This window comes from Blennius ocellaris (assembly GCF_963422515.1).
Source record: "Blennius ocellaris genome assembly, chromosome: 7".
NCBI classification, from domain to species: domain Eukaryota; kingdom Metazoa; phylum Chordata; class Actinopteri; order Blenniiformes; family Blenniidae; genus Blennius; species Blennius ocellaris.
In genome coordinates, this window is record NC_137656.1 from 976,653 (window position 1) to 1,036,944 (window position 60,292).

General features: G+C 45.3%; 6 protein-coding genes across 6 annotated transcripts in view; 3 read left to right on the forward strand and 3 right to left on the reverse strand.

Annotated features, from left to right (window-relative positions):
• The window catches only part of sh2d3cb (SH2 domain containing 3Cb), a gene marked incomplete at its 5' end in the record, with an annotated part of 19,354 nt that extends 6,241 nt beyond the window's left edge, over positions 1–13,113 (forward strand). The window contains 11 exon segments of the mRNA XM_080499905.1: positions 518–557; positions 1,968–2,096; positions 3,473–3,664; positions 3,666–3,811; positions 4,322–4,398; positions 8,525–8,856; positions 9,932–10,047; positions 10,176–10,347; positions 11,488–11,599; positions 12,210–12,413; positions 12,538–13,113. Coding sequence (XP_080356031.1) covers positions 518–557; positions 1,968–2,096; positions 3,473–3,664; positions 3,666–3,811; positions 4,322–4,398; positions 8,525–8,856; positions 9,932–10,047; positions 10,176–10,347; positions 11,488–11,599; positions 12,210–12,413; positions 12,538–12,707 — 1,690 coding nt within the window. The 3' untranslated portion in view covers positions 12,708–13,113.
• Positions 4,976–7,481, reverse strand: LOC308132395 (UDP-glucuronosyltransferase 2B31-like; the record flags this gene model as incomplete). The annotated part of the gene is made up of 2 exons (XM_080499480.1): positions 7,437–7,481; positions 4,976–6,570 (listed from the first exon to the last, which is right to left on the reverse strand). Exon 2 carries the CDS (start codon positions 6,554–6,556, stop codon positions 4,976–4,978), a length of 1,581 nt encoding a protein of 526 aa, XP_080355606.1. The 5' UTR covers positions 6,557–6,570; positions 7,437–7,481.
• A 501-nt stretch (positions 13,114–13,614) lies between the features above and the next one.
• tor2a (torsin family 2, member A) lies at positions 13,615–16,468 on the forward strand. Its single transcript, XM_080498938.1, has 5 exons — positions 13,615–13,746; positions 14,511–14,776; positions 14,873–15,048; positions 15,999–16,126; positions 16,216–16,468. Exons 1-5 carry the CDS (start codon positions 13,623–13,625, stop codon positions 16,458–16,460), a joined length of 939 nt encoding a protein of 312 aa, XP_080355064.1. The 5' UTR covers positions 13,615–13,622; the 3' UTR covers positions 16,461–16,468.
• Positions 16,469–31,518: 15,050 nt separating this feature from the next.
• Positions 31,519–38,670, reverse strand: LOC308132725 (natterin-3-like; the record flags this gene model as incomplete). The annotated part of the gene is made up of 5 exons (XM_080499906.1): positions 31,519–31,675; positions 31,757–31,867; positions 31,984–33,061; positions 37,896–38,331; positions 38,659–38,670. 5 exons carry the CDS (start codon positions 38,668–38,670, stop codon positions 31,519–31,521), a joined length of 1,794 nt encoding a protein of 597 aa, XP_080356032.1.
• A 1,063-nt stretch (positions 38,671–39,733) lies between these two features.
• Positions 39,734–41,017, reverse strand: LOC308132699 (natterin-3-like; the record flags this gene model as incomplete). The annotated part of the gene is given in 4 exon segments (XM_080499880.1): positions 39,734–40,786; positions 40,788–40,822; positions 40,923–41,001; positions 41,003–41,017. Coding segments are annotated over 4 exon segments (1,182 nt in total).
• Positions 41,018–52,752: 11,735 nt separating this feature from the next.
• fam163b (family with sequence similarity 163 member B) lies at positions 52,753–55,967 on the forward strand (the record flags this gene model as incomplete). Its single annotated transcript, XM_080499758.1, has 3 exons — positions 52,753–52,852; positions 54,437–54,552; positions 55,515–55,967. The coding sequence occupies exons 2-3, from the start codon at positions 54,460–54,462 to the stop codon at positions 55,965–55,967; spliced, it is 546 nt and encodes a 181-aa protein (XP_080355884.1). The 5' UTR covers positions 52,753–52,852; positions 54,437–54,459.
• Between the last annotated feature and the right edge of the window lie 4,325 nt (positions 55,968–60,292).

Genomic DNA, 60,292 nt, shown 5'->3' on the forward strand with positions numbered 1-60,292 from the left:
TGTTTCATTAATCCAAAGAAAGTAAAATGATCAGCCATGAAGATAGAATTTCTTCCAAAAAAAAAAGTTTGGTGAGACTCGAAGACTTTTTGTTCCTTTTTTTGGGTTTAAATAAAATATACTTAAAATGAACTTCCCATAAAAGGCGTCACTTCTGCACAGAGAATAAAACCAAAACCCCCAAAAACAAGACCGTCGCCACTCATTTCCAACCCGCAGCTTCCGAGATCGATCACGCCAAAGACGATTTGTTTACAAAAACCAGAATTCGTAAACCATCAAACTCTGTTTATGTTTCGCTGACTTCGGGAAAACTGCCACAAGATGGCGCCGCGGCGAAATTTGACCAAGGGCAGCCCGAGAACAAAAAAAAAACGCCACTCTTATTTTTTCAAATTAAGAGTCTTCAAGCCAACGAGAATAGTCTGAAATGTTGGATTTAATATTTTCGAAGAACTGTGTCAGCGAGTTTAATGTGTATTTTTTTCCCTGAATCGCCTCGTCTCTGTTTCCTCAGCCGTCCGGACCGGCCCGGTCGGGGGGGAGAATACGTCAAAGTAAGTTGTTTTATTGATCTGTTTCCTCCCCTCGGTCTGGAGTTTGTGTCGCTGGAGGTGAAAAGGTGTGTCAGATGTTCCAACAAGCCATTAACTCTCATCCTTTTATTCACCGAAAAGCCTCGATTGTCCAAAACACATCAAATGTGTTCTGCTCCTTCGTTTCCTGCAGCCTTCCTGCACCTTTCACCCCCCCAATGATTTAGTTCTGTATTTCAAATGGATCATCTTCATCCTTTCGCCATCGTCGCCGTGACTCCATGACCTCTGACCTCTCAGCCCTGTTCTGGCTTAACGGACGTGCAGAAGCTCGTCTTATCAGATGTTGATGAAAAACATCTGGTAGTAATTCCACATGTCTGAATTTGGATTTTGAGTTCGAAGAGGATTTTTAGACTTTCCCACATGGAGAGAACCTTTATAAAACATATATGTTTTAATGTAGGTTTTGATATAGGTTTTGAATATATGTGACATATATAAAATTGGCCGGTTTCCTATATTTTATGTACATATATGTACATATGTCTTTACCATATATGTACAAATATAGGAAAATGGCCAATTTTATATATGCCACATATATTCAAAACCTATATTAAAACATATATGTGCATATATGTGCATATATGTAGCATATATATTGTCATATATGTGCATATATGCAGCATTTATGCAGCATTTATGTGCATACATGCAGCATATATATTGTCATATATGTGCATATATGACAATATATGTGCATATATGCTGCATATATGTGCATATATGCAGCATATATGTGCATATATCCTCATATAGGTTCTTTCCATGTGGGTTCTTCTTTAAACCTTTCATCATAACTTGTCCCAGTGTTTATCAACTCAAAGGAGACCGTCTAATGTACCACACACACACACACACACACACACACACACACACAACGCACACACACACACACGCACACGCACACGCACACGATGGATGTTATTAAACCTGATAGAGGAACAATTCATCTGTTGGCCCTGGAGGTGAATTCATGTCGAAGTAACACGACTTTCTTCAACCTGAATCCAACGCAAAACATGTTCAAGTGGAATGGTTTTGGTTTCCCTACACACACACACACACACACACACACACACACCCCACACACACACACACACTCATTTCCTGACACAGCTCGTAATTCACAGTGCAGAGGCACAGGAGGGGTGGATGGCCTTCATAGCATGTGTGTGTGTGTGTGTGTGCGCGCTCTGAGTGATGGGGCTCCTCAACAAACACGTTGCCATGACGACGAGTCGGGAGTCCCTCCGATGCCACTGTGGGAACGACTGCAGTCCTGGGCGCCACGGCGAGCAAGTCGCTTGGCGCTGGGAGCGGTTCCAGACTGGAGCGATGCTGACCAGCCGGCGTTCCTCCGTCCAGTTCTCCAGGGAGCGCTGGTGGCTGCAGCCGCCGCCCGACCACCTGACCAAGCAGCTGGAGGAGGAGCTGACGCTGAGGGAGCGCCATGTGAGGAGCCATGCCTGGTACCATGGACCCATCCCCCGGGAGGTCAGCACACACACACACACACACACACACACGTGTGTGTGTAAATCCCAGAATTCATAGAATTCATATGTGTACATATTTATATGGATTCAGCAAAAGTCTAAATAAATAGTGTGAATAATGTTTGTTGGGTTTTTCTGCTTATCCTCGTATATTTTAACTTTTAACATTAATTAACTTTACTCTGCCTTATTGATATTTTTACTTCTATTTTATTGTGTGTCCTTTTCTGTGTAGATGGTTTACAAGAATTCCCCTGTTCTGTTCTGTTCTGTTCTGTTCTATTCTATTCTATTCTATTCTATTCTATTCTATTCTATTCTATTCTATTCTATTCTGTTCTGTTCTGTTCTGTTCTGTTCTGTTCTGTTCTGTTCTATTCTATTCTATTCTATTCTATTCTATTCTATTCTATTCTATTCTATTCTATTCTATTCTGTTCTGTTCTGTTCTGTTCTGTTCTGTTCTGTTCTGTTCTGTTCTGTTCTGTTCTGTTCTTGTTCTGTTCTGTTCTGTTCTATTCTATTCTATTCTATTCTATTCTATTCTATTCTATTCTATTCTATTCTATTCTATTCTATTCTGTTCTGTTCTGTTCTGTTCTGTTCTGTTCTGTTCTGTTCTGTTCTGTTCTGTTCTGTTCTGTTCTGTTCTGTTCTGTTCTGTTCTGTTCTGTTCTGTTCTGTTCTGTTCTGTTCTGTTCTGTTCTGTTCTGTTCTCTTCTCTTCTCTTCTCTTCTCTCTCTCTTCTCTTCTTTCTCCTTCTCTTCTCTTCTCTTCTCTTCTCTTCTCTTCTCTTCTCTTCTCTTCTCTTCTCTTCTCTTCTCTTCTCTTCTCTTCTCTTCTCTTCTGTTCTGTTCTGTTCTGTTCTGTTCTGTTCTGTTCTGTTCTATTCTATTTCTATTCTATTCTGTTCTGTTCTGTTCTATTCTATTCTATTCTATTCTATTCTATTCTATTCTATTCTATTCTATTCTATTCTATTCTATTCTATTCTATTCTATTCTATTCTATTCTATTCTATTCTATTCTATTCTATTCTAGTCTAGTCTAGTCTAGTCTAGTCTAGTCTAGTCTAGTCTAGTCTAGTCTAGTCTAGTCTAGTCTAGTCTAGTCTAGTCTAGTCTAGTCCACCTGTTTGTTGAGAGAACCTGGATCAGTCTGAAGTTTCACACACTTAGAGAGAAATAACTAATAACTCCTGATATTGAAGTTGTGATGAAGGAGGAACGTCAGAACAACCTGCTGACTCGTGGTTATTGAAACACTCGGCGTTCCCTTTGATCTCCGCTGAGCGTCGGGCGTCGGACCCGGAGCAGCAGGTGAACTCGTCCCTCCTGCCAGCGGTGACCCGGAGCTCTGCTGTGGTGCGTTCAGGTGTCCGAGACTCTGCTGCTGAACGACGGCGACTTCCTGCTCCGGGACTCCCAGAGCGGCGAGGGCGACTTCGTGCTGAGCAGCCGCTGGGAGCAGAGGAGCCTCCACCTGCCCGTCAGGAGGACGCCGTCCACGCAGACGTCCTCCCGTGTGCAGTACGGCCTGGAGGAGGAGGAGGGGGAGGAGGGGGGAGGAGGCCTTCGCCTCCTTACCGGCCCTGGTTCACTTCTACGTGGGCGGCCGTGTGGCTCTGAGGCGCGGCGGCGGCGGCGGCGTGCGGCTGGTCCGGCCGGTGAACCGGACTTTTCCTCTCAGCTACCTGGAAACTGCCTTCAGCAGGTGAGAGTCCCTGTTTCCTTACAGCTCATCTCCTGTTTGTTGACTAGTAATCCTGTCGCTTTGTAGATAAACTTCACTGGAGAAGAAAGTAGAAAACACAAGTTGAGGATTTTAGATGGACCCCATACAGTCCTTCTTTCTTTCTTTCTTTCTTTCTTTCTTTCTTTCCTCGTTCATTTGGTAAAAGTGTGATACACAAACGTTCCCCTCACTTCTGCCGCTGAGCCCGCTGCCCCCCCCCCCCCCCCCCCCCCCCCCCCCATCCACAACACACACTGTTCACACTTCTGCCCTCTGACTGATATTTTTGCACTGCTCTGTTATTTTATTTTATTCTATTTTTATTCGATTTTGTGGGTATATACTTATTTATGTATGTCGGCTCCAGGGTTGATGGCAAAATTTGAATTTCATTCACTGTGGAACCTGGCTTTAACTGCTGATATGACAATAAAACACCTTGAACCTTGAACCTTGAACCTTGAACCTTGAACCTCTGTCTCTCCTCAGTCCTTCCTCTTCCCACCACCAGGGGGCAGAAGTGGAGCAAAGCCAGGAGACCCTGCTGAGCCCTCTGGACAGACACAGTGAGTCCAACACACCACACACACACACACAACACACACACACACACACACACACACACACACACACACACACACACACACACACACATTTCGAATTTCCTCAGACCACTGCATTTTCAAAACTTTCTCGAAATGTTTGAATCCATTTAACTGAAATCAATAACATATTTTTGCACTGCTGTTATTTTATTTTATTTTATATTTTATTTTAGTTTATGTTATTTTTATGCTTTTGTGTATATACTTGCTTATTTATGTATGTCGGCTCCAGGGTCGACGGCAAAATAAGAATTTCATTCACTGTGAAACCTGGCTTTTACTGCTGATATGACAATAAAACACCTTGAACACCTTGAACACCTTGAACATATGGAGGCAGTTTTCGATATATTTAACTCATGTTTATTATGAAGACATTGGGAACCTCACTAATGTATGAAACAAACGACCAACTTCGCAGGAATCAGTCATTTCCATCAGCAAATTCTCCTACATGTTGTAGACCAACACTTGACACATCACGCTGAAATGCAATACGTTACCAAATAAAAACTGAAATAATCTCACAGGATCAATTTCATTCACTTTTGACTTTGCGTCTGGAACAAACCTTCCTCCAGACCAACTTCACGGTGTAGATGAGAACGGTGAACGCGAGCGCCGAAACGAGCAGCAGAAATCCCACCACGTCGACGGAGTAGTACTGGATCGTGGACATTTTGTAGGACTCTGTCCGCAGGTGAGCGGCGCCCCTGTGCCTCATGACGAACTCGATCCAGAACATGGCCCGCTGCAGCGGTTTGGTGGGCTGGTCCCGGTGCAGGCTGGACAGCTCCTTCATCTTCCGGCTGTAGGACGGATCGTGCAGGACCTCCTTCACCGCCTCCAGGAAGAGCTCCTCATTCACGGTTCCAAAGTCCAGGACTTTGGCCACGCCCCGAGCCTCCATCCTGAAGAAATTGTCGGGCTGGTCAAAGAGAAGGGGCAGGCCAACCAGTGGGACTCCATGGTAGATGGCCTCCTGCATTCCGTTGGTCCCTCCGTGGGCCACGAACAGCCGGGTCTTCGGGTGACCCAGCAGGTCGTTTTGGGGCAGCCAGTCCAGGAGTAGGGTGTTGTTGCCGAGGGTGGAGGGTCTCTGGCCCTTGTGTCTCCAGAGGACCTTCTGGGGGAGTTGAGCGAAGGCCGCGGCGATGTCCTCCGTGATGTCCTGGGGTAGGTCCTCCACCAGGGTGCCGAGCGTCATGACAATGACGCCGTGTTCGCCGGAGCTCTGCACGAAGTCCTCCAGCTCCTTGGGCAGAGGTTTCGGGGGCTTGCACTGGAATCCCGACATGTAGACCACGTTTGGCATGGTGGGTCGGGGGAATTCAAAGGTGAAGTCGTTCCTCATCAGCCAGATGTCGGCCGCCTGGAACAGCTCCATGTAGTGGACGTCGCTGCCAAAGTAGCGGCGGACGAAAGGTTTGTAGTTCGGCTCGGTGACGTACAGAATCTGCATCCACGTGAACAGATAGTACAACACGTTCTGTATCCGCTGGGGAAACGTCATCCTGTCGGTCAGCTTTGTCCCCGGTATCGGCACGTACGAAAGCGGCGACGGCGCAATGGCTTGATGCCCCTCCCCCTGGATCGTCCAGCGCACGTTCAGGACAAGCGGAAGGCCCATGCGGTGAGCCAGGAGCACGCCGGCGCCAATGGCCGGGTCGGTGAGCACCAAGTCGTATCTGGCGTCGTGCAGACTCTGCATCAGCTGGTCGTTGTCGAACACTTCCCCCATCACCTTCATCACCTGCTTGTTCATCTGGTAGAACTGTTGCACCAGGTCGTACTCCAGAGTCAGACGGGTCCAGAGCGGCGCCCCTTGCCGTCGCAGGCGCAGCGTCTTCGTCACGTAAGCGCCAAAGTCTTTCTTGTCGAAGCCGAACGAGGAGTTGATGGTGAGGCAGTTGTAGTGAGGCGAGTCGAGCTTGATGTACCACGTGTCGAAGGGCCTCAGCACTGTGACCTCGTGGCCTCTGGAGTGCAGCTCCTCCACGATGACCTTCATGTTGACCCAGTGGCTGCCGTCCACTGGCACCACCAGCACCTTGCCTCCATCGGCCAGCAGCGAAGAGCAGAGCAGCACGGCGGCCGTCACCAAGATCGGACGGCACATCTCGGCGGCGGATTCTGAAAACACAGGAGAGAGATGCCGTGTCGGTCTCATATGTTCACTCAGTGCGTTCACGCCCTCTGACTGGCGGTTTACGTCAAAAGTCCAAAAGTCATACATCGTGACTGACACCGTGTCGTAACGCTTGGCGCCAACGGGGTCGTCGTTACATCACGGAGAGTTCATGTCCACAGGTGAGAGCGGGGATGGAGAGAGGCAGCAAATGTCGCTTCCCTAATCTCGTGTACCCGATCAGCACGGGATCACAAAAAACACCTTGGAACCGTCCAGACTCACCTGCGACTGCTCAGCTTTCACTAGAACCCCCTGTTTCCTCCAAAGTCCCAGTGCATAGCTTGCATAACTCCCAGCTTCCAGCCGGCTCTCCGATTACGCAACGGCAACGTGGGAATTAGTCCTAGTAAATCCCACAAGTTGAACAAAAGCTGTTCCCTCTCAGTTTTCACGGCTTTGTATTGAAGCACGTTGGCTGCCGAGTGGCAACAAATATCTCCTTCTTGTTCTGTGTTCCCATCAATAAAAGTCCTCAGCTTCAGTAAAATGCTGGGAACTATTTAAACCCCCTACCCCCCCCCCCCCCCCCACTGAGGACTTTAAAGACGATACGCACTTCTGTGTGCGGACAGGTGTGAATGTACCCGCTTTCCAGAGCGGAGCGACGGTAACTTTTTAAGTACACATTCAGTGGCAATCTCAATGGGGGAAACACATCTGGAACGGCTCCGCTCATCTGGTTCCACTCGAGCTTCGACTCGGTTCACACGTGCTCGTTATCATCAGGCATGAGAGCAAGTTCTGTTCACGCTTCAGTACATCAACACTTTCCCGTTCAGACGACAAACACTTGATGCTCGACACTCACTGAACGGCGGCTCCGGCTTCTGTCCCGAGGAGACGGTGGTTGTTGTTGCCGGTCGGGTCGGAGGGGCTTCAGCTCTGAGGGGCTTCAGCTCTGAGGGGCTTCAGCTCTGAGGGGCTTCAGCTCTGAGGGCGCAGCGCCAGAACATGTGCTCCCTGCAGCAACAACAGCTTACATAAGGGGCCGGATCACCGTGAGGGACCTTGAACTCTACCTGCTGTTCGGCTGTGGAGCAAAAGTCAAGGGGACCCTCGACTCTCAATCATTGGGGAAACTGAATTCAATCAAGGGAACAAAACGTTCTAGTCTTCTCCGCCAGAAACACCTGATCAGTGAAGTGCTGCCGAGGTTAACTTTACGTAGTGTAAATTAGAAACCTCCAGAGGGTCTGAATTCTCATCTGGAATCGTTTTTCTGCTGAATTATTATTATTATTGTTATTCATAATAATAATAGTATTATTTTCATTAAACTGCCTCATTGCTCAGACGCAGTAATCCAGCAATGTGATCATTTGACCTATCGTCATAATTGATAGAAGAAATACGTTTGACGCATCAACGACTTATCTAAGTTACTTATTACTTCTGTTGAGATAAGCAGCTGCGAGCCGTAATCCTTTTCCAGTGACTTTGATCAGTATTGTAGTCATAACACTGATTTTGTGACGTGATCATGTGGATGTTTTGTATGATCCGACATCAGTTGAGTCACGATGACACAGCGTGTGATGATCCAGCGTGAGTTTGTACCGTCGTGTGAAAGTGTCCCCGTGGGATCCTGCAGTGTCTCGTTCCAGCAAAAGTACGTGACTTTTGCTGGAACGAGAAACTGCAGGATCCCACTCTTCTTGTGTTTCTTTCCTCGGTACTAAATAACTCCCAGCGCCTTTCAGGAAGTTGAGCGACTGAGGCGTCGGGTTTTTTAGGGCGCAGAGCGTTTCCTGTGGCGTCGCTCTCTGTAATTGGTTCACGAGCGACTTAAAAAGCTGCTTTGTAGTTGATTTATAGACGTAAGTTACTGACGCTGAGGGTTCCTTCACGGTCCCTCCGTCCTCTCTCTCTCTCTCTCTCTCTCTCTCCCACCTGCAGCTCCGCCGCCCGGCGGGACCTCCCCTCCGAGCGCCCCCGCCCGCTCCGGCCGGCCCCGACCGTCCTCCGACCACTGCTACACGGAGCTGCGTCCCGGTCCCCAGACCTACGTGGACAGGCTGCGGGCGGGAGAGGGCGCCCGCCCGCCGAGGACGGACTTCTCGCCGGTGATGGAGACGCTGTCCTGCTTCCGGCCCGGCGGCTACGCCTCGCCGCTGATGCCCCGGGGCAACAAGCCCCTGGAGGCCGGGATCCTGCGCAGGGTGAAGGAGGTGCTGGCGGACCTGGACCCCCGGACTGCGGCCAAACACATCACCAAGGCTGACTGCACGGTACTCCCCCCCCCCCCCCCCCCCTTATCTGTAACAGCACCCCCTGCAGGGTGAGTGTTTTTTTGTTTTGTTTTGGGGTTTTTTTAGCCTTTTTTTTGTTTTTTTGAATTAAAAAAAAAATTATAAAAAATTATCAAAAAAAATTTTTTATTAAAATTTTTTTTAATTTAATTTTTTTTTTAATTCAAGTTTTGTGCTTCTCTATAAAAGAAGCAGAATGTGCTTCTTTTATAAAGAAGCACATTGTAATTCCAATGTGCTTCTCTATAAAAGCACATTGGAATTACAGTCGTTCCAATGTGCTTTTATAGAGAAAATAGAAAAGCCCAACATCCACATGAACAAGCAGGTGAGTTTGCGACTGTGGAAATGAAGAAGTCCCCAACAGGGAGAAACCTTTGCAGAAACCAGAGTCAGAGGTGGAGGAATTGTGAGGACCGGTGAAGGTGAAAGGATGGAGGAGAGGAGAGGAAAGACAGAGAGATAGACTTGGTGGGGAGAAACATACAAAATGTTAGTGCTACATACATTTTTTTTCTTCTTTTTAATAATACAGTAATCACAGTGATCTAAATATTTTCCAACTGCCATGAGATGAAACCAGCCTGAGCAACAACAGAGCAAAAACCAAAATAATCACAACAATTCTAACAAAAGCAAAAACAAAAGGACACAAAACAAAGAAAGAAAAAAAAAAAAAAGAAAAGAGAAAAACAAACTGAATGAAACAAAAAACAAAACAAAAACAACCAAAAACAGAAAAAAAGCAATAAAAATAAAAAACCAACAAACAAACAAAAAACCAACAAAAACAACAACTTGATTTTGATAATCAACTGAACAATCTCGTCAATGAGGAGTGGAAGTGTGTGTGTGTGTGTGTGTGTGTGTGTGTGTGTGTGTGTGTGTGTGTGTGTGTGTGTGTGTGTGTGTGTGTGTGTGTGTGTGTGTGTGTGTGTGTGTGTGTGTGTGTGTGTGTGTGTGTGTGAATGGAACTGTTGTGGAGGGGGGGCGAGGAGGCCACCAGGGCCGGACGCCACCTTGAGCGTCTGTTAAGAATGTCGGCGGTTCCCAGGTGGCCCGGATCCTCCAGGTGACCCCGGAGGTGCAAAGGATGATGGGAGTCAGCTCCGGGCTGGAGTTGCTCACGCTGCCACACGGTCAGCAGCTCAGGCTGGACCTTCTGGAGAGGTGAGTGTTTTATTCTGAAGGCTCAATAACCAGAAGCAAACATCTGGACCAGTGCTGTGTGTGTGTGTGTGTGTGTGTGTGTGTGTGTGTGTGTGTGTGTGCGTGTGTGTGTGTGTGTGGTCCCGCAGGTTCCAGACCATGGCGGTCATGCTGGCGGTGAACGTGCTGGGCTGCACGGGGACGAGCGAGGAGCGCGCCGCCCTGCTGCACAAGCTCATCCAGGTCGCCGCCGAGCTGAAGAGCGCCATGGGCAACATGTTCGGCTTCGCCGCGGTGATGCGGGCGCTGGAGCTGCCGCAGGTGAGACGCTTGAGGCCGCTGCGGCGCCCGGTCCACTCCGGCCGGAGCAGGGAAGAATAAAATTAGCAAAGTTTGAATCAAATTGAGGCGAAATTCCACATTTTGTCCACTAGGTGTTGCACTGTTACGATGGAATATAGTGTTAGAGTGTTTCCTCCAGATCTCGTCAGGTGAGCCGTGGGAAATTATCACATTTCACATTTTTTTTCTAAAAACAACCTTTGCTCTCACAGCGACAGTGTGTTGCAGAGTAATCATGTATAAATACTCTTCACCACTAGAGGGCAGCACAGAACTTTGCCGGTGAAATGTAAAGTGACAGACGTCAGTGTGGTTCATCTCCACCTCCTGCTACCATCTTGTATCAAAGTACTGTGTCAGTGACAGTGATGGAGAAGTTTTTGAAAACCAGGATCTCAGCTCTTCATCCATCAGGTCCAGGTTTCACACTGAGGGAGGCACTATTAAAAAAAGTCCTTACTTTCTGGATTTACTGGATTCCTGTTGATAAAACTTTGATGAGAAAGACTTTATATTGTTAATAGAGGCTGCAGAGTTTAACATTTTAACATTTCCAGGTGGTGGTGGTGTGCCTCCAGAGTTTTCCAAAGAAAAAAGTGTGTCTTGGCTCAAAAAAGGTTAAAAAACACTGTTTTACAAGACACTGACTGCAAACCGCCGCCACACACACACATCTGGCCGCATCCATGTGTGTGTGTGAATATGATCAACAATGTAAAACGCTGAAAGAGAAAAGTTTCATATGAGTAAAATTAATTTACCATCTCATGTATATTTGCACAAAAATACTCTAAATGTTAAGTATTGGGAATCTGTTTGACACTCTGATCAAATGCTTAATTATATTTAATTCGGATGTTTTCAGTTTAAAAGCTTCAACGAGTTGAAGTGACGGGAGGGAAAATAAGATTTCTATGGAAAAGCAGCAGGTTAAAGCAACAAATTAGACAAACAAACTACCGACAATCAAATAGAAGCGTCGTGACTCTGAAGCTCAAACCAAAGAGAAACTGGAAAAACTCAAAGCGCAGTGCGAAACTCTTGTTCCGTCTCTGGAATTGACCGTCGGTTGTGTGTCTGAGTGTCTCTGGGGTGTTTGTGTCTGATGGCGTGTCCCAGGTGTCCCGCCTGGAGCAGACGTGGACGGCGTTGCGGCAGCGGCACACAGAGGGCGCCATACTCTACGAGAAAACACTGCGGCCTTTCCTCAAGGGAACCGACGCGGGAAGAGGTATCCTCCTGTCCTGCACCAGACACTCACCACCTCAGGGACATGTTTCACTTTCAACAATGACATTTTTTACATTTAATTTTCTTTGATTCTTCACGCCCAAATATGTCATAATATCCTCATTTGGTGGATTATTGTGAACAGAATGAGAACGGGAAGCATCGCTTCAGAGTTGTTTTAGACCTATAAATGCAGGAAATGTCGCACATAGTCATTGCTGAGTGCTTCAGGGGTTGTGTTTTTCACAATAAAATAAATATTGTTTTTTTTATTTTGTGGAGAACGCAAGCTTTCAAACAAGGTGTATGCATATAGTGCAAAATATGAAAACCTCTGGTTAGCAAAAATAAAGTACAAATACCGGGGGGGGGGGGGGTCATAACCTTTAATATGAAAATATAAAGCTGATGTTCTGCTTTGCTGTATTTTAAAAAGCTGTAGTTTTTGCTGTGAAAATGTGGTTAATAACTACTTTCAATATGACATTTTGCTGCTTGTCACACTGTGAGACTGTTCATTAAACCGCATTCAGCTCGGGGGCAGTAGAGCGCCCCCCCCGCTGGACAGGGGTGGTACTGCGGTTCATCGCCCCGTCCCGTCTGTCCCGCAGAAAGCTTCCCGCTGTCCAGCACCACCTTCCCCCACGTGCTCCCCCTGCTGGCGCTGCTGGAGAAGAGCGGCGCGGTCCTGGACGCCGAGCCGTGGGACGGCGGCGACGTCGGGGTGGACGTGGTCATGTTCCACCTGGGGGCGGCGAGGACCGTCGCTCAGCTGGGGGGCAACTACCGCTCCAACGCCGAGGGCAAGCTGCAAGGTGGGAGTCCTCCTGGGACCAAGACGGGTGTTTTTAACCAAAAGACTCCTGATCTATTGATCGGGACGACGCCGGCGCACCCGCTGTTTTTGGGGCTGACTGATCGGGCCTCCTGTGGTTGCAGGTTTCCAGGAGCAGGCTGAGGTGATGGAGCTCTTCCTCACAGACTTCCAGATGAGGCTGCTGTGGGGCAGCCGGGGGGCCGAGGCCGACCAGGCTCTGCGACACGACAAGTTCCAGCAAGTGCTGACTGCTTTATCCTACAAACTGGAGCCTCCCATCAGAAAGCACTGATGGAGTGTGGAGGGAGGCAGCGGAGCCTCTGACGGGCTCCAGGGCTCCCCCTGGTGGCGGGCAGGAGCACTTTCACTCCCGCAGAGGAGCTGCTTCGAGACGTTTCCTGTTCCAGCTGCTGTTTTAGAAACTGGACTGAAGTTTGTCTCGCAGTTTGTGAACAATGACATGTGAGCGTGTCCAACCTTCAGCCATCTGAAGCCGCTTCCTGTGTCACTTCATGCTGTACAGTCTTTTGTAATACTTCTTTTTCTCTGGAAACAAAGTCTTATTTTATACATTCAGGACTAAAATGTCACTTTTCTAAAAAGTACTCTAGAAATTTAACAGAATAATATATATTTTATTTTATTTTATTTTTTTATTTTTTTTGGGTGGGAGGTACATTTTTAAAAATAGATTTCAGTCCGGAAAAAAATAACATTGACTAATGATCAGAATTTAACCATTTGAATCCAGTTTGATGCTGATTTATCGGTCAGTTTCCTTCAGTTTGTTCGATTTAAAAGATTTTTTTTGTGGTTCACAGTTGAAGTTTGTAAAATAAATATTTATTGATAACTCTGAAGCCGATTTAAAATGTGATTTATTGTTTAGAAGTATTTGCTGCTGAGCGGCTTCAGATCGCTCCGCTTCTTCCTTTCCTCTGTGGGAGTTGTAGTTCTTTCTCTCTCCACTTCCGCCGCGGGAAAACCAGCTGTGAGGGTAAAAAGAACTACAAACCATCCGCGAGAAGAGCGGATGTGCCTCAGCCCGCCCCGCCTCCTCACTTCCGGTCCCGCGTCGTCCTCTTCTCCGTGGGAGTTGTAGTTCTTTCTCTCTCCACTTCCGCCGCGGGATAACCAGCTGCGAGGGCAAATGAACTACAAACCGGAAGTGCGCGGAGCGGCTTCAGCCTGCCAGCAGGCAGCAAACATGTTGGCCGTTGTGTCGGCGCTGCTGCTTTTATCATGTTGCGGCTCAGTTTGTGGCGTTTTCCAGCAGCTTTACTGCACTTTGTCGGACAGCTGTGAGTGCGACTTCAAGCCCAATATCAGAGGTGAGCGCAGCCGAGCGGGTTAGCCGTTAGCCGTTAGCTGTCAGACGTAAACAGTGACCCTTCCCACGTTAAGTCGCCGTAATACTCTGGGAATCGCACCGGTTTTCATCACTAATCTTTTGCGTTGACGTTGTGAGGTGTGTGTGTTTTCAGTTTATATTATTTATGTGTTTCCAGAGAGTTCAGTCAATTCTTGTTTTTGTTGTTTCATGATAAGAATTCCTCTCTACTTCCTGATTTTAATCACTCCTTTTATTTATTTATTTTTTTTTTTTTATATTTACATCCTATATTAAGTTACATCCAGAAAGAGACCAGAGGTGTCAAACATGTGGCGGGAGGACCCAAATCAGCTCAGTAGATGGAAAGATGAGGCCATGATAGTGAAGTTACCATTAGCAAGTAGCACGAGAACTGCCAGACGTTAAAATACTGCTTTTTAAAACGAATCTGTCGTATTTTTGTGTTCGTTATTGACCGTCTGTCGTGATCTTTAGGTGTTTGTGTGCTGAAATGAATCAATGTCTGTATACGATCAATGGAGTGCTATTCCAGAGCGAACAAGGCAAAGTTGGAGATTCTCATGCAAAATAAAAACAACATAATCTCATGTCCTCAGTTTGGTGGGAGCACTGTGTTGTAGTGGGGCGTCGTACTGGCAACCTGCTCTTCTGGCTCCTTTCTGGGTTTACTCACTGAGCAGAAGCCGTTTTGTGATCTATGTTTTATTATGTATTCCCCCCCCCCCCCCCCCCAACGGTCAGGTTTGGAGTGGGACCTTTACAAGAATGTCTTCGGTCAGCATCTGGTTCAGGACGCCGTGTCGGAGGAGGTGGCCCGCTTCCTGGCCGACAAGAGCCCCGACCGGCCCCTGGTGCTGTCCTTCCACGGGTCCTCCGGGACGGGGAAGACGCTGGTCAGCTCCATGCTGGGGAACCACCTGTACGGCTCGGCCATGAGCAGCCCCTACATCCACCAGTTTGTCCCCACGCTGCACTTCCCTTCACCCCACCGGGTCCAACAGTACAGGGTAGGTGTGCACTTCTGACTCTGGTTACCCCCCCCCCCCCTCCCACCTGACCACGTTGAGTTGAGCCAGAGTGTGTGTGTGTGCGCTGGTTTCCAGGAGGAGCTGAAGACTTGGGTGCAGGGGAACCTGACGGAGTGCGCCCGCTCCGTCTTCATCTTTGACGAGATGGAGAAGCTGCCGCCCGGCGTCATCGACGTCCTGGAGCCCTTCCTCGGACCCTCCCACGTCGTGTTTCGCACCAACTACCGCAAGGCCATCTACGTCTTCATCAGGTACTGCCCCCCCCCCCCCCCCCCCCCCATCTCAACACAGCCAATCCTCATTTCTAAACAAATATCGCACAACATTAAAAACGAGCAATAAATCTGCAGGATTGTATTTGAACCCCAACAGAATTTGTCATTTGAAATTACCATGAAATCTCAGGTTGAGTGAGATTTAGTCTCATTTTAGTCCCGATATAATACTTATACTTATATTATCTATTTATTGATCTTGCTTTTATCTCCTGCTTATTTCTAAGTGCCCATGTTCCGTTCTGTGTTTTACTTTACGTCTTATACCCAGATAGTTTTATTTTTCACTTTTATTAATATTCTATTGTATTTTATAATATTCGTATGTACCAGAGTGCTGCAACAAAACAATTTCCCTTCAGGGATGAATAAAGTAATTATCTATCTATCTATCTATCTATCTATCTATCTATCTATCTATCTAAGAAGAGCCACGCCCCTTTTACTTTTCTGACCAAATATATTGGGGGGGGGGGGGAAACACAAATTTGTCTACTTTTTATTTTGTCATTTCAGGCGTGTCACATTTTAAACATTTTGTGCAGTCACATACAATATCCAATACCCCCTCCCCCCCCCCCCCCCCCCCCCCCACACACACACACACACATCCAAAAATATTTACACTTTTGATGATTAAAAACAGTTAAATTATAGCTCATGGAAATAATCCTACAAAATATATAATCTGTGTTTAAGTATACACACACATACTTATCAACACACACACACATCTCATATATGTGATTAACATGTGTGAAACGACATTAATGACTGAAACTTGAAGATGTGGGGAAAATGGATGTTGGGACGTGTCAGGACAGATGTTCTCCAGCTGATTTCTGTCATGTTTCGTCAAGTCAGTGACCCACAGAGTCACTTTTAGTGTGTGTGTGTGTGTGTGTGTGTGTGTGTGTGCCCTGCAGCACCACAGGACAGGAGCTGATCAGGGAGGTGACGGTGCAGAACCGACTGGCCGGACGCGAGCGAGAGGACATCAAACTGTCCGCCCTGCAGGACCGACTGGCCCAGGCGGTTTACAACGACAGCAGCAGTACGACTCCGCCACACGCGTCTCGCATCAGGGGCGGGGTTAACGGGTACTGAAGCCTCTCTCTCTCCCTCTCCCTCTCTCTCCACCAGGCGGGTTCTTCCATTCCAGCATCGTGCAGCAGCGGCTGGTGACGGTGTTCGTGCCCTTCCTGCCGCTGAGCCGCTGCCACGTGGAGCGCTGCGTCCACTCCCTGCTCTGCCAGTGGGGCAGCTGCCAGCGCAGTGACGTGGTGGAGGCAGTAGGGGGCGACGTGACCTACGCTCCCGCCCAGGGCCAGTACTTCTCCACCACCGGCTGCAAGGCCGTCGCCGCCAAAGTCAACTTCTTCCTGTGAGCGCCGGTTTCCAGGGGGGGTGGGGGTGGGGGGGTGGGGTAGGACGAGGCCGCGTCCGTCCACAGTGAGGGACGGCACCGGGAATCGAACCGGGCACTCCGTGGTGAGCGCTGAAGCTGGACGGCCGCGTCAGAGGAACTGCAGCGGTCTGTGTTTAGTGATTTCTAAACGCTTGAGCAACGTCACCGTCGTCCTGCAGGAGGCAGTTCTGTGAGCAGACTGAGAGCACACACACACACACGCTGTTAGGTAAGAAACCTGTAAGAATGAAAAGAGAGACAACCCCAGTATCGAGAGCAATAAAGAGTCAAAACAATAAGTCAGCTTGTACAAGGACAGAGAAATGAATTCACCTCAGGAGCTGAAGTTCACCGATCTGCCACGATCTTCATTTCTCTGCCCAGTTTTATTCAAAGTTAGAGTAGGCGGTTACATTTTCATACACAGACAAAGCAGGTTAACACTGGTTTCCAGGCCTGTGTGTGTGTGTGTGTGTGTGTGTGTGTGTGTGTGTGTGTGTGTGTGTGTGTGTGTGTGTGTGTGTGTGGTTACACTTCTATATGGTTCACACAGTTGAAGCAGGAGTCTCAGATAAGATGTCCCCCGGCCCAGAGGCCAGAGACCTTGAAGAGTCTCAGAGTGGTACAGTTTCAATAATACAAAGACTCGTGCCCTTGCAGGTGTGAACCAGTGAACAGTGGTTATAATAGACATGCATGAAACAACGATAACTTACAAAATGTTAATTCCCATTATATCAAGTACTAATAATAAACATAAAGTACAAATTTACCTAACATTCCCTCCTGTTTATCGTTGATGAATGCCAAAATTTACTCTGTCACATGCTGCAACTTTTATTGTCAGATTTTCTACAACATGGTCATTTTCATAGCATCTTCATCATTTACACTCAGCAGAGGAATCATCATCAAGCAACAAATCACCATTCCAAAAGTTACCCATAATCTAAGTGAGTATCTCAACATCTGCAGCTGAGGTCATTGAACTGTCTGCCATGAATTATGTCAAAAGGCGTTAGTCCGGTTTCACCGCTTGGCATAATTCTCATACTCATTAACTAAAATTTTAATGGTTCAAGCACAACACATTGTCATATGCTGACAATGAGACAATGTCTGAAAAGAAATAAAAAATCAAAAGTCCCTCCTATCTAAGGCATCTGTTCCTGCCTCCACAATTATTTTCCCTAAAAATTTTAATTTAAATGCAACCTAAGTATTTTTTTTTCTCTTAAGCAGTTATTGAAACTTAATTTATTAACATTAAACAATTTAAGGTGATCTTGTTGGCGGTGCAGCAACATCAGATCAGGATCCACCTGCAACATCTCACATCAGATTAGACAGTTCGATAATTTTATTAATGATCAACCACCAAAGAAATACTGACTTTAAACTTCATTACTGATATTAGAATTTATTCTATGTGCTCCTTATTATCAAATTTCTTTTTGACGATTATCTTTTAACTCTCATCATGTTTTTTATTGCTTTTATATATAATTATTGCCATTCCCCCTTTTATAAAAGAAATAGAAAACATTATCTATTTATTGCCATTCCCCCGAAATAGAAAACATTAAATAATCTTTTACCTTTAATTCAACATTGCTTTTAATTTAAAGTATTTTCCATTTATCTCCTATTTTATATCATTATAAAACACCTAAGAGCATCTCTAGTTGGGTCACTGTGCTCCTCCTGTTCTCCTCTGTCAGCGTCTCTCATGAGAACTGTCCTGGACAAAACATCGTCTCGTGAGAAGGTCATGTTTCCACCTCGTGCTCGTCGTCTGTGGTATTTCTGATGTCTCACAACAATCTCTGCAGAGAACCCACGGTCTGTCCTGAACTTCTTATCAGGCAGGTGGTGTTCTCTTTGTACCACAAACAACGTCTGAGTCTGTTGAGGGACTGGACAACGATGGTCAACAGGATAAGAGGCTGAGGTGACAGTCCGAGGATGCATCAAAAGGTTTAATTATCATCATTAGAATTCAAAGGGAATGGCTTTGCCCGTCGCATTAGTTTGACTTTTAACAGGTAAAAAACCGTAAGACTAGCTATTTTCATATCTCCTGGTTGGTTCATTTATTGGTTTATTAACTTTGTTCATACACTTTTTCTTGTAGAAAGTTGAATCACTAAATTTGGAGTTTGAAAGTATTGCCTTGGTGGTGGTCTGTTTAAATTGCATCTGATGGTTTATTATTTGGACCTTTATTTCAGTTCTTTGATATTAATTGTTATGAGACCCACAGGATCTCTTTCTGAAACTTTTACTCCTAGTAAGTAAGTAAGTAAGTAAAATTTATTTATTAAGCACTTTTCACAGATAAAAATCACAAAGTGCTGTACAGGAGAAAAGGTAAAAACAACAATATAAAATGTATATACATGTGTAAAATTTAAGTGACACTAGTGAAAAAATACCCATCAACCAAAAGCTCTCCTAAATAAACATGTTTTCAAATCCTTTTTAAACGAGACGACAGAGTCTGCCAGGTAGACAGTATTAACTAGAACCTGTCCTGTTAGTTCTTTTAACTAAACCTGCTGGTTGGAAGTGATAACTTTAATTTAATTTAATTTAATCAATTTATATTAACCATGTTTCTTTTCATTTATTTTACTTGTTAGATTAAATCTACATCAGTTAAAAACACTATTCTAGAAAAATGGCTGGTAGTGTGTTTGATCTGGTTTGGTTTCTTTCGCTGTGTTGAGGCGGTTCCCACAGGAACCACACTAAGGCAAAAAGCATTATTGCGATTGCTACGACGGTTAGGGTCCGGAGGACCACACAACCGTTTGACTTTGTCATTACTGCTCAGTTCGGCTTCCGCTAAGTCACTTCACGGCTTGTAATGGTTCTTCTGCTGACTTTCAGGTCTACCCAGGCTCTAAACGTCTGAATCCACCCTATTATCAGTCTTTTGCTCGTTAGGTGGGGTCGGAGACTCAGCAGTGATGAATTTTTACAATGTGATAAATGTATCTAAGTTTGCCTTTCTGCTATTTTGAATATGTTTCCACTAAACCAGCTCTTCATGGACAAAAGCACGACGATTTTTTTATTTTATTTTATTTTGTTCCTAAATTTTCTGATACCTTCTATGTGAATTTGTTTACCGAATGGCTTCCATTATCGCTGTAAATTGTTTTTGCTATTCCGTATGTTGGGATTATAATTTTTGCAAAGTGCTTTTGCTAATGTTACAGTATCTGGATGTTATGTTGGAAATAGTTCTATCCATTTAGAAAATGCATCTATTATCACTATTCTGGTTTTGGAAATTTACCTCCTTTTTTGTCTTCTGTTTTATACAGATTATACATACTGCTCAAAAATTATTATTTTTTTATTATAATTTTTTATTTATTAGTGTACCATCCCTCCTGTTGAGGCATGGCGAAGCCCATGGCTCATTATTGCTGCTTATTTATATAGTGATTTTGGGAGTAGGTTTTCCTTCTGGTCAGAAATAGATACTCTCTTTCTGCTATGCTACATTTTTTTTTTTTTTATTATTAATTAATTAATTCATTCATTTTTTATTCTATTTTTCTATTCCAATATTGTTTTTCTGTTTTGGAACCGGGTTTTGCATATCTACATTTAATACTTCTTCATCTACTCCTGTATTCCGAAGATAAATATCTAGCTCTTGGTTTAATTTTACCACTTCTTTGGCTGGTTAATCTGCAAATACATTGCTTTTTGACATTTGAACCATCTGTGTTCTTTTTATATGATCTATAAATATTGTTAAATCTGATTTTGTTAAACGCACCTTTTAAATCTGGTCAAGGATGTACGTTTTTGGTAGACAGTCAACCTGTCATGTCTGGCATGATAAGATAGTTTGTTTTGAAGTAATATCACAGACACTGTGTGCAGTACTTTCAATGTTAGTGGGTGAAACAGCACCAATGAAGCCTGCAGTGCTCCACCGAGGCTGCACCTCCCACCACTTGTACACACAGACAGTGCATGTGATTCACTATCAAGTTTAGTTGAGTAGAACGTTCCAGGCCGTTCCATATCTCCATGTTTTAAATCAGCATCAAGGTTATAAAATCATTTATGTTTTGGGTAAATGTTTTCAAGTGATTGGAAATCCGTTTATGATGTGTGTCTTCCCTCCTGTTGAGACATGAGATCTTCCATGTCCCGTTATAGCAGCACATCATAAACTAGCCAGATTATGCCTGTTAATCATTATTTTGTTTATGCAAAGGTAACAATCTATTATCTTAAAAAATTTAGAATAATTTGATTAGTTTCTTATTTTAAAATTTCTTGTTTAAGGGTTTTTTTTTTTTGTTTGTTTTTTTTTTGTAAGCTGACTCTTTCCAAGCTTCATCTAAATGTTTAGTCTAGTTTTAGTCACCACGTTTGTTTAGTTTAGAAGTCAATAATCTATTGTTGATTTTATAAACCATTTAATTTCTGGATCTCTGTAAAAGGTCTTAAATTTCATTGCACACATCAAATTCTAATTTTGATCCTCAAACTCTCAAGTTTAAAACTCGTATCTACTTTTTCCTACTGAAATGTTCTTCATTCTCCCACTGTGTGTGTGTGCGTTCTCATGGTACGACCTTGGCACGCTGAAGTGTATTTTACGTCGCGACACGGCATGTTCGTCATTACGTTGAGAGTTTCCATGTTTGTAGTCCAATCTACCGCCTCCACAGCCTCTCATTCCTCCACCAGCAACGTCTGGTAGAAGCAGAATGGGATCGGAGCTGTGGATTTGTGTTTTCATTCAAATTCCTCGGTCTCCATAACAGCTGTTTGATAAGGAGGAGCTCTGCTTCATGCATATACACCCAAAGTATTTGTTCAAGGATTCCTTTATTTCATCCATTTATTTTATTCAGTTAATTTAGCAATTTTATTTATAGATCTATTATTTATAGATTTTTTAAATTTAAATTCCAAATAACTTGATAAGTTTATTTCCTCACTAAACACACTAAAGTAGTCCCGAACCAATTTTAGTGTTCATCTTCCAGTCTTTTTGAATCGATCATTGACACATTACCGTTTTTTTTTTTCTTTTGCAAGTGCGATCTCATGGAGAGAAAATGTCTCATGGACCCGCTACTTCCTCCTTGAAAGACAAGCTTCTAGGGCAAACCTGTTGTTCACTCCGGTCTTCCACTAGGTGTTCTATCACAGGAGTAAGAGCAGTTTTAGATTCTCCCACAATTTCACCTTATGAGTCAGCAATAAGAGATTACTTTTACTCCCCAGATAGAGCTCAGTTGTCACCGTTAACCGATCGTCTGGGTTTCGAAAATAATTTCTCTTCATACACACAGTCCTTTGGTCAGTCACAGTCACTCGAGTACTCTTTGTTTCTATTTATATAGCGCTTACCCGCGGACAACTTATTTCGTGGGCGCTTACTCGCGGACATTTATTTCTATAGCGCTTACTCGCGGACAATTATTTCTATAGCGCTTACTCGCGGACAATTATTTCTATAGCGCTTACCCGCGGACGTCTTTATTTCGTGGGCGCTTACTCGCGGACAACTATTTCTATAGCGCTTACCCGCGGACAACTATTTCGTGGGCGCTTACTCGCGGACAACTATTTCTATAGCGCTTACCCGCGGACAACTATTTCGTGGGCGCTTACTCGCGGACAATTATTTCTTCTGGATATTAAGTCTTGCCTAAAATGATTGGGTTAATCAAGTACCTGTTCCTCCGATTATAATTTAATTTTATCTCCAGTCGTTTAATTTTCTGTACCTTCACTACACCAGCTTCACTAAATATCCAGTGAATATTAGGATCAATATTCATTCACTCTTGTGGTCAGTCTAGTCATCACTTACTCTCTCTGGGTTGTCCTCGGATCCCGTCAAGCCCGCCTCTGGCAGGAAGTTCTGGACCTAAGTCAGCTGGCCTGCTAGGTAATGGTAACCTGCAGGTCTTAGTTTTTCACAAAGGACCTGGTCCTTTGCCGTGCACGTAAACAGCCGTCCGTTTGAACTCCCTCCAGGGAACGGGTTATGTTGGGATCCGGCTCGAAGGACCAATTGTTAGGTTCAAAACCTGTAAGAATGAAAAGAGAGACAACCCCAGTATCGAGAGCAATAAAGAGTCAAAACAATAAGTCAGCTTGTACAAGGACAGAGAAATGAATTCACCTCAGGAGCTGAAGTTCACCGATCTGCCACGATCTTCATTTCTCTGCCCAGTTTTATTCAAAGTTAGAGTAGGCGGTTACATTTTCATACACAGACAAAGCAGGTTAACACTGGTTTCCAGGCCTGTGTGTGTGTGTGTGTGGTGTGTGTGTGTGTGTGTGTGTGTGTGTGTGTGTGTGTGTGTGTGGTTACACTTCTATATGGTTCACACAGTTGAAGCAGGAGTCTCAGATAAGATGTCCCCCGGCCCAGAGGCCAGAGACCTTGAAGAGTCTCAGAGTGGTACAGTTTCAATAATACAAAGACTCGTGCCCTTGCAGGTGTGAACCAGTGAACAGTGGTTATAATAGACATGCATGAAACAACGATAACTTACAAAATGTTAATTCCCATTATATCAAGTACTAATAATAAACATAAAGTACAAATTTACCTAACACACGCACACACACACACGCCTGAGTGAGGATGAATCCTCCAGTCACACTTCACCATCATCGATTCATTTTCCTACTTATCAGGAGCGCTACGGTTATTTATTATGAAACGATAATAATAATAATAACAAGCAGCACCTGATTGGCTGCTTCCGTTACTGTTGTCATGGTTACTGTCGGCCATTGACGTCCAGTTTCCTATTCAAAATGTTGAATAGGCTCAATTAATGACTCTTATCGAGCACCGATAGATTTATTTAATTACTTGAAACAAAGAATGACAGAAAACCACTGTCAGTTTGTTGTTGTTGTTTTGTTTTTGTTTTGCTTTATTACGTCCATTCAAACGTGTGGAGAACACGCCCCCTGGTGGTGATCCCTGCAATTAAGAAACACATTTTTAAAGAGAAGAGATACACAGCAAAACAAAAGTATTAATCACATAAACGTGGACGACTCTGCAGGTGCAGAGTGGAGTGACAGTGACTCACTAGCGCCCCCTACCACGAGGGCGGGAGAATTGCTTGCCTCGTGGCCTCGGTGTGAGGGTCACTGGGGCAGTTCCCCCGGGGCTGTTGTGGCAGAACCTGGGCAGCAGGGGGCAGCAGAGGGCGAGGAGAGGGAACGGCCGCCCGCTGGTCAGTTTGAGGGTTAAACGTGGCGTGAAGTGTCTGAAACACTTGAGCTCATCCGGAGGATTTTCTAATTTCACAAGCAGCTCGGTTGTGTTTTATGCTTTTTTTTTTTTTTTTTTTTTTTAAGTGCTTTTATTGTCGTGAGTTTACTATGAAATGGTTTTTATTTTGGAGTTTAAAAAAAACACTCAAAGTGCACTTTAATGAAAGTGATGCGTTCACTGTCGGCGTTCGGTGTCGGACGAATGGAATTCCGTGTCGCGTCGCGTTTAGATGCGTTACATTTTCAGTAAAATGAAGGTATTTCTGTCTCTTCCTGGAATAAATCAGGAGTATTTCAGGCGTTTACTTGCTTTGTCGTGTCTCGAGACAAAGTTGGGGGCGTTGCCAAAAACAACGGGCTGGTCTGTAGAGACACACCGGGACTGAATGAAGGGACAATGAACATCGGACTACTTTGCCAAAGTTCAAACATCCAATTTACTTTATTTCTGCTCATTTGACGCCAATAAACATTTCATACAACCTCGACTGTGGCTTTTTCTTTCCACCTTCGCCGGTGTGGACATGAAGTGTGAAACGTGGACGTTTGCTATCAAGCGGGGACGGCGAGGACCTCCCATCCTGCCCCGCTGACGTCCCTGTGATGACTTCATCAGCCACACACACACACACACACACACTCATTGCAGGGTGAGGAAGAGGAGGGGTTCAAAGGTCACGTCGGAGGCCTCTTCAGCCCAGCTGCTGTGTGTCGCTGTCGCCGTGCCTCTGGACAATGGAACACATAAAGCCAGCAGGATAACACACACACACACACACACACACCTCGGTGACCTCCAGCTGTTTTCACACACTGACGAGCAGCTGGATGTTCCTCTGCTCCTCCAGCTCTTCATTCTGAAGGAAGAAGAAGAAATGTCTTCTTCTCTTTTGGTACATAGTTTCTTTCCTCCTCTTCCTCAGGCTCTTCCACACAGATCCAGAGTAAAATACCCCCCCCCCCCCCCCCCCCCCTCCCGGCCCTCCTAACAGTTGTTTGGTGGGGGCAACAATGGGATGCTGCCCCCCTCCGCCTCCTCATTCTTCTCCCTAACTGCTCCATTATTACTCTGCTTTCACTTGTAAATGCAGCCAGCGATACTTCTGATGGGTCTTTTATGCCTGTGGCCGGGGTCGGGGGGGGGGGGGGGGGGGGTCAGGGCAAGGGGGGGTCTTGGGGGTCTTGTGCTGTTTTGTCACTCTCTCTCTTGCGGACCACAGAGTATGAGGGGACAATTGTGACAAAGAGTTAAATCCTCTTTTTGTGTGTGCAGTCATGTGGGACAGTGGGGACGGGATGTGGCCCCGCGCTACTGCAGCGTCCACCCCCCCCCAACCAGTTCATGCCCACACTGACCACTGCAGGAAGCCGCGTGTTCAACGCTGTGCCAGAAAGCAACCGGTCGAGTCACACGACGACATATTTAAGGGGAAGGAAGACACACAAAAAAAACAGTTTGAGAAGCGTCAATCAATGCAAGTACTCTGATTACAAAACTCTGTTGGCACTTCAACAAGCCATCGCCAGTATATGGTGAAACACGGTGGAGGGACCATCATGGCTGCTTTTCTGCCTCTGGTACTGGATTTATTGACTTTAATTTGCACAAAAACATTTCAGGTGAAAACATGTCCCTTTCGGAATTTTTTCCCGTTTTAACACGGCACTTTTCTGGAAACTACGCCTGCTTACACACAAATGGCAGAAATGCAGAATGCGACGTATTTAAGCATGCCAGGCGCTGTTTATTGTCTTTTTAATGAAACCACACCCACTGTAAACATTAATAATGGGATTACGCGGATGTTCGTATGGGAAGACGCTGAATTGGATGCGATTTCGGAACGACTCCACTATAAAACTTCCAAGTCCCAGGAGAATATGGACTGAGGTGTAATTTCACACCGGAAGTCTCCATTTGTTTACTGTCCATGAGCGAACGAGTACAATTTCCCCCCCTCGATGGTGCGCACGCGCAGTGGCAGATGACACGTGAGTCACGTACACTTTCAACACTGTTCAATAATTGTGATTAATGTCGTTGTGTGTTTTCGCAAATGAGCAGCGTTGGTCACCGTTACGTTGTAATACATTCCCGTAATCAAAACAGTCCGTTAGAAAATATTGTCCCCCCAGAAACAAAGCCCGTTGGGGGACAATGTTTTCTGACGGACCGTTTTGATGAACGCAGAGTTTAACGGAACGTGAGTAAAACACAGCTGCGTAAATTATGTGGTTAATAACGTTTTCACAAATCAACAATGTTGGTTAGTGTGTTGAAATACGTCCTTACATTTATGTTTGTGCTCTGCCGTCCATTGGTTGGTTGTTGTGTCCGTCAGGAAATATTGTCCCCCGGAAGTAAAGCCTCTTCTTTTGCGACAAAATTTACCGAAGGACTATTTTGATGACGAGAGAGTTTAATGAAATGTAAATAAATAAATTGCTTTCTTTTTGGTTGCAATTAATGTCGCTGCGTTTTTTCAATAAACTCTCCCGTAATCAAAGTAGTCCGTCAGAAAATACTGTCCCCTGTTTGTTGGGGATAATATTTTCCGACGGACTATTTCAGTTTCTTGATGATTGTAATTAATGTCGTTATGTATTTGAACAAATCAGTAATATTGGTCAGTGTGATGAAATTATCATCACGTTATGTTTGTCGTAGACATATAATTCATATTCATAATGTCTATGACTTTTGTGCTCTGCTTTTGTTTCTGTCAGAAACTATTGTGTCCTGGAAACAAATCCTGTTCTTGTGATCGCTGTGCAGTTCTGTTGTGGCTTTTTCATTTGCATTGTGGCTTTTCTGGCTGTGCTGTAGTTCTTGCTGTTGCTGTTGCGTCGGTCCTTCTGGGCCACCGTAGGTGAAAGAGAAAATGTCCAACAATAGATCCTTGTGGCACTCCACAGAGAATAGGAGCACAAGAAGAAGAGCGCTTAGGGATAATTACCCACAAGCTTCTATTTGACAAATAAAGGTTGTTCTGCCTCTTACTATCGGTTGTTCAGCGCCTCGGATACGAATCAGACTGAATGTAAAGCCTCTGAGGAGCAGCGCTAAAACATTAACTGACAATAAAATTTAATTCAATTCCACTTTATTTACAGTGTGCCAAATACAAGTTTGTGGAACCTTTAACAATACAGACATCAGACGTCCAGTCAGACTGAGTCTTTCTTTTCTTTTTTAAATAAATGACTTGAGGTCAAGTCCTAAAATGATATAAAACGTTTAAATCTACACGAGGTTCCATGGAGAGGACGCCTGATGACAGTGTGTTGGCTTTGTTTGATACTCCGGTGTGTGTGTGTGTGTGTGTGTGTGTGGGGGGGGGGGGGGGGTTCAGTGGCTTCCATAGTGTCATAGCTGGACTTGCTCTGTGTGGTATTATACGTGATTTTAGTTGTGGTATTTGGAGGTGGTATCAGGGGTGGGGGAGGGAGGGAAGGTGGGGGTGGGGAATCATTTTGACCTTGGCCTTTAGCGTGATGGTCAGATGGGCCGTGATGGAAGAGGAGGAGGAGGAGGAGGAGGAGGAGGACGAAGAGCATGTGGCACCCATCGCTCCTTTTGAACCTGCAGTACACACACACACACACACACACACACACACACACACACACACACACACACATTCTTTTTCTGTGAACAAATCAGACAAAAAGAGCAGGAAAACATTAAAACCAGGTTATTTAAAATGTTTGACATTAATATTTGTAATCACATTATTAATAATCATTTTAACCCATTCATTCCTTGTTTTTTTACATTGAAACTTACTCACCATCCAAAAAGTGGAGCGTTTATTTTCCTTCAGGAGGAAAAGCAAATTAAAAGTGAACATTGCATCTCTGAATCAGGACAACATTTTGTCAAAAGCCAGAACCTTTATTATTTTTGCTCAACAAATACACCTAAATAATGTACATTTTTTTCACTTGAATTAAAAAAAAAAAAGAAACGTGAGTGATTCCTGTGATGCTCATTGATTCTTCTTCATCCTTCCTTGGCCTGTAGCGGCGTCCGTCATCAGAGGTGATAAAAGGCCTGGAAAAGCTCTGGGTTTGTTCAACTACATTTAAACGATACATTCCTGGAGAATTATGCAAATCATAATCCCCAAAACGCCAACAAAAGGAGGCAACAAAAGCTCAGCAGTGGCGCTTCCAGACAGAAATCTTCGTTTCACTCCAGCAAACGGTGAAACGAGCCAAGCAGTCCATTAAATTCAAGGCAAATCTCCAGTCCTGCGTGTTGGAACGTCCTCCTCCTGCGGGCCCGAGGGGAATCTGAGAGGGGAGGGAAGGTTGTGCCTCACTCCATCGGTTTGAGGGGAATAAAGTTCAGACTGCGGCGGCGGGAGGGACGGAGGTCGGAGGGCGACGGCCCCGAAAGCAGTGCAGGAGCGTCCAGCAACAGACGTCCAGGCACAATTCTCGAGCAGGGTTTGAAATCACACAAGAATTGCGTTTGGACAATCAGCAGCGAGGGCTCGGAAAGCTCGGAAAGCTCGGAAAGCTCGGAAAGCTCGGAAAGCTCATGAAGCTCAAGAAACAGACAACAAAACAAGTTTTAAAAAAAAAATAAAAAAATCCACAAAATGCAAGAGAAGAAGAGAATGAATGTTCAGATAATCTTCATCCTGATTGAGTCTCGGAGGTGAAGCCATGAAAAGCCTCCTGTAACAGACACCTGTAACTCCTCCACCAGCTCTGGGAAGCGCCGGCCGCCACGGCTCCTCCACACACACACACACACACACACACACACACACACACACCTGCATGGCGCTCCACCCGGACCTCCGCCCGGGGAGCAGCAGGCTGCACGCCCTCCCTCCACGGTGGTCACAGCGCCCTGCCCGGGGTGCGAGCCTCCATCAGCCGCTGCTGCTCCGCCTTCCACCCTCCCTCCTCCTCCTCCTCTCTCCTCCCTTCCTCCTCCTCCTCCTCCTCCTCCTCCTCCTCCAGCTTCTTCTGGGTTTCCTCCAACAAGAGGAGCCGTACGAGTCGGTGACACCGGGTGGGTACTGACACACACACCCCCCGACGGAGGGATGATAAATGTCCATTGTGGCCTGGAGGAGGAGGAGGAGGGAGGAGGAGGAGGAAGGGGAGGAGGAGGAGGAGGAGGAGGGAGGAGGAGGGAGGAGGAGGAAGAAGAGGAAGAGGAGGAGGAGGAGGAGGAGGAGGAGGAGGGAGGAGGAGGAGGAGGGAGGAGGAGGGAGGAGGAGGAAGAAGAGGAGGAGGAGGAGGAGGAAGAGGAGGAGGAGGAGGGAGGAGGAAGGGGAGGAGGAGGAGGAGGAGGAGGAAGAGGAGGAGGAGGGAGGAGGAGGAGGAGGAGGAAGGGGAGGAGGAGGAGGAGGGAGGAGGAGGAGGAGGAGAAGGAGGAGGAGGAGGGAGGAGGAGGAAGGGGAGGAGGAGGAGGAGGGAGGAGGAGGAGGAGGAGGAGGAAGGGGAGGAGGAGGAGGAGGAGGGAGGAGGAGGGAGGAGGAGGAGGAAGGGGAGGAGGAGGAGGAGGAGGGAGGAGGAGGAGGAGGAGGAGGAGGAGGAAGAAGAGGAGGAGGAGGAGGAGGAGGAGGAGGAGGAGGAGGAAGAGGAGGAGGAGGAGGAGGAGGAGGAGGAGGGAGGAGGAGGAGGAGGAGGAGGAGGAGGAGGAGGAGGACAACCTTTCACGTGACCCATTTTACTGAGACATGATATAATGTTCGTCACAAGCTATTCCAACGTTGAAGGGAAAATATTTTGAACATTTAGTTTATATTTGATCTGGAGAACCTCCGGAGACTCGTCGTTCACTCGTCCACTCGTCTTCCACTGGCTGAACTTCCTGCGAGTTTTCTGCTCCGCTGTCGAAGGACACTTTCACAGCCACTCTTTGATTTTCCAGTCATTTGAATGACGTGTTCATTATCAATTCAAATGTTTTTGTTATTGACGACAGAACCGCAGACGAAACAGCAGAACACCGCACAGAAGATCCCATCGATTCACTTAAACAGTTTTTATCGCTTTATTCCTTTAAAGGCCCGAACGTCACGTCGTCGTAGAATCACGGCAGAAGTTTGAGAATCATCAACCTGCAGGAGGAACGTGAGCGGCGCTCCGTCACTGGCAGGACGGAGAACATCGTTCCTATTTAAAACCAAACCAAGCCGGAATGTGTCGGTGTGACTTCGCCTCCCAGCTGATGGAGGTGCTGGTGGGGTTCCAGGGTCGACCCCCCCCCCCCCCCCCCCTCCCCTCCACGGAGGTGGGAAGAGGGGGGATGTGGCCATTCCTGAATAAATCTGTGCTCTTCTCTAAAGGCGTCCAGCCTGCCGCTGACCTCCGACCTCCGCCGGAGAAAAGTTATTGAGTTTGCAGCTGAAGCCTCCTAAAGCTGACCAGCGAGGTGGAGGCTGGGAAAGTGGCCTGATGGGGGAGAGGGGTCCGTCAGTGGGGTCACCACAGGGGGGGGGGGGTGTTTCAGTGTGTGTGTGTGTGTGTGTGTGTGTGTGTTTGGGCTGGTTGATGCCCTTTTGTTTCTGGCCTTCCTTTCTTCTCCAGCCCTCCGTTGGAATCTGCTCTGGCCTCTTTTGTATTGATTTCACTCTTTCAGGGGCTCGTCGGCGTCTTTCCGCTGTTTTATATGCCCTTTTCTGCCCCTCCCCCCTCCCTCACCGCCCCCCCCCCCCCCCAGGGCCCTCTATCACCCCCTTCACTCTCTGCAGTGTGAGAACACAACGCTCCACTTGAAGGGATGCGACTCATGACATCGGCCTAATTACTGAAGAGCCTAATTAGTTTGACAATTAGAAGGTGAAATCAATACGTTTTAGCTAAAAGAGCCTCAGCCGTGTGTGTGTGTGTGTGTGTGTGTGGGGGGGGGGGGGGGGGGGTACATAGTGGGAGAAGAGCAACATGTGGAGTAGAAGAATTAAGCTTCATGGAAACAGTTTGTTTTATGTTGTCGAGTTTACAACATTAAGCACATTATCACACTGAAAACGTTTATCAAAACTTCTCCCAACTTTTCTAGAACAACGGAAAAACTCAGTGTGTATTCCAGACAAAAAACTTCTCGTACTTACACATGTAAAATGTTGTTTTTTTCTGAAAACCATCTTTTGAAATATGAGTCTTGTAAACGACCAGATTGGAATTTCTTTCTGTGTTACTGTATTTCACATAAATGAAAAGAAAGAAAGAAAAAGTTGCTTGTTTTTTTTGGTAAGTAGTTTTAAAATTGATTTTGAAATAAACCGTCTGATGGATTTCTATCTGCGTGTCGGAACCTCGTGATGACAGTGAGTGATTGTCAGTAGAAACTTTACTAAACCCTAGAATGAGATCTGCCAGACGAGGCCGTGAGGAAACACGGTGCGCTGCAGCGGCCCCCGCTGGACTGGAGAGGAGCTGCACTACTTAAGTTCTATATCAAATATATATTTTTTAAAAACGATAAGAAGAAAAAAAGTTCACGTTAGTGAGGTCAACCTAAAATGCAACCTGCAGCTGTGCAGCCAGAGAAAAACGGCTCGTCTGCATTGACTGATGTTGGAAACTTGTTTTGCGAAACGCTCAATGTGTATTTTTCAAATGTTGTGAAGATACTGAATGAGAGAGTGGAGGCGTTTGTTTTTTTATTTGAAAATAGTTTTATTTAGACTCTGCTGCAGCTTCAGGGGCTGATCACTGCGGGAGGGAACAGCTTGAGTAGCTGATCACTGCGGGGGGGAACAGGGAACAGCTTGAGTAGTTGATCACTGCGGGGGGAACAGGGAACAGCTTGAGTAGTTGATCACTGCGGGGGGGAACAGGGAACAGCTTGAGTGGCTGATCACTGCGGGGGGAACAGGGAACAGCTTGAGTGGCTGATCACTGCGGGGGGGAACAGGGAACAGCTTGAGTGGCTGATCACTGCGGGGGGAACAGGGAACAGCCTCAGGGGCTGATCACTGCGGGGGGGAACAGGGAACAGCTTGAGTAGTTGATCACTACGGGGGGAACAGGGAACAGCTTGAGTAGCTGATCACTGCGGGGGGAACAGGGAACAGCTTGAGTGGCTGATCACTGCGGGGGGGAACAGGGAACAGCTTGAGTGGCTGATTACTGCGGGGGGGACAGGGAACAGCGTCAGGGGCTGATCACTGCGGGGGGGACAGGGAACAGCTTCAGGGGCTGATCACTGCGGGGGGGAACAGGGAACAGCTTGAGTGGCTGATCACTGCGGGGGGGAACAGGGAACAGCGTCGGCCACCGGCTGGCACCTCTCCACCACGGCGTTGATCTCGCCCACGCTGACGCCGTCGTACGTCCCCGTCAGGTACGTCCAGTGCGTGTCCCCGTTGTGGTTGGTGCGGCTCAGCCGGCCCGTGAACGGGATGTCGGCCTTCATCTTCCGGCCCTCCATCCTCACCGAGCAGGAGTGGTTGGGCGGCACCACCAGCTCCACGGAGACCATGTGGCTGAGGGACTCCACCACCCTGGTCCCCTCCGAGAAGGTGACCGTCTGCTCCTCGGTGAAGTCCACCGTCCCCGCGTTGAGGATGGGCACCTTGGCCTTCATGGTGGACACGGAGCTGTTGCGCGTCTCCCTGCCGATGTCCCAGAACTTCTCCGTGGTGCTCGTCTTCTCCAGCGTCACCATCTTGGTCACGTCCCTGCACTCCAGGTTGGTGACCTTGGCGAGCTTCAGCGCCTCGGGCGGATAGAGGAACAGCTCCATCTGGTCGATGGCGTACTCCACGTGGGAGATGTGCTGGGTGTAGCTGTCCCTGTTGATGGCCAGGACCTGGTACTTCTTGTACCAGTACTCGTCGCCCTCCCACGGGAGGAAGAAGGCCTCGTGCTGACTCACCACTTTCCCTAAGCCGTACTTGTTCTTGCCCACGTAGATGTCGGAGTCGGGACAGGTCTTGATGGAGTACTGAGGGACGGAGCCGTACGAGTCCTCGACCCACTGCAGGAACTCGAAGTGGTCCACGTTGACCAGCACGTCGAACTTGGAGGACGCGTACTCGCTGTCGGCGTAGGGGTACTGGCAGAAGCTGCCTTTGCTGGGCGTGTGGAAGCCGGCCTCGCAGTTGACCTTGCACACGTAGTCGGTGCGTTCGGTGTAGCCGTTGAAGATGGCGACGGCGCCGTTCGGCAGGGAGCCGTTCCACGCCACCCACTTGAGGTTGACGTGTTCCTCGTACATGGGGACGGAGTGGGACGTCGTCCCGGGAACCGCTCCGACCTTCGGAGCGTTGGTGTTCTCTCGGGAGGGGACGACGTTCTCCAGCATGGGGTTCAGCGGTCGCGCTACAAAACGAGAAGGAGGGGGAAAACAAAACAACAAAAACAAACATGTCAGATTCGTCGTCGTTCAGGAGCCACGTTGAGCCAGAAGCATCACAACATGAGAACTGCAAAGTCTTCCTTGTTTTTATCACACGAAATATCAACCCGACAACAGCTTGGTATCGTCTCCGTCTGCAGAGACGGTCTCTAGGAAGAACCGCGTCAGGGGTTCAGGGGGTCAGCAGGGGGCGCCGCTGAGCCACAGAGCAGGAGGAGGAAACACGGGGAAGCTTTTGAACCTGAGGTTTCTTGAGAACCTTCGAGGTTCTCGAACATTTCATACGTTTACACACAAGTTTTCAAGACATTTTCAACGTTCCTCGTAAACCTGAACTCTGTGGAACCGAAGTGTCAGAGTGAGAATCCAGTGGAACCGAAGTGTCAGAGTGAGAATGCAGTGGAGACGAAGTGTCAGAATGAGAATCCAGTGGAACCGAAGTGTCAGAGTGAGAATGCAGTGGAGACGAAGTGTCAGAATGAGAATCCAGTGGAGACTAAGTGTCAGAATGAGAATCCAGTGGAGACGAAGTGTCAGAATGAGAATGCAGTGGAGACGAAGTGTCAGAATGAGAATGCAGTGGAGACGAAGTGTCACAATGAGAATCCAGTGGAGATGAAGTGTCAGAATGAGAATGCAGTGGAGACGAAGTGTCAGAATGAGAATGCAGTGGAGACGAAGTGTCAGAGTGAGAATTCAGTGGAGACGAAGTGTCAGAATGAGAATGCAGTGGAGGCGAAGTGTCAGAATGAGAATGCAGTGGAGACGAAGTGTCAGAGTGAGAATCCAGTGGAGACGAAGTGTCAGAATGAGAATCCAGTGGAGACGAAGTGTCAGAATGAGAATGCAGTGGAGACGAAGTGTCAGAGTGAGAATTCAGTGGAGACGAAGTGTCAGAATGAGAATGCAGTGGAGACGAAGTGTCAGAATGAGAATGCAGTGGAGACGAAGTGTCAGAGTGAGAATTCAGTGGAGACGAAGTGTCAGAGTGAGAATTCAGTGGAGACGAAGTGTCAGAGTGAGAATTCAGTGGAGACGAAGTGTCAGAGTGAGAATGCAGTGGAGACGAAGTGTCAGAGTGAGAATGCAGTGGAGACGAAGTGTCAGAATGAGAATTCAGTGGAGACGAAGTGTCAGAATGAGAATGCAGTGGAGACGAAGTGTCAGAGTGAGAATGCAGTGGAGACGAAGTGTCAGAGTGAGAATGCAGTGGAGACGAAGTGTCAGAATGAGAATTCAGTGGAGACGAAGTGTCAGAATGAGAATGCAGTGGAGACGAAGTGTCAGAGTGAGAATCCAGTGGAGACGAAGTGTCAGAATGAGAATCCAGTGGAGACGAAGTGTCAGAATGAGAATCCAGTGGAGACGAAGTGTCAGAATGAGAATCCAGTGGAACCGAAGTGTCAGAATGAGAATGCAGTGGAGACGAAGTGTCACAATGAGAATCCAGTGGAGATGAAGTGTCAGAATGAGAATGCAGTGGAGACGAAGTGTCAGAATGAGAATGCAGTGGAGACGAAGTGTCAGAGTGAGAATTCAGTGGAGACGAAGTGTCAGAATGAGAATGCAGTGGAGGCGAAGTGTCAGAATGAGAATGCAGTGGAGACGAAGTGTCAGAGTGAGAATCCAGTGGAGACGAAGTGTCAGAATGAGAATCCAGTGGAGACGAAGTGTCAGAATGAGAATGCAGTGGAGACGAAGTGTCAGAGTGAGAATTCAGTGGAGACGAAGTGTCAGAATGAGAATGCAGTGGAGACGAAGTGTCAGAATGAGAATGCAGTGGAGACGAAGTGTCAGAGTGAGAATTCAGTGGAGACGAAGTGTCAGAGTGAGAATTCAGTGGAGACGAAGTGTCAGAGTGAGAATTCAGTGGAGACGAAGTGTCAGAGTGAGAATGCAGTGGAGACGAAGTGTCAGAGTGAGAATGCAGTGGAGACGAAGTGTCAGAATGAGAATTCAGTGGAGACGAAGTGTCAGAATGAGAATGCAGTGGAGACGAAGTGTCAGAGTGAGAATGCAGTGGAGACGAAGTGTCAGAGTGAGAATGCAGTGGAGACGAAGTGTCAGAATGAGAATTCAGTGGAGACGAAGTGTCAGAATGAGAATGCAGTGGAGACGAAGTGTCAGAGTGAGAATCCAGTGGAGACGAAGTGTCAGAATGAGAATCCAGTGGAGACGAAGTGTCAGAATGAGAATCCAGTGGAGACGAAGTGTCAGAATGAGAATCCAGTGGAACCGAAGTGTCAGAATGAGAATGCAGTGGAGACGAAGTGTCAGAATGAGAATGCAGTGGAGACGAAGTGTCAGAGTGAGAATTCAGTGGAGACGAAGTGTCAGAATGAGAATGCAGTGGAGACGAAGTGTCAGAATGAGAATCCAGTGGAGACGAAGTGTCAGAATGAGAATCCAGTGGAACCGAAGTGTCAGAATGAGAATGCAGTGGAGACGAAGTGTCAGAATGAGAATGCAGTGGAGACGAAGTGTCAGAATGAGAATTCAGTGGAGACGAAGTGTCAGAGTGAGAATCCAGTGGAACCGAAGTGTCAGAATGAGAATGCAGTGGAGACGAAGTGTCAGAATGAGAATGCAGTGGAGACGAAGTGTCAGAATGAGAATGCAGTGGAGACGAAGTGTCAGAATGAGAATTCAGTGGAGACGAAGTGAAGAAGAACTCACTGCTGCTTTTATCCACTTCATGTTGCAGAGGATCGACCTGCAGAGACGCCCTGCTGAGCTGCAGCACCAGGATCACCACGGCAACAACCCCCCTCATCTGCACACAGGTCAGCGCACGCACACACACACACACACACACACACACACACACACACACACACACACACACACACACACACACACACACACACACACGTTACAAATAAAAACGTAATAACTTATTTAATCTCGTCACTAATAAGTGAAAAAGGAAAAGATTAGGTGAAGTTTTGTTTTGATCGTGAACTCATTGATCAGTTCTCGTCAGAAAAATCAGCAGTAAAGTTAAAGTGCGGCAGAAGACGATCTGGATTCTGAAACGGCATTTAGCCTCCAAAATCTCAGTATTTTATATTTATGTTTGGAGAATTAACTTCATATAAAAGAACATTAATCAGACGCTGCGTTACTAAAGTTGATTATTTTAGTACTGATGTGACAGGATATTTATTCGTCATGAATTCATCTGTTCCTCAGAAGAAATCAAATCCAGGCAGAATAAGTAGAATCAACAATCCTCACGTAAACAATTGGAACTGGACTCACTTGTGATCTTAATTTGAAGAACAGGTGAAAAAGACTGAGACTACTGATTGTCCATTATCTCGCCGTCAGAGATTAGAATCCGGAATGCCGGGAGCGCTGAATTCAGACGTAAAGAAGAGTGTTTGATTTACCTGGACAGCTTCTTCCTGCAGTGGCGGAGCGTCTGCAGGACGGGAGCCGCTTTAAAACCTCCCGCCACATTATTGCCCCCAATAAACGGAGACGCAGCGGCACAGAGGGGGACGAGACACTTTGTCTCTCACGCTAGTTAAAAGACAAAATATTAGTGAACATGAGAGGAGATTTTCTGAGTGACAAGAAGCGTTAAACATTTATATTTCAGTTTCTGACTCGTAGAGCAGATCGTTTAATCTTTCCTGGTTAAATAAATGAAGAAATAAAAGCGTTGAATCGCTGATAAAGTGAGGAAAACGTCGTCCTGAATCCTGATTTAATATTGACTTCAATCAATCAGCAACAAAGTGCATTCTGGGTTTAATACGAGTTAAAGTTGGTAGTAGTTAGTAGTTCAGTGCTGATTTAATACGAGCCGATATTAATTTTACACGTCCAATAAAACATTACACAACATTGTTGATTGGCTTTTTCAGTCTCACGTCGTTACCGAATAACAGTTAAAACTCAGTATCAGTCTTCTACGTGACTTCTGTTATGTTCTATTTCTATGTATATACTTTTTCTTATTTTGTATTGTATATATATATAAACACAAAACATGTATGTGTGAACTTTTAAGCACTATAAACTGAAAATGCACAAAATTCGACATTTGCACTGAAGCAGTAACTGAAATAAACCATTCAGTCCTTCAGTTCTTATAAATGTGAATAAAAATGAACGTGACTGTTCATTTCTTGACAAATAATGACATAACAAAGTATTGAACATCAGCGGTTCTGCCCTGACGTTCAATAAAGTCATAAAGCGTTCTTCCTCCCGCTGCTCGTCCTTTGATCACGTGATCGTCCTTGAACAGAAAACATGTTTGTTCTTCTCGCGAACGACATAAAGCAGCGTTATTGATAGCGGGGTGATAGCGGGATTTATTGATTGCTATCCGAGTCCTAAAAAGTTGCGTGATGTGTCCAAAGTGCCCCCGGTTCCACTCGGGGACAAGATAGCGACTGTCCAGATAAGCGTTGATTAGCGCCCCTGGAACAGTGGCTGCACTGATTAGGACGACTTGTTGCGTAACGTCAGGATCAAAGAACGGCGTTCTCCACACAGCGGGTGTCATCGGGGGCTGATTCATTGAATGAGGCTGTGTGAGGCAACGAAACGGCCTGAACCGCTGCAGTGTGTGTGTGTGTGTGTGTATGTGTGTGTGTGTGTGCGTGTGTGTGTGTGTGTGTGTGTGTGTGTGTCAGGCCGTGTGCGGCTCCCATTCTCTCGCCGCAGACAGACGACGTTTTCAGGGCTGTCTGTCTTCAGAATGTGTTTATTGTGTGTAAGAAGTCATTTGTACAAAACTGACAACTATAATGGTATAATATAGGGGTGCACCAATACCAGTACCGATACCGATACCGATACCAATAACGGTGCCGATACCGGTGCCGATACCGGTGCCGATACCGATACCGGTGCCGACACCAATACCGGTGCCGATACCGATACCGATACCGGTGCCGACACCGATACCAATACCGATACCGGTGCCAATATTGATACCGGTGCCGATACTGATACCGATACCGGTGCCGATACCGGTGGCGATACCGGTGCCGATACCGGTGCCGATACCGATACCGGTGCCGACACCGATACCGGTGCCGATACCGATACCGATACCGGTGCCGACACCGATACCAATACCGATACCGGTGCCGATATTGATACCGGTGCCGATACTGATACCGATACCGGTGCCGATACCGATGTCGTTACCGGTACCAGTACCGATACCGATGCCGGTGTCGGTATCGGCCCACAGCGAGCTTGGCCCCTCAGTCTGCAGCAGGGGTCTGAAACCTTTTAGACCAAAATTATAAATTTTTGTGATTTTTTTTTTTCTTCCACCAAATCAAATTCACCAGGAGTCATGAAACACATTTCAACTTAAAATGAAGCAGACACACCTTCTAAAGTTTTATATATTTAGTAGTTTTGAAACATGGATAAAAACCGTGACCCGGACCCGGGTAAGCGGCAGAAAATGGATGGATGGATGGATGGATGGATGGATGGATGGATGGATGGATGGATGGATGGATGGATAAAAACCGTTTCCTGTATCGCATTTTGTCAGTTTAAATTATGATATTAAAAATCTTATTACGTTTTCAGCCATTTTTGGACCTGTTTTTAGGAGATTTATCCTTTTTTCCGGGTATTTGTAAGACAAGTCTGACAGAATAGAATAGAATAGAAATACTTAATATTGTTATCCTTTAAGTGCTAATTCTAATAGAATAAATAGATTGATGACTTAATGTCAAATAAGAAAGGATGAAAATAAAATAAAGTAATTTTAAATATGAATGGTGACCAATATAAACACAGAAAGGATGAAATTGAATTTACATGGAGGAGTTAAAGTCTCATGGCTGCTGGAAAAAAACGACAAAACACAAGTTCACCTTTTTTTTTTTGAGTGATTTATTACCATAGTTAACTTTGTGTTACAAGACCTACGATAGATAGATAGATAGATAGATAGATAGATAGATAGATAGATAGATAGATAGATAGATAGATAGATAGATAGATAGATAGATAGGTAGGTGTGTGTGATATACAATTATTATTATTATTATTATTATTATTATTTCCATATTAATACTTTACTAATTATATTAAAAAAATTCTTATTACTTCTGCTTTGAATTTATTTATTTATTTTGAGATGCAAAAACTATTTAAAAAACGACCAAAGGAGGTAGAATGTTTCCATAACAATTTTTCTTTTCTCTTCAAAATGCTTTTCCCCCCTTAATTTGAAAATCTGCAGTTTGGATGTGATGTGACGATGCTGTATTGCTCTGCTTTATCGCCTAATGGAAATATTTTGGGGGAAAAAATGAGTTCTCATCCTGAACATTTAAGTAAATTCATCGACGTCATTTAAGGCTTTTTTTTCTACAACAGGTTGTTTGTCTTGATGCTGAAAGGAATTGAAAGATAAATCTGAGCAGCTCACAAGTCGAAAAGACAAAGAACGAGAAGCGAAAACTGTCAAAATTCTTTATTTTCACCCGTTTGTCAAAACTCCATACATCATGCCGACTCCAGTCCTCGTGTTGAATTCAGGACAGAACAAACAGAAGCAGCAGTTTTATTCATCGTACGCGAGGACAGACGTTGACGTTGTCAGACGCGTACGGGAAGTCGTTTGTCGCCTTTCCGTCGGCCTCTCAGGGACACGGCTGCGCGTCCGCCACCGGCTCGCATCGCTCCACCACGGCCCGCACTTCCCCGATCTGCACGCCGTCGTACGTCCCGGTGATGGTCGTCCACTGGGTGTCCCCGTTGCGGTAGGTCCGGCTGAGGCGCGCCGTGTAGGGGATGTCGGCCTTGAGCTTGCGCCCCTCCATGCGGACTCTGCAGGAGTGGTTGGGCTGGATGGTGAGCTCCACGGCCACGGAGTGGCTGATGGACTCCACCACCGTGGTGCCCCTGGAGAACTGCAGCGTCTTCTCGCCGCCCAGCTCGATGCCCCCGGAGCCGATGAAGGGGATCGTCGCCGTGATGCTGCCGGTGATGCCCAGCATGGTGGAGCGGCCGATGTCCCAGGTGGTCTCCACCTCGGACGTCTTGGTGATGGTGACGGTCTTCGTCACCGCCTGGCACTCGTTGTTGGTGACCCCGGAGATGCGCATGGTCTCCGGAGGGTACTGGAAGATCTCCACCTCGTCCAGGCCGTACTTCACGTCGCTGATGTGTTGGGTGTAGGCGTCTCTGTTGATGGCCAGGACCTGGTAGCTCTTGTACCAATACTCGTCGCCCTCCCAGGGCAGGAAGAAGGCTTCGAACTGGGGCACCACCTTGCCGAGGCCGTACTTGTTCTTCCCGACGTAGATTCCCACGCCGGCGCAGGTCCGGACCGAGTACTGCGGCACCGACCCGTAGGAGCCTTCCCTCCACTCCAGGAATTCAAAGTTGTCCTTGTTGGCCAGGATCTCGAACTCGGGGGCGTAGTACTCGCGGTCTCCGTAGGGGTAGCGGCAGTACGGGCCCAGGCTGGGGTTGTAGAAGCCGGCCTCGCACTGGTACTTGCAGACGTAGTCGGTGCGCTCGGTGTAGCCGTTGTAAATGGCCACGGCTCCGTTGGGCAGGGCGCCGTTCCAGCTCAGCCATTCCAGGTTCACGTTATCTCCGAAGATAAACGGCGAGGGCAGGTCGTCCTGCTGCTCCAGGTCCGCGGGACTGAGGGGACCCGGCGCCACGGCGTTGCCCGTGGTTTCGGGGGACCTGGTCCTGCAGCTCTGGATTCAGCAAGGAGACTGAACGGAAGAGACGGACAAGAAGGGTTTTAAAGGTTAAACTTCGGCGTGGACACTGGGACGGTCACGGTCAGTAGCGTGAGGAAGAGGAGGAGCTGACCCTTCCGGTGCTGGGAGCTCTTCGTCACGATGTTCTTCAGGCTGGCTGAGCTCAGGGCCAGCAGGGCCGGCAGCAGCAAACACCGACAGCTTCATCTGGAGGGGAGAGCAGCTCTCAGCCTTCAACACGCCCATCAGAGTCAAAACCTCCGCGATCACAAGAGTCTCACACTCAAGGTGTCAGATTACAGCCGTTACAGGCGTAGAATAAGAAAGTTTCACACCATTTGTGCTTTTTATTAACGTGTTGAATCATTCCAAACATTTTTGTTTTTTTGATTTTGTAGAAATATTGTCCATTTTTCAAAGACTATAATATTATTCATTCCCATTAAACTGTCGTATTCTTGCACATCCATTCCAGCTGACGTCTGATGAAATCACTTCAGCAGAGGATCATTTGCATTGAACAGAATTTGAACAATTTGATTACATTGATTGATTCCCACGGATTTATCAGAGCATAACCGTGTGTGGCGGGACTGAGGATAAACAAAGGCAGCGAGCAGCACTCACCCTCACGTTGTCCCGCGGTGAGTCCACCTCAAGTCTCCCTCTCTGGTTTATATAGCTGCTTTTTATGGCTCAATCGTAAAACACTTTGAGTGCGTCTGGAATCTGACTTTGACCAGTAAGATGTGGTTCATTAGCAGCATTTCAGCAGAGACAAATATTGTTTTGGCTTCATGTGAAGTCGGAGACACGAGACGTGATGAGTAGAAATATTCTGTCGCCACTCAAACAACGTTTGAGTTCCTCTGAAAGTGGCCTGAGCTCATTTCTGGTCAGGGATCATCATCATCATCATCATCATCATCATCATCATCATCATCATCATCATCCAGCCTCAGCTGAAATCATAATGTAGGTTGATTTTTCTTCCTATCAAAATAATGAGCACCTGCTGATTTCTAGTGGCAAAAGTGATGAAAATAGAAGAGCAGAACAATAATAGGATGTTTCTTGTTCACTGAAAGAAGCAAACAAGTATTCAATTCATTTTTATTTTTATTTTTATTTTTATTTTTATTTTTATTTTTATTTTTATTTTTATTTTTATTTTTATTTTTATTTTTATTTTTATTTTTATTTTTATTTTTATTTTTATTTTTATTTTTATTTTTATTTTTACTTTTACTTTTACTTTTATTTATATTTTTACTTTTATTTTTATTTTTATTTTTATTTTTACTTTTATTTTTATTTTTACTTTTATTTTTATTTTCATTCAAATTTGAATCTTTTTATTTTATTTTATTTTATTTTATTTATTTTTTTGTTTTTGTTTTGTTTTGTTTTGTTTTGTTTTGTTTTGTTTTATTTCATTTTATTTTATTTTATTTTATTTTATTATTTTATTTTATTTTATTTATTTTTTTGTTTTTGTTTTGTTTTGTTTTGTTTTATTTTATTTTATTTTATTTTATTTATTTTTTGTTTTTGTTTTGTTTTGTTTTGTTTTGTTTTATTTCATTTTAGTTCATTTTATTTTATTTTATTTTATTTTATTATTTTATTTTATTTTATTTATTTTTTTGTTTTTGTTTTGTTTTGTTTTATTTTATTTTATTTTATTTTATTTTATTTTATTTTATTTTATTTTATTTTATTTTATTTTATTTTATTTTATTTTATTTTATTTTATTTTATTTTATTTATTTTATTTATTTTTTGTTTTTGTTTTGTTTTGTTTTTATTTATTTTTTTGTTTTGTTTTGTTTTATTTAATTTAATTTAATTTAATTTTATTTTATTCTATTCTATTCCCGTAGCATCAAACACAGCAGTCATCTCAAGCACACCCCACTAATCGTCCGACCCGTTGCGTCACAGGGCCAATGACCGTCGTCTGGAACCCGCCGGGACAATAAATGAATAAATGTTTGTGGCTGAGAATCAGATGAGAACCGATAACAAGAGATGAGAAAACACTTTCTCCACTATCATGAAGGAGCGAGAAGAGCCGGAGCAGCCTTGACCCGTCAGAAGAGACGTGCAGGTGAAACTCAGGATAAGATTCTGGATTATCCTCGATAAAAGACTTTCAGATAAAGTCGTCAGTTATCAGTTTGCGCTCCGACCCTCATTGACCTTCACATCCGTCACGTAATCATTTGCTCGTCCTTAAGAAATCTTCTTCGTCACCAGAAAACGAGATCAAATCCACCAGGAGCTTTTTCGTCACTTTCCACCAAATCAAATTTAACTGGAGCCACAAAGTGTGTTTAACTTTTTAAATGTATGTTTCACCTTCACATGCAGCTTTGATGTATGAATATAAACTTTCTCTTACTTGATGTTTCAGTTACAATAAAAGATGTTTAACAGTTCATTGTATTTTCAGCTGCTTTCGTCCCTGATTTTAAATGTTTCATCCTTTTTTCCCCAGAATTTTCAAGACGATTTTGACGTTTTAACTGTTTTAACCATTTTTAGACCAGTTTTTTTGGGGGGGGAATTTTTCATTTTAAGGTTTTTTTTTCTTCTTGTCATTTTAGAGTTGTTTTTTAACAACTAATTTCTTTGTGGTTTATTTCCTATTTTCCCCCCATTTTAGCCCCCAGTAGTTTATATAATGACACATGAAATATAATATATAAAGACAACTGTAAATATATAATATATATATAATATCAGATATAATAAGAATAATCCTTCTTTCAAAATGTGTTTAACTGGAAGTTTTGTTACTGAGGCTGTTTATTTTTTATTTTATTTTTACTTTTGAATAAAATGAAAAATTACAAAAAAAACAAACAAACAAACAAATGTCATTGCTGTGAAACTAATTAGTTTATCTTCTCAAACTCAAAGTGTTTTTTTTTGTTGTTTTGTTTTGGGTTTTTTTGCTGGTTTTCACTGAAATGAAGCTAATTTTATTTTGTAAAAAAATTGAAACTTAGAAAGTTCTAATTGTTAAATGTAGTGACAGGAGAAAGACAGCAGGGGGCAGCAGCACGCTGGGGGAAAAAACCCTGTGACAATTGTGTGTGTGTGTGTGTGTGTGTGTGTGTGTGTGTGTTGTGTGTGTGTGTGTGTGTGTGTGTGTGTTGTGTGTGTGTGTGTGTGTGTGTGTGTGTGTGTGTGTGTGTGTGTGTGTGAGAGAGAGATACTATTCCTCACAGCTCCAGCTGTATTGTATACACACACACACACACACAAACATATATATATATATATATATATATATATATATATATATATATATATATATATATATATATATATCTCCACTCTGTCCTTCCCGGTGTCTCCAGGCTTCATTTCAGCCGACTCGGCGGTTGTGTTGGTGGCCGCCTGCTCTCACTGCCGCCGCCATCAGGTCGTTAAAAACAGATGAACTCGCAGGCCGTGTGTCTTTTAATGAGCCTGTGACATTGGGGGGGGGGGGGGGGGGGGGGGGTTGACGCCCGGGGCCGCTGGCCTCTGAGCCAAACATAAACACTGCTTCTGCATTTTATCCTCACGTCATCCGACACTGAAGGTTCTGAGCGACTCCAGGGTCAAACCGGATTTCTTCTTTCTGCGGTTTAGATTTAAAAGACCGGACCACCTCGCCACATTGCCAGCCATCCATCCATCCATCCATCCATCCATCCATCCATCCATCATCCATCCATTATCCATCCATCATCCATCCATCCATCAATCATCCATCATCCATCCATTATCCATCCATCCATCAACCATCCATCCATCAACCATCCATCCATCCATCCATCCATTATCCATCCATCATCCATCCATCAATCATCCATCATCCATCCATCAATCATCCATCATCCATCCATTATCCATCCATCATCCATCCATCAATCATCCATCATCCATCCATCCATCAACCATCCATCCATCATCCATCCATCCATCATCCATCCATCCATCCATCCATTATCCATCCATCAATCATCCATCATCCAGCCATCCATCCATCATTCATCCATCAACATCCATCCATCATCCATCCATCCATCCATCATCATCCATCCATCCATCTATCAACCAGCCATCCATCATCCATCCATCCATCATCCATCCATCCATCATCCATCCATCCAGCCATCCATCAACCATCCATCCATCATCCATCCATCCAGCCATCCATCAATCATCAACATCCATCCATCATCCATCCATCATCCATCCATCCATCCATCCATCCATCAACCATCCATCAACCATCCATCCATTATCCATCCATCATCCATCAATCATCCATCATCCATCCATCTTCCATCCATCTTCCATCCATCCATCATCCAGCCATCCATCAACATCCATCCATCCATCATCCATCCATCCATCATCCATCCATCCACGGTCAAAGCAGTATGTATGAATGTATGTTTGCTATGAAAAGCCCTTTTGACCACAGTAGCAGTGACTCACATAATCAGTCGTTTCCCATGTTGTGCATCAAAGATGCTCCCGAGTAAAAAAAACCATGAACGTGTGTAAACATGTTTACGTGTGAGGGTTTGAAGCCGCGCAGGGAAATCTGGAAAAACATTTTTTTTTCTGGTCTAAACCTTTAAATTAAATCCGCTTTGTGTTTCCACGTCGTTCACGAGATCAACTGAAGGGAAACTTTGTACTTTTTGTTTAAGTATCAATGTTTTTCTTCTCTGTTCTTCACTCTGCAGGACGAGGCTTGTTATCGTTCCGTCGGGAGCGCCGGGTCCCCCGGGGAGCCCCGGAGGTGGAGGTAATGTTCTGCATTAAGGCGCCGGGGGCCCCCCCGGTCCCACCAGGTCCGCGGTGTTTATAAGTGATCCTGTTACGGGTCGTGACGTGGGCCTGCGTCATCCCGCCGGCGGCGGCGGTCTGGATCCATTCAGGAGGCCGGCGCTCGCCGGGGCTTCAGACAAAACAGAGGAAACGACCTGAACGTCTGCAGACACCGGCTTCTGTTCTTTCTGCGCTGGACTCGGTTCCAGCGGTCGACGGAGCGTCTAAACCTTTTTGCTCTCAGTTCTTCGGGGGGGTTTCTTTAGTTTTTTTTTTTTTTTTCGTTGAAAAAAAAAAAGAAAAAGAAGAATTGTATCGACGTTTTATTGCTTTAAGCATCCGAGACTCGCTCTGGCGCGCTGGTTAGCGCTGTCGCCTCACAGGTCTGGGTTCAGATGCCGGCCGGGGGCCGTTCTGTGTGCCGGCTGCGTGTTTTCTCCATGTGTGTGTGTGTGTGTGTGGGTTTCCTCCCACAGTGCTAAACTAGAGCTACACTCGGTAGAGCGCAGTACTTCAAAGGCCACACATTTGTTTGGCGGAACCGAGTTAGCATCACGAGCATGATAGCCGTTAGCTCATGTCGATGCTAATTCGCTAGGCCAGGTAGCGACGCCACCGTGTGAAACACTGAGCTGGAAGCGTCTCCATGGCAACAGACGCTGATCTCCTTTGATCTCCTTTATGAGGTGCCTCTCATCCGCTTTGTATGGGAACTTTTTTTTGCAATTTTTGTCGTTAACGTCCCAAAATCTCAGCGATTGGTCCTTGAATGATGACAAATCATTCCTGTATATTTCGTGCATTTCAGGTGAGTAATGTTTGTAAAAAGTTGGTAGTATATATGGAATTATAAGGAATTAAGAGAGAAAAAAAACGTACATTATATCAACAATAGAGTAAAATCAAATCAAACCAAACGAAATAAAATAAAATAAAATGTCACCATATTTAATAAATAATAATAATAAAATAGCATCAACACAAATAAGATGACAAACGTAAAGAAAGATTAGGTCAAAGATTAGAAAAATGAAGCAAATTCAGTTTGTCACCGTTCCTCAGCAATGTCAAGCTGTCGTGTCTCACAGGAGGAGGAGGACGTGAAACGTGATCCTGAAACGGCTCAGGGTTCAGGAGTTTGTGCTCAAACAAAATAGTGATGTCAGAGGAGGGATAAGTGCTCCGGCATACATTTTTCAAAAAGGACGCCGTTTGGTTTTCACAGCCTCCCAGAAATAACTGCGGTGCAGGTCTTCGCGGACGCGTCTTCGCGAAACGCGACACACAAACTGCTTCATTTCTACAAGGACGACTTTTTGTCTTCGTGTGGGTTTTTTGGGGTCGGGGTTCGGGTTCAGGTTAGGGTTAGGGTTCAGGTTAGGGTTAGGGTTAGGGTTAGGTCCGCAGGGTAACGTGGCGCCGAGCCCAGGGTCTCCAACGGGCTCCAATGCGGTTCCGAGACGAGGCCTCAGCTCGTCGGGAGAGAATCAATAATGGAGGAGTTGATGGTTTGCCCCCCCCCCCCCCCCCCTCTCCGATGCTCTGCCCCCACCGTTAAAAGAAACAGGCTTTTTAAAAGAATCCTCCAGCTCGTCTTCAGTGAAGCGCACCGAACGCTCCCCTGTCCAAATAGCCTCTTCTTTCAATATGGCCGATGAGAGCGCCGCCTGACTGCCCTCATCTCGGCACCATCTCGGGCTCTTCTGCCCCACTGACACTGCAGATGCTTCAAATATGCACATGTTAGAGCAGGCAGGGAAAAGGTGATCTGAAACGTCTTGATACAAAGTCCACGTGCCCATTCTGGAAATACTGAAGTGTGCCTTTGAAAATCCTACAATTCCACCAGAACACTGCGGTGAGAATTCTTTCTTTTCTGTTTTTGTCTCCAGGAGAACATCTGTCGTGTGTCTTATGTACAAATCAACATGTAAAGAATTGAATATAGTGTTATCACACTTTACCCGCAGCCTGTGGTTATTTCTTACAGTAGAGAGCGAGAGAGAAGGCTTCGCTGTCCTGAAACTGGATTTAAATAAAGAGGCATTTTATTTGGCTCAGTTCACATTAACCCATTAATAAGGTATAAATGGACGCATGAAGGTCTGTGGTGGAGGCAGAGACAAAAATGCACTTTGGAGCGATGAAGCGTAATAAAGTCATTTGTCATGGAGGCAGAAAAAACTTGCTCCTGAAATGGCATTTTGACATGAAAATTTAAAAAATTAAAATCAATCAATCATCTAATGTACTAATAGTATATATGTACTAATCGTCTCCACACCTGGAACGACGCCCCAGACGTGAAGAAAGTATGTCCTGTCCTCCCTGACTGGTTCCAGGTTTTAAAAAGTGTGTTGCTCCAACCCGCCAATCAGAAATCAAACCCTATATAGTGTCATCGGGGGTTCAGCCAATCACAATCAAGGTAGCCCCCCCCCCCCCTTTGACTCCTCCACAATCAGGCAGCTCTGCTCTGGCACATGGCGCCACGAGAGGAAGTACTTCCTCCATCTTCCCATAGATGGGTGTGTGTGTGGGCGGAGCCAGTCCAGCTCACACAGACACAGCAGATTCTGAATGCAGCTCTAGGATCCAATATTCAAATGTCGGCTAAATCAGAGAGCAACTAGATTCGGGGCAGTTTCTGATTTTCAACTCGTTTAGTACGTAAATCCAAACCTGCTGTTTTGTATAAACTGCTTTTTAATCTGAAGTTATCCGACTGAGAAGTAAAATATTTCGCACAACTAAAAACCCAAAGACAATCCTGGAATCACGTTGAAATCCTCGTTTCTCCACATTGCAATCGAGGCTCCAGGTGGAGCAGCGATCATCAGAGAAGTGAGTCGGCACCGAAAACTTACAGTAACTCACAGTTTCACCACATTTCCTCCCGACAGTGGAGACGAGAACCAACTTCCATGTCTGTTGCGTCTCCGCCCATATTTGTCGCCTGACCCCTAAAAGTGGGACAACGTCTGTGGACGGTCTCCTCGGCTGGCAGCTCGTTCTGCCAGACGTCCCTGCGTCTCCAGTGACCCGTCCACTTCTTTAACATAATGAATGCTGACCTGCCGTCCCCCTCCGTCCCCCTCCGTCCCCCCCCGTCCCCCTCCGTCCCCTTCCGCACCCCCCCTCTCCGTCCCCCTCCGGGCCTCGTCTGAGCCACACACCTGTTCTCCACTCGCCCTTCAGGCTCGTTCTCCGACCTCCGCGTTCATGTCAGTGCTATGCTAATGTCTGGGCCGGTATGCTAATAGGAAGCCGATGGATATTCATGAAGCGGCTGGACGGCGAGCGGGATGACAGAGGCGAGGCGAGACGCCGTGTTCTCAGCCGACAGCGTGAGCAGCTTGTCCGAACCTCCGCGGGAGCAGGTGGCAGGTTGAGCCGCTGCCGCGGCGATCCGGAGAGGCGGAACGCGCAAATCGCCGGACGCTCTTTGCCTCACGGTGGAAAAAGTTGTGGCTTTGTTTGTTTGGAGTTTACATTTTCGTCCTGTGCTGAAAGAAGCAATCCGAGACAATTCTAATGGCGCTTTTCCACCAGTTCGACTCGCTAGTGACGCTTTCCCACTGCGTCAACAAGGGTTAAAAAAAATGGCGGGTTAACTCGGCGTCAGATTGTCGACTGGCCTCGGCTCGCTGGGAACCTGGAGGAGGAACCAGGAAAGCCCCTGGTACCAACACACAGTGGGAAAGCGTCACTAGCAAGTTGAACTGGTGGAAAAGCGCCATTAGAATTGTCTCGGATTGCTTCTTTCAGCACAGGACGAAAATGTAAACTCCAAACAAACAAACAAACAAACAAAGCCAAATTCAACCCGATAAGGTCCAGATGTTTCTGAGGGTCCAGGAGCGACCTGCCTTGAGTATCAGGAGGTCGCCGAGCCACAGGTGTTTCGGATGAACTGGTTTCCATGTTAACTGGTGGCCGGCTAACGCTAAACCTCACCTAGATCCGTAGCCGTCCTGGCGAACGCCGTTTAACCACATTTCCATTGAGGTTTTGAGCATCGTAGCGTTTGTTTGTCTTATTTTAACAGCAGCTGCTGCTGACGGCTGGCGGCAGAAGTCACCAGTTAACACGGGCACCAGTGGAACCGAAACACCGGACAGTGAAGCACGACTGTAACGATCCACACTTTGCAATAATTATTATGAATAAGTATATAAAAATGTAATTTATTATTTGAGCTGATAGCCAATGCATGTTCGCTCCGCATCAGGAGATACGGATTCTATCGGGGGTGATCACTTGTGCACGACGGGGAAACGCCTGCAGTGACTCCGCCCACGCCGCCATGGAACTTTATTGAAATGAAAAACAACAGAATTGAGTCGGGCTGAGTGGGCACCAGTGGAAAAGCACCATAAGTAACTTACATCCTGGTGCAGCCCGTTTCCTGTTTATCGCCCTCAGTTTAGACTGACAGGTGTCGTCTGTCAGGTGTGTGACCATGGGGAAGTTCAGAAACAACAAAAAAACCTAATTTACAAGATTTTCCTCTCTATTGATTCAGGAGAGCAACATGTAATGGAGCTTGGCAAGTTGATTGTCGGGCAATAGAATGAATAAAACAAAAATGTAAATTTAAATTCAGCAATATAGTATCACGACGTGGGAAACGTGTTCTTCTCATTGAATAAACTGAAAACTGAAACAAGCGCAGGCTGACGGGAAAACGACGAGGGGAAACAGCGGCGGTGTCGGGGCTCATTGGAGAGGACGGGAGGCACGAAACATGGAGCTTTTCTTGTTTCCCGCACTGTGATTCAGAGTCACAAACGGCAGAAGCGTGTGCAGTGATCCACGCTGACAGATCCTCATTAAAACGACTCTGAACACGACGTGACTCGTTTGATTCCGCCGCTCAGCCTGAGTGAAGCGCTGACAAACTGACCTGCAGGTTTGGACTGAAGCGACATGCTCACGGCAGACGGAGAGAGCGTTTTCTCTTTTTGAAACTGTATATTTGCATTATGAATTTAATGTTTAGTTGGTTATAGGGTTTGATTTGTGATTGGCTGCTTGGAGCAACGCACTTTTTGGAAAGCGAGGACACACTGGGGACGGTTAACGCTCTTGGAAAACCTTTAGAAAGAGAATTTTGATTAATGTGACCTCTTTACAAGCAGTGCAGTGATTGAAGCTCTGCTAGAGCTTCCTGACTAGGGTTTTTTTTTTTTTTTTGGTTTTACATGTAAAAACCTGGTCACAGTAACTCACCCTGCTGCAAATAACTGCCTGAACCATAGAAGCATCCAGAAAAATGAATGTGTGCGATATATTTTCTTTTAAATTTGACATTGTGACCTCCAGTCATCACGACGTCTCCGCTCACCCTCCGCCGACCACCGACGCCCCATCGGGGTCCAGGAAACAGAAGACGCGGGGATCGAACCAGATGCAGACTTTAACTGGAACTTTCTCCTCGTCGTCACTCGCCGAGATTTTCCTGACCGTCAAACAACATCTGGCCTCTTCCTCTCTGCTAAAACAGTCTAAAAGCAGGGTTTTTACTCTTTTCCTTCTCCGTTTTGACCCCAGAACCTTGAGAGTTTGGGGTCTTTTTGTTTTTTTCCCCCCCCACTGCTCAGTGCAGCAGCAGCAGCAGGAGTGCAGTGTAGAAATGGCCTCTAATGTCCACCCGCTATTAATATTACATGCTCTTGTCTGTGTAATACAGTTGAAATCTCAGCCTGCTTCTTCCTCTAAATTATTCACACAATAAGATCTTCCCCGTTTCTTGCTTCCATTAAACCGGTCTTTTCTCCGGAGCAGCAATGGAAGAGAGGCCAGGAGGCGACGAACCAAATCCCCTCACCAGTTCTCCAATTGGATGGATGGATGGATGGATGGATGGATGGATGGATGGATGGATGGATGGATGGATGGATGGATGGATGGATGGATGGATGGATGGATGGATTAGCTGCAGGTGCAGAATGGATGAGGTCACGGTGACATTGGGCCGATGTGCTGCAGCTGTTTCAAGACATTTCTTGACACAGAGAAAAATTCTCCGTCTGCTGGAAGTGAAGTTTTCTGGCAAAGTGAACGTCGAAGGTTAAAGTCACACTGACTTCAGCCGAGACGCGTCCGACCTCAAAGAGTCATCGATCACCTGATGGGCCCGGTGAACGAACCCAAAAGACATAAAACCCCCCCGGTGTTCTAACTGTGTGTGGCGGTTTTCATGCTCCTCCATGACAAAGTGATGGAAAAAAGAAAAAAATAACACATTTATTGCCTCAGTTTTGGACAAATGTGACGAGCAGAGCACACAACTATAGACATATCAGCTTGTTTCTGTCTTTTTTCAGGCAGATGTTATTGTCATTCACGTTTTCATCTATCTGTCCAGTAACATTGTAGTATTTTGAATTTTAGACACAGGATGCCCCCAGATACAAAAGTTATTTTATTGCCATTGAACGTTGAAGAAACAGATCACAATGCCCGGAATACCAGCCTTTGCAAAGTAGTGCAACCTGTGCAGATCGTTCAGGATCCAGGAAGGTTATTTTGTGATCAAATTGAATTTTAAATCCATGCGGAGGCGAAATAATGTGAGAATTGACGTCTTTGGGTAAACTTTCAGTACAATCGCATAATAGGGTGAAGTGTGTGTCTGTGGGGAAATGGTCAGGCTGGTGAAAAGACGAAGGAGAAGGAGAAGGAGAAGGAGAAGGAGAGAGTTATTGCAGCTGCGCTATGACGCACGGTCACAGGTCAGAACAGGATGAGACCGGATCGCGCAGCGCGTCCATCCTCCTAATTAAAGTCAGACTCCGCTTCCAGCTCCTCGTCCTCCAGCCTGCCGCTTTTCTAACCTTCCGCCCGGACCGAGGCTCGGATTTACCCGGGGTGCGGGAGGTTTGTGGATTTTATCGAGAGAAGGTGCGCTGCTGTGGAGCCGCAGGAGGTCAGCGGGACTTTGGACTTTTTTTTTTTTTTTTTTTTTTCTCTTTCCTTTTTTCATTTGTTAATCACTTTTTTTTTTATTTTTTTTTAAACAAACTGTGAGAGTGCAGAAGAAATTTGAAGACAGAGTTGTATTTTTATTTTTTTTCACAGATTATGTCACATGAGCGAGTGGATGTTTAAAAAAAAAAAGAAGAAGGTTTGGTTCCTCCTCTCCAGCTGCTGCTCCAGCGCGCGTAACGCCACGAGCCGCAACCAACACTGACTTGATGGGTGAGATGAACATCACGTTGAAAGTGCACTTTTAGAAGTGTTTGGATAAAATAGCAATAATAACAATAATAATAAAACGACCACGAGCGCAAACAGAAACGATACAAATGATTAAAAACTTCCGTTGCGCACCACTTCAACACATTTTCCCCACTTCGTGTAAAAGGAATAGTTTATTATTAAAAGCGTAATCGGGAAATGGGCACAGTGAAATATTTTGTGTGTGTGTGTGTGTGTGTGTGTGTGTGTGTGTGTGTGTGTGTGTGTGTGTGTGTGTGTGTGTGTGTGTGTGTGTGTGTGTGTGTGTGCCATGTGCGTAAAATGTGCGTAAAAGTCGCACCGCAAACAGCTGTGAGCTGATGTGACGAAACGTAATGTATTTTTTTTATTATTATTAGTTGTATTAATGTGGTATAAATAATGTCAACATAAAGGTCGCAGTGATTTACAGTTACAGTTACATTTCATGTCGCCACGTTCCTCTCATCCCCTCATCCTAACGAGTGGGAGGGAAATCTGGCGTGAAGAGAATAAATCAAATAAAATCTATCAAGGTACTTTTAGGATTCCACACGTTGATTGATCATTGAAAATGTGCTTAAGAACATATTTTTAACAGCTGAACTGGTTTTGCTGTGTGTTCACACTACCAATTGAGAGAAGTCGTTAGTTGGGTTGTAACTGCAGCTGATTCCCGTCAGAGTAACTTGGAACTGAGAAAGGCAGTGAGACTTTTGACTCATTGATGAAATCATTATATGAATAAATAGAGGAGCTGTGGAGTCACTATGGAGGGGCTGTAGAGTCGCTGTAGAAGAGCTGCAGAGCCACATCCAGCTCCAGAGTTGAACGCCCCTGCATCCCATAATGTCTCATCAGCAAAGCACCGAAGAGTCTAATTAAGCTTCTGTTCCTTTTAAAGATTACATTTTTCCATGTTTATTTGATGTCCGTCATCATCTCTGCAAAACCTTCAACATATTGCATCCTGCTCATTCTGACTCTCTGACTGTAATTTATTTGATTATTAATCTTCATTTCATGAGTCGGATTCATTCCTTGTCCATTTGTGCATTCTTAAGATAGAGCTGCAGTTATTTTAGTGACAATATCTTTAAGAATCAGTCCGTCTTCAACTCCAGAGTAAGCGTCATGTTTTTGAATTAAAATGCAGGGAACATCCAGAGACGCCAGGCAGAGACGACTGACCTTCGTACAACTTCAACAACCTGCAGACCAAAATGCATCTGGTCATCAAATTCACAGCCACCTTTAATGACTCAGCCTTGTACCTGCAGGACGAGTCACAATGTTCACTGTCACCCTCAGCAGACACACTGATGGTCATATTTCTACCGCAAATAAAACACACACAGTCTTTGAGAGGATGCAGCACAGACGTAGAGAGGCATCACAGATTTCCAACGAACTCCATCAGGAAGCAGAAGAATTGTGGTCCAGAAAGGAGACATGAACTCTTCAACACAATCACAAACACACAGAAGACTTTACTTCCTGTAACCAGCAGCGTGTCCTTGCCCCTCCCCCCCCCCCCCCCCCCCCCCCCCCTCCTCCCCCCTGCAGGTTGTTGATGGAGAGGATTTCGAATGTCAGCCGGTACAGTGGTCATCGCAGGAGGAATTCTGGCAACGGTCATTTTACTGACTATCGTCGCGGTGTTGTGTTTATGTAGGCTGCAGGTACGAGCCTCCGAGTCTTTTCACCGCAGACATGTTGAACTGGAGGAGTTGCAGCTGATCTTTTCAAGTGAAGGAGGGAAAAAACGTAAAAGTTTGTTTGAAATGTATTTTAAAAACCCACTCCGATAGAGTTTGGAGAGCTCGCGTCGTCAGAGCGACTCTGTAAAGTTCCTGCAACGGAAACATCAAGTCATAGAAAGAGCTTCAGTCAGTGTTGAAATCTGTGTCTTTTACTCTTGCATTTATTTCTAATTCTATTTATTTATTCACCAGATTGGATTTGCAGTTTAATTAGTGTATGTTTGGTTCTATTGCTATTTTATTTAGTAATTTTCTTTTTGCTGATAATCTTGTATTGCCGAGGCTTGAAGGGTTTTTGTGAATGTTGATCGACGTAACGATGAAAAAGACAAGAAGCAAAGTGGGGGAGAGGAAAAACAATTACAAAACAAAGACGTTTGGTCTTATTGCCTCGTGCATGTGAGCGTTTTCAGTGTCTGACCTGTAGATAGATAGATAGATAGATAGATATGGGGTAAAGTAGATAATAGATAGACAAGACATAAAGTAAAACACAGAACGGAACATGGGCACTTAGAAATAATCAGGAGATAAAAGCAAGATCAATAAATAGTAAGGTGCAGTGGCAGAGCCATTAGAAGTAGGCATTATATAATAATAATAACAATAATACACATAATAACAATGTGTAATAGTGTATAATACTCGTGTATAGTACTACTAATAATGGTAGCAATAAAATAACAATAACAATATGGTAGCAATAGAATAACAATAACAACTATATATATATATCAGTAATAATAATAATACCAATAGTAATAGTGTACTTGCACATGTATAAATATATGTATATGTACATGCAATATGCCATATGAAATATGAAATATATGATATAATGTAAGTATCAATGTACTAGTAGTGTTGTGTGTCTCCTGCAGTACTACTGCTGTAAGAGGGAGGAGTCTGAGAAGGAGGAAGAGCAGGAGCCCGAGCTCGCCACCATGTCTCCGTCTCGGCCTCTGGCGCTGTCCGCCCCTCCGTCGCCGTACACGCCGGAGCGCTACAGCGACGAGCCGGAGACCTACCCTCCGACCTTCCTCACCGAGGCCAACGGGCCGGCCGGCTACTCCCCGACCCCGCCGCCGCCTCCGCCGCGCCGCTGCCGCTGCCCGCACGTCTTCTGCCCGGCGTGCGCCCGCTGCTCGCTGCCCTTCTACCTGCAGCACCCGGAGACGCTGTGCAGCGGCGGGCGGCGGATCAGCTACAGGACGGTGCAGCAGCAGGACCTGGAGCTGCCCGTGGACTGGGCCAGCTTCTACCACAAGCTCAACCTCATCCGCTCCGTCACCATGAAGGAGGTGGTCACTCACAGCGTCAGCACCGACGTGTAGGGGCCTCGGGCCGGGAACTCGCCGCGTCGCTGCTGCTCTTTTTTTTTTTTTTTTTTAAGTCAAACTGTCCAAGAGGCCACAATAAAGTTCTGCCAAAAAAGAACAAAAAAAAAACACTGAACACAATATCTGAGTGGGAAAAGAACTTCTGACAGGTCTGATCGTTTGTGTAAATGTACGAGGATTCAATCAATACCGATCGACCACAGACTACGTCACCCCCGATCCTCTCCCTCCTGCCAGAGGCGGCGGCGAGGGGGAAGGTTCACTTCTTCAATACGACGGAATCGGTGGATCTGCTCCCGCGGTCAGACTCCATGGAAGCCAGGAGGGACAACCTCTTATTGTGGCGGTGTACAGCAGGACGGTTCAGTGGGGATGTTCCAGTGAGTCCAGCTCGGTGCTGAAGCTCCTCCTCGGACTCCGTCAGGCAGGAAACCGTCACTCAACCAAAGTGTGAAAACGCCCGTGAGGCCAAACTCTGTCAGTCGTTTGAGAGTTAGAACACTGGAGGGTTGTCTTCAAGTGGGGCTGGCGAAAGATTCATTGAAAACAGAAGAAGAAGAAGAGTATATCAGGTGTTTCTGGGTAATTTATTACAAACAGAAGAAGAAGAAGAGTATCAGGTGTTTCTGGGTAATTTATTACAAACAGAAGAAGAAGAAGAAGAGTCTATCAGGTGTTTCTGGGTAATTTATTACAAACAGAAGAAGAAGAAGAGTCTATCAGGTATTTCTGGGTAGATTGATTACAAACAGAAGAAGAAGAAGAGTCTATCAGGTGTTTCTGGGTAGATTTATTACAAACAGAAGAAGAAGAAGAAGAGTATCAGGTGTTCCTGGTTAGATTGATTACAAACAGAAGAAGAAGAAGAAGAGTCTATCAGGTGTTTCTGGGTAATTTATTACAAACAGAAGAAGAAGAAGAGTATATCAGGTATTTCTGGGTAGATTGATTACAAACAGAAGAAGAAGAAGAAGAGTCTATCAGGTGTTCCTAGGTAGATTGATTACAAACAGAAGAAGAAGAAGAAGAGTCTATCAGGTGTTTCTGGGTAGATTTATTACAAACAGAAGAAGAAGAAGAGTCTATCAGGTGTTCCTGGGTAATTTATTACAAACAGAAGAAGAAGAAGAAGAGTCTATCAGGTGTTTCTGGGTAATTTATTACAAACAGAAGAAGAAGAAGAAGAGTCTATCAGGTGTTTCTGGGTAATTTATTACAAACAGAAGAAGAAGAAGAGTATATCAGGTGTTCCTGGGTAGATTTATTACAAACAGAAGAAGAAGAGTATATCAGGTGTTTATGGGTAATCTATTACAAACAGAAGAAGAGTATCAGGTGTTCCTGGGTAGATTTATTACAAACAGAAGAAGAAGAAGAAGAGTATATCAGGTGTTCCTGGGTAGACTTATTACAAACAGAAGAAGAAGAAGAAGAAGAGTCTATCAGGTGTTCCTGGGTAGATTTATTACAAACAGAAGAAGAAGAAGAAGAAGAGTCTATCAGGTGTTCCTGGGTAGATTTATTACAAACAGAAGAAGAAGAAGAAGAAGAGTATATCAGGTGTTCCTGGGTAGACTTATTACAAACAGAAGAAGAAGAAGAAGAAGAGTCTATCAGGTGTTCCTGGGTAGATTTATTACAAACAGAAGAAGAAGAAGAAGAAGAGTCTATCAGGTGTTCCTGGGTAGATTTATTACAAACAGAAGAAGAAGAAGAAGAAGAGTCTATCAGGTGTTCCTGGGTAGTGAACAAGAAGATTGACTGGAGCTTCCTGGAGGCTCGTCTCGTCCTTTTCAAGTGAAAAATATGAAAAGAAGCTCTGCATGTCTGGAAGTGGTGACATCTTGCTTCAACACTGTAGTTTGTTCTCCTCGTGCATATAAGTAGATCTTCTGCAAATGCAACTGATGAAAAAAAAAAAAATAATGTTTCTATCTTGTCATGTTGATATTTACTAAATAAAAAGACTTTGGCCCTCGGAGCTACAGAACAACTGACCTCCTCCGCGATGGAGGTGCAGGTTTTGCAGTCGACTCATTTAAGAACTGAAGCGTAGATGTGTTTCAATCAAAGATGTGCTGTCGTGATGAAGATGAAGTGTCACATATCCACACGTCCTTATACGCAGTAGAGACTGGAGCTCATTGGCTTAAACCCAATGGGGGAATAAATAAACTAAACAGTCCAGGGCTGTGAGAGGAAACCTCCAGAGGGAGAAGGCTGGGATACTTTCATATATCGATGCTTTAGTTAAACAGAACAAAAAATAGAGAATACTCAGACTTAACATGTACTTGTAGTATATATATATATATATTTATATATTTACCTGGTAAAAGGTGTGAATCTCCCTTTCATCTCCCTTTCATCTTCATTCAAACATGACGGAGGCAAGTGGCTGATTTGAAATGTTATTTATTTGTATTACAAATTGATATACAAGTCAAGTTCAGTTTCAACAGTACAGTCTCGTTTTGTACAAAGAGGTATCAGTTATATATATATATATTTATATATTTATATATATAAAACAAACTCAGTACACAATAGTTAAACATGAGACACGTGTGAATACATTTCAACCAAACTTCAAGTGTCAGGAATTCTTCTGTGCTGGGATCGACTCCCTCCTCCCCGTCCGTCTCACACACACACACACACACACACACACACACACACACACACACACACACACACACACACACACACACACACACACACACCCAGAGCAGAACCGGCCAATCAGGCGGTCTGATGAAGAACCGCCGGCCGGCTCCAGGACTGTAGCGCCAGCGACGATGTGCTGTGACTAATAAATACAGTTTGGCTCCAAGCGGAAGGCAGTGGAAGAGGATTCGGAGTTTTTTTTTTTTAACTTCCCGATGGTACAAAAAAAAAAAAAAGACACTGAAACGGAAAGACATTTAAATAATATTCCAATGAAGACAATTAAATAATATTCCATAAACAGTATCTGTATTAAATATTCTCGTCATGCAGTATATTCAAATGAGAAATAATTTAATAGATCTTTTCAGAGCAGCGACGGAGGCGACGACGAAGGGAACTGCTGACTGGTGGCGGAGGTCTGGAAGAACTCCACTCCGTTAAAGAAAGAACCGACAAATGGAAAATCGTCCTGAGAGAGAAGGTGCAGTTCATCTGTTGTCTTGTTTTGAGTCCTGGGGGGGGGGGGGGGGTGAACGGATCGGGGACGACGCAGGCCGCTGGCTCAGGTTAGACCATGATGGACACACTTTGTTGAAATTATTCTGAAAATACTAATGCTAATGCTTTTTTTTTTCCAATATCAATGAAAATCATGATTTAAAACCAAAAAAATCGTACGAATTTTTGGTTTATTCCATTGAAAGTGATGAAATTAAAAAATTAAATTGACCAGATAATTCAGATTCTATTCTTAATTTCTTATATCAAAGTACTTGCTTCACCCAGAAGCAGTGAGTTGACTGTATTTAATACTGGATTGTATATTTATCATCCACCCAGAAGTGCCCAGGAGAGTTTCAGGACTGTGTCCTTGGTGTTTTTTTTGGTCTGGTGAACCTGCGGTCAGCCAAAACGCTGACGATCCCCTCGTCTCAGCTATTGTTTCCGTGAAATGACGCTCTCCCTGCGTGACGACTGAACCCGGAGGACGACAGGTCCTCTGCCCTCGTCTGGTCGCGAGTGGAATGTTGCTTTGCTGCAGTGACTTTTGGTTTGTGGGAGAAAGGAAAAGGCACAGAGAATAGAGGAAACAGACGTCCTATGGGGTTCTATTTGCGCCAAAATTCTGAGCGAGCGAAGGGAAAATTTGAGCGCGAAAAAATGTATTGTGCAAGCACACTAATAGCATTTTGAGGAAATATTTAAATTGCGCAAAGAAAAACTTGACATTGCGCTCAAAAATGATTTCTGCGCTCAGATTCTTCCTCTGCTCGCTCAACCTCTCTCTCTCTCTCTCTCGCTCTCTCTCTCTCTCTCTCGCTCGCTCGCTCAAATCTCTCCACCTCCGCTCAAGTCCTGCTGCGCTCGCTCAAAATTCGCAAAGCCCAAATGTGACAGACATGGTTGTCCACCAATCACAGAAATTGGGGGCGGGCGTCGAACTCTGACTGGTTACTTCGGATTCTGGAAGTTCCTCATAACCAACGAAGAAGAAGAAGAAGAAGAAGAAGAAGAAGAAGAAGAAGAAGAAGAAGAAGAGGGAAAAACAAACTGCGAGGGAAAACATGTTGTAATCCAGGATCATTATCTTTAGTTTTCCTTATTTCTGTTTTCCCTCGCAGTTTGTTTTTCCCTCTTCTTCTTCTTCT

Coding starts and splice junctions, on each gene's coding strand:
- tor2a (XM_080498938.1), top strand. CDS start 13,623: ATGTTGGCCGTTGTGTCGGCGCTGCTGCTTTTATCATGTTGCGGCTCA. Junction 15,049..15,998: donor GCCATCTACGTCTTCATCAG/GTACTGCCCCCC, acceptor TGTGCCCTGCAG/CACCACAGGACAGGAGCTGA. Junction 16,127..16,215: donor GGTTTACAACGACAGCAGCA/GTACGACTCCGC, acceptor TCTCTCCACCAG/GCGGGTTCTTCCATTCCAGC.